Below are 71,129 nucleotides of genomic sequence, written 5' to 3' on the forward strand. Positions count from 1 at the left end.
CGTGGAGGGAAATGAGATTATATGACAGGAAATGATACTGGCATCGATCTTTCAGGTCCTTATTTTTTTATTCAAGTATGGGTATATATTTGCAGTTGAAACCAGATTGAAATTGGTAAATATTTCTGACCAAATTTTCTATAAATTTACTTGATAACCTCAACAATTGTGGTTCCTGTGCATCTTCTGACACTTGCAGTATGTTGATTTCAATCCGGGGATCATGTTGATTTTCCTTGCATCTGTGGGATCCTATGGCACTTTGAGATGGTGTACTCTTCTTCATATAAATAAATTAATTTTTTATTGCCGTCCTCGCTCCTGTAAGCCAAACTAATCTATCAGTTTTGATGCTATTTGTCTTGCAGGTCAGGGAAGACCAGTTAGCTCCTACTTTGTAAAATTTGAAGAAACATGGAAGCAATAGAATAACTTCCTTATTTCTGATTGATGAAACCTATCAAAGCGACAAATTTTCTTTTACCCTACCACTGAATGTTTTTTTATGTGTCCCTGATGATGATCCTGGAGCATAGTGTATGATTTCTGTGCAATCTTCATCCGGAGGTGTGTTTTAATCTAACTATTGGACTTTCTGTGTGCTCTTCAATTTCTGCTATGTTTCATCTTAGTTCATTTCTCTGCTAGATCTCACCATGTGCTGAAGAATAGTAATTACAAAAACTCTTACCTTTGTCATTTACAAAGAATAGTGTTCTTTGTGCAGATCTTTGGAAACGAGAAGAAGAAATTAGCCAAGAGCATTTTTTTCTTTTACATTGATTTTATTTGGGCTTCAAGTCTTATTTACATCTTAGTTCCTTGCCATTTAGTAGAGACGCGATATAATGGAAGGTCAATAGAGTAGGAGAGAATCTCTGTGGCGGAACCGCTCTAATTAACTTAGCTAAAGCACACAATTAAGTCATCTAACAAGCGATCATGTGCTTTAATCAAGTTAACTCGGCAGTGCGTCAGATTTTATCCGATAAACCACTCCACAGGACCGAGAAAGCATAGCTCACATGAAGGTGAGTGGTTCCAGAGATACAATAGATCATCCAAATTAAAACAAGTACATTAATTTATTACAACATCAGGTTCGAAATTCAAACATAACTTGCAGAGTTCTTGAGCAGCGGAAATAAACAAACGAAAACTAACACCGTTGCCGAACATCATGACGAGGCCGATCATGACATCTTTGATTCCCGTCCTCGCCGTCCGAGGAGGGATCCCACTCAACCGTCCACCCAGGAGGAAGCTGGGAAGGTCAAGTGCCACTTGCAGCAAGCTCAGAGGCGTCAACATCACCTGAAAGAGATGTGCCACAACAAGGCTGAGTGACTACGCTCAACAAGACTTAACCGACCGGTGGTTCTAATCCACCAACACTTAGACATGCAAGCTCTTTGACTCTGGGATTTGTTTTGCCAAAAGCGACTATATTAAACCTTACTTTCAATTTTTAGCCACAGATTCTAAGCTCATTTACTTGTCTAAATTAGCAACTTACACTAAACAAACATAATTTCTCAAACAAATTATGACAAGCATTTATATTGAGATCACCGAGTTCTCAGTGCAGCATAGCGATCAAGTAGTCCCAAACTGTGAGAGGCAGACAAATCGATTCGAATTTTCTTAACCATGCATGGAGAACCTAATCTCATGACATCCGCGCACCGCGAAGGGTCGCTTCATTTGCCTACCGTCCCCATCAATTCCCAGACCCGTGTTGGGCCCACTTCCCTTGGTACAAGGCTCCGTAGACCCGACCTCTGCTGTTTTATGACCGCACTTGTCACCACATGTGGCCACAAGGGAACTCCATCCAGAGACAGTGGAACGAACCGCTCACGTCCTAGTTCAATCAGGTACTAGACTTCCCCATCCCATTCTAGGTATGAGATTAGTACTTTCAAACACTTGATCACGAACACTATCACGTCTCGACCTTAGTCCAATTTCACATAGACAGACGGGGCAAACCACCGAGTACCGAACATAAGTCCGGCCCCGTCCATCGTCCTTATAGTTGCAACTTAAGTAAAGCAATCAACTCCTATGACTCGCGAGTGACAGGCAATCACTTGACTTTTACCGAGTCCTATTAAGCATTGCAACTACTCGACTTCTTATACTAGTGTTCAGATCAAGGGCGCTATATTCATGCATCTATGATTCCAATCAATTCCTAGAAACGTAAATGCACAAACAAAACAACTAATATATATTGCAAGTATTTAAACATAGGATTTTATGCTCCGGGGCTTGCCTTCAAGCGGGGCAGTAGCGAACTGGTCCTCGGCGTGCTCGGGCTCGACTCCTGCAGGCGGCGGCTCAGCTACGGCTCCTTCTTCCGACGCCGGGTGAAGCCTGTATGTCCCGTCTGTGAGATTCAGTTCTACACGAAATGCAATGCATCAAGTTAAATTCTCAACTTTTCATAGGGTGTACACATGAGTTGGTAAGGAAGAACAAGAGAAGCTATACAGGCTACATTCACCTAAACAAGATTCTGAACTTTCTTTATTTACATAAAGAAGGTGGGGGTGTGGTATGACCCGGGGTTGGTTTGATGGCGATTGTATACATATACGTAAGCATCACTTTATTAAGCTTTAGATCGGAAAGTTATCCTACTTCTGAATGTTGTTTCTTTTTATCTCTTCCGATATAGCCTTTACTGCCTTAAGGTAGCTTGTATTTAATAATTTTTGCAAAAAGGTATCGTTTTCTATGCATTTACCCTATTTATTCTTCTCTAAACAGGAAAGTGGTTCACCTAGTTACTTCTAGTGGCTTCCATATTTTTCCCATGAACTGAGTTACATCACTAATTTAATTCAGAGGGTTTCATATTTTCCTCAGCTCCAGATTAATTGTTATACAAAAAGATGAAACTAACCTTATATACTCAAGGTAAAACTAAAACAGATGATTAAACTTCTGATCTGGGTTCTAAAACATTTTTCCTAGCTTCTACTGCTTGAAACAAACATATGAGAGTTGGTTTCATCTTTTTATCATATTTCTATGATTTGTTATGATTTAAATGGCCTAAACAAGAATTAAAACCTACCACATTAATTCCAACAGTGACACATGCAAAAAGTATTTTTATTAAAAACTACTCTTTATTCTGAGCCTAGCAAAAGTGGTTTGACATTTTTCTGCATTTTCTACGAATTTTGGTGAATTTCCAAATTTAAACACAATTTCTGCCGATTAAAACATTTAAACTGAGGTAAACTTGCGGACTAGCCCCTAGGTCTAGGGTTTAATCACGCAAAGGTCTTGGGTTTTCACACTAAGGCCCCGGTTGACTTTTCCCAAAAGCAATTGGGTCCTCGGGCGCACGGGTGGCGGAGGCGGGTAAAATTCCGGCGACGCACCGGCGACCTTGGGACGGTGAGTGGCCGGGAGGGTTCACGGGCTCACCTTGGGCCGGTTTGAAGTGGTTGGGGGTGACAGGGGGGCTTGGCCGGGGCTAAATGGCGGAATGCGGAAAGCTTCGGGCGGCGGTGGGGTTCGGCGGTGTTCCGGCGGCGGCGGTGCTTCTCGTGGGCAACAAGCAAGCTCTAGATGTGCGTGAGAGGTTGGCAAAGTGGCTGATGGTGTTGGCAAGGCACGGGGTTGGGCGGAAGGGGGAGCTCCACGGCAAGCTCAGGCGGCGGCGCGGGGAGTGGAAATAGGGGAGGCGCGGCGAGGTTCGGGCAAGCGGGGAAGGGGGTGCCGGCGGCGCTGGGCTCCTATTTATAGAGCCAGAACCGAGTGGTGAACGAGGTGGGGTCATGGCTCTGGCGTGTGGGACTGGAGGGAAAATGGGGCGCTGCTGCGGCCATTAATGGCGACAACGCCATTGGTGGACAGAGGAGAGGGAAGGGGCGCGGCAGGCGAGGGCGTTGCAGGCGAGGTGACAGGGCGAGCGACGTGACGCGAGCATGCGCGGGACGAGCGGCTCTGCTGGGGCATGCTACTGGCGAGGCGGGGAGGAGCTGTCGCGGCCTGCGTGGCGGTTGGCAGAGGCGGTAGCGTCGCGGGGCACGCGCGGGGGTAGCGCGACCGGGGGTTTGATGGGAGGGCCGGAAGGCATTGGGGCGCGCAGCCGGGGATCCGGGTGGGGCGGATGCACGCAGGAGGCGAGGCGACACTGGCGTGGTAGCGGCCGGTCTTCGGTCGCAGAGGGGCCGGGGCGACGGCGGAGCTGCGGGCAGCGCGCCTGGCACGGCCGGCGAGGCCTCGGGCGAGACGAGACGGGCAGAGGGGCTGCAGGACGTTGCTGCTCGCGACTGGGGAACGGGCGTGTTGATCCATCTTGTCGCGGCCGGCAACTGGGCAAGGCGGCGTTTGCTGGTGAGGCCACGCCACGCGGCGGCGGCGTTGTGGAGCGCGACGCACGCGCGCTCGGGCGCGCTCTGGCTGACGGATCCGCAGGATCTTTTGCCGGGCCCATCTTCGAGCCTCTTGATCTCTCGATTTTCAAACCGCACCACGTTGACTTCCTTTACAAAAGTTGTAGTACACAGACCAAAGTCCAACTTTGTAATTTGATCGAGTTCAAAATCGTGGTGGATTTAGAGATTCAAAACTTCAAAGTTTGGAGGAACACCGATTTCGGGACTTAGAGAAAAACGGCGGCTTTGGCTGGTTTTCAGGTTTCTGGGCTAACTTGAGCTGCAGTTTTGAGAAGCTTTGGAGGTGAATTGGACCAAGGTCCAATTAATAAAGTTGTTGTAGAAACTTAGTTCTCCAACTTTTATAAAGGAATTTTCTGATGTTCTGTTCAACTTTCAAGAGATAAACCCGCCCTAAGGCGCCAGGTCGGGCTGATTTCCAGACTTAGCCGGAATTTCCAAAAGAGGCTAGGTTGACCAAACTAACTGACTTTGAGTTGGATTTCAAAGGCTTTCGGGGTAGATTTCAAACTTGCTCCTTAAATAAAAGTCATTAAGGTTTCGAAGCTCTAAAACTTTGGTATAGGTCTTAGCTCAAGTTCATATTAGAAATTTCGAAATAAAGAGCCCCAAAGTTAGGACCTTGCCTGCTTTAAGACAAACAACACAGATTGGTATTTCGGGTTTTTGAAGGGATTCTGCTCAGATCCAAGCAAAACACCAAAAATGAAAGTTGTTAGGCAGGTTAAGTTCTACAACTATTAGTTGGATAGATTTTTAAGTTCTTAAGCAAAAAAATTGAAGTTACGGTTCGGGCAGCGTTTTAACCTTGTGAGGGTAAAAGGGTACTTTCATTTGCCTTATTGTTGCCAAAGTTCTTCTTTAAGTACTAATGACTTGTTTTAAGTTTAAAACATAGCTTAATTAACTTAAGTTGTTACAATCCCCACCCGAGAAAAGGAGTAGGCACAGCACTGATCTTAGTTACTTATCTTGAGCAGTATTGTTTTTGCCTTTTTGGGCGTGGCTTGAATGTGTCTGCACAATTGTAGAGACCAAATGTATTGCTATTGTCTATCCGACAACCGCATAAAACTGATCTACTTCCCATCTGTGAAATAATTTTTTTGGTTCTAAAGATGTTGTGATTTAACAAAATTATTCTTCAGTCCTTCTACGCCTATTACCTCCAAGTTCAATGCAAGTCATCAATAATCAACTTGTATGTATGTTCCTGTAGCCCCAAGTCAATGACATATGTTTTTAACAGTGTCCTTGGGACAACAAAGATGAAGAATCTAGACACAAACATTGACGACTTGCAGGTGAAGCTGTCAGATGAGGACCTGAACCAGCAGTCAGATACATGAATAAGATGTCGTTCGTGGTAGAAAATACACTCCTGATTTGAATGTGTTCTGCTTTGTTCGATTGGAAATAAGAGTTTGTTAGAAACTTATTGCTTTACACGACAATAGACTGCTAATAATGCATTTGATCATTATAACTAAAATGGTTTCTCTACCTATGAAAAGGACCAGAAGCTGATGGTTTACCTCTTTGTAATGTATTTGCTACATGCCAATTATTTTGATTCTTGAATATTCACTATATTGTTTTTATGTATTAAGCTAGTATTATTTTATTTGAACATGATGTGAGCCCGTAGCAATGCTTCAATCCGCAATATACCATATCCTAGTGAACCAAAAAAACTAAAACGACCTACAATTTGCAATGGAGGGAGTATATAAAATTGCTACACTTCAATCCGCATAGTATACTGCTCTTTGTTAGACTACTTTTAAGCGTCGGATAATGTAGCATCTCTATTAGTGAATTGTGAGACTAGATTTGAGGATCGAGAAAGGGAAAACGTGTCTTTATTTTTTTTAAAAAAGTAAAAACATGTCTTTGAGCCCAGTCCCCCCAACCCCACCACACACACACCCGCAGGAACCCCCATGGTAGCCTACTTTAGTACTCCAATCCATTCAGAAAAGAATGCAAATCTACGATTCAAAAGTTGTCCAAAAAAGAATGCAACTCTAGCATGTACTAGTAGCGTAGATGCACATAGCAATTTAAGTTGTGAGTTGGTGGTAGTGTTGGGATTAGAAATCCCGAACGAACAAGAGGGAGAAGGAGAGAAAGGGGGCAAGCCAATGAGCAAACAAACAAAATGGCCAAGAGTCCCCTCCTCCAAGCCTTAGGGTTTTATTTATAGGGAGAAGATGACTGTTTATATTTATTCCATTGGTGGAGTCGAATAATCCAAATATATTATGATGTTTACAACGAGGTCCTTGGATGTTGCAACCAAGTCTCTAAGCTTCACCAACCAACCCTCGAACCCTTATTTCGGACCTCTTTTGTACACAATAGGAGTTTCTAGCCTTAGTTTATCTAAGGCGCAGCTCCAACAGCTAGCTAAGTGCATGTAGAAATTTTCAGGAACTTCTTATGGTGAGGGTGCTTGAGACTGTTTTTCATTTAAAATATTATTTGTATATGGTGATATAGTATTTGATGTAGAGGTACATGCGTCATTTTATTTGTTAAGGAGCTGTGTGGACGGAGGGACTAAGGAGTACAAGCCACCATTGCTTATCAGTTAACTGTAGTTCAGGCAGACATTACGTCCTGTCCTGTCCTATCGATGGCAGTACTATGCCATGCCGATATGCCAAGAGCTAAACGGCAGCTGATTCTGCTCTGAGAAAAGGTGAGAGCGTATTTCCAAAGTGGAAGAAGAGGACTCGATCTCGTGGAGCGCGTTCAGACACATAAATTAACATTGTTGAAGTGACGCTGACAGCTGAAGCAACCAAATTAAGCCTCTGCTCCAAGTAGGTCGTAGCTAATTAACATAATCTACTCGACCTGCAACAAGTAAAACTGCAGCTAATTCTTAAGAGTATACACCAGCAAGTATGCACAAATTAAACTAGGCATTGCAGCTAAATACGATCAAAGATCCACGCAGCCATTATTCCCTTGCGTACGCGCCGACTGATCAAGGGGTCTTCCATCGTCTTCTCCGATCCACAGCTCGATCGATCGGTCAATAATCAGCTTGCCCTTGATCGAATCCGAACACAACAAGGTCGTCGAGGTCGAACGTGCCATCGTCGTCGTAATTGAAGGGCGCCATGTCGGCGAAGCCGTCACCGTAACAGTGCTGCAGGCCGGAGGTGACGTCCCCCTGGTCCGGCCCAGGCGTCGCGGCGGCGTTCCGCATGGCCTCGGCGACCGCCGAGCTCCCCGCGGGGGTGAGGCTGCTCAGCACCTCCTCCTGCTCGCCGGAGCCGCCGACGGCCTCCAGCTTCAGCGGCCGGAGGCCCGCCAGCAGCGCGGCGTCCTTCTGGTCGGTCTGCTGGCTGGTGTTCCCGGAGGTCGTGGCGCTGGCGTTGGGCGCGAAGCTGATGAGGTGGGAGCCGGCGTGGAGCTCGTCGGCGATGCCGGCCGAGTGGAGCACGACCGGCGCGACGGAGGCGGGGTCCCGGCAGGTGTGCACGCCGATGTAGGTGACCCTGAAGGCGTCCGGGTCGTCGTCGCAGCGCTGCACCTGCCGCTGCGCCGCGCACTGCTGGTCGTACTTGTGCGTGCACCGGAAGTAGGCCCTGCGCCGAGCAAGCATTTTCTCATCAGCGAACTTCTCGTCACCAGCTCATCGTCACGTTCGGAGCAGTTTTTTTTTTATTTCGTACTAACTACCATTGGTTAGCAGAAGATAATATAATTGGAGTGCAGGGATCGTACTTTGGGTGCTTGGAGTTTTGTATCTCCTTCTGCCCGTACTTGCGCCAGGCGTGCCCATCCTCAATATCCTTGATGGTCACCGTGACAGTGGACGAGTTCTGGGCTCTGCAACACACATCACAAATCTTAATTTAATAATGCACATTTCAATAGAAAATCGATCTGTGCTATGTTAATATAAAGTAATTAACAAGTCGGATTAAATTAACCAGATCAACAACAACTGAAGGATGTACTGTATAACCAATCAAGAAGGATAAGCCTCCTCACCTTCTCCGGCAGGTGCTCCTCTTGTCCCCTCCTCCGGCGGCCTTCCTCTTGCCGCCGCCGCCGGCGCTGCCGGCGCAGGTGACCTCGCTCTGCCCCTCGGAGCCCTCCTCGGCGGCGGCGGCCGCCTTGGCCGTCTCGATGGTGCGGGACATGGCGTTGAGGATCTGGTCGACGAGGCGGCCGGCCTCGGGCGAGTCCCGGAGCAGCCCCTGCAGCCGCGCGGCGAGCTCCCGCCCCTTGCGCATGTCCTGCATCACCTGCTCGTACGGCGCCGCTGCTGCCGCCATGGCCACAACACAGCAACCCAGCAAGGGAAGAAGCTCGCACGGCTCGATCGATCTCACACTCCCACTCTTCTACTCTCCAGCTCACTCGCTCCTCCGGCAGCAATACCAGCAGCGGCCTTGCGGAACGGATTGGGGGAGGCGCCTTTTGTAGCGTGGGAGGGAGCAAAGGGCCAATCGCGTTGGGGTTTACTTGTCAGCAGCAGATTCATCCGTGAGCGCGGTCTAGTGAAGCCACAGTCGAACTTTCCCACTGACCGTTGGGGCCCGCACCGGGGGTACTACCTTGTGGTGCACGGGGGCCACGGGCGCGCGCCTTGGCTTTCTACGCTGTGGGGCCGGTAAAAAATTTAAGGCTTCCTTGGTCGGGTGGGCATGTGCAGCGGAACTTGGCGAGGGGGGAGGCATCGCGGAAATGGGGAGGGTGGTGGGGGCAAGGGGAGACGACGACACGCAGGTGACGTCCCCGACGCGACGTCACCCAGGTGATGCGGTGCCGAGGGGCGGTAGAGCGAGGTGGATGGGGCCGCTGCGTGTGTCCACGTCGTTGCTGGAGAAAAATATTACGCATAATTAGGCGATGCCAAAGTGTGGGTTAGATCGTGGGGAATCAAGAGTTTTGGATCCTTTCGGACTTCCCCGTCGGCCATTGAAAATCGTTGGAACGGCAAAGCAGAGGAGAGGAAGCTAGAAAGCGCGTGTGGAACGGAGGATTTGCCGGTTCCTTTCCTGCTAGAGAAAAATACTCTTTAACAGGATGCTCATTTCAATGGAAAAAGAATGGACCGCTGGTTTTCTCTTCCTTACGAATGTCTACGCCACTGCGCGGAAAGAGAGGAAAGAATGAGGCAATGAAAACATCTACCTCCATAGCTGCTGCTCTTGGCTCCCTTGTCTGGGCAAACCACCATTTGCTGCCGGATGATGCCTTTCCTCCTCCGATCCTCTCGAACCTGAGATCTAGTTCACCTGCTACCATTGCCTCACCAAGGCCTGGAGAGTCATTGGATGAGTCTGCAGAGGAGGCTCATCCGAGTTTGGGTCTCTAAACTGATGAGAACGAAGGAGATGGGGATAAGAAATCTGCTCGGTTGAGTTCATTGTTTATTTCTTTGTCTCATGGATGCTAGGCCCACCATATTTTGAGTTAACATGTCATAGCCACAAAGTTTCAACGGAGGGTGAAACTAGAATAGATATTATGTGGCTGCCTCCAAACACACATTATCTTCTATAATTTCTGTGCCTTTTCAGCCTCTATTTTGCCATCACATTATTACTCATTTCGTTCCAAATTATAAGTCGTTCTGACTTTTCTAGGTTCATAGATATTATTATACACCTAGACATACACCATATCTAGATGTACAACTTAAAGAAATAAAAACGAACCTACAATTTGGAACAGAGAAAGTACTATTATATTGTGTTTCTTACCATTTCTCTATTTTTTTATTCCTTTGTTCCGGACATGCTCTTTTTTTTTTGTTCAACGTAATATGCCTAGTGAACAGTAAGGTTTAGGCGATGGATTTTACTAGCTAGCTGGTCAGGAATATTCGATGCGAGGGTACTTGCATAAGAGAAAAATACGGATATAATGTACGTGCTTTATGATCATACTCCTTTTCCGTACACCTGTAAGTGACTGCAGTTCAAACCAACCATCATTGACTGTTTTTTTATCGAAGTGTGTTTGTATAGAAAGAAAAAAAAAATAAGTGTAGAACTGTGATGACATATAGAAAGATACGGAGGTGTGCGTTCTTGTCGTAAGTACTCCGTAGGATTCTAACGTTGAACGTCTACATCCAAGTTTTCAAGAAATTGACAAGTAATCACCGTGTTGTCTTGCCGGTACGAGCATTTGCTAATGGAGGCATGGTGTTCTAGATTGTCGAAAATGGCTATTAGTTGCACAGACCATTGGAAACTTTTGCCATAATTAGATAGAAATCTAGGGCGGATTCAGAGAACCCGGTCGGATCTGGGCGTTGTGACGTAGTACAGGTCCACTTCAGGCATGTGGATGTGGTGACTGCAGCCTGCAGGCGCATCCATTGAACATTCAACACTGTGAACTATTGAAGGACGACCGAGGACGGACACCGCAGTAAAAGCTCAGCCCAGCCCCAGCCGATGGGCATGGGCTGAAGCAGCAGGACAGCAGTAGTGAATGAATGTGGATCAGCTAACTACTCCTGTAGCTGTAGCCATGTGCAAACAGGTGTCTCGGCTGTAATGTTTTCTCTGCCATGCAAACTTACGTGAGTCTTTTTTTTTTCTTCCATCCAAATGTAAATGGCTTGGCCCATGCACTAGAATAGTACGTTTTAATTTGATACTGTCGTCCTAAGTCCTAACGAACCCCCCCCCCCCCCCCCCCCTACTTGTGAACAAAGAACAATAATGCTGGCTTCAGGGATCCTAATTAGTCAGTTCTTTTATATACATGCTCACGTGCAGTTTCAAAGCATCGAAATAGTCAAGAATACACTGTTTTGATCACTGTCTCATTCAAAAATACATCATGATACATCTATCTGAACTACTGTTCTTGTGTGATAAAGCTTAATACTTTTTTGAGTGCGCCTGTGGTAAGAAGCTTGTTGTAGGCAAAGTTAAATAAACCGAGCACGTCGTCCTTAAACATCATCTACTTGATGAGAACGTACGGGGAATAGTTTCCTTACTGCATTCCCTCTATATTCCAGCCGTTGAAGAGAGATTCCATCCGGCTGTTGCGACGGGATAGGTCAGGGCTCGCGAACCCGTTGCTTTCGGTTTCGTCTCCGCAGGGTCCCGGCCGCTAACGAAACGACAAGATGGCGACGAGGAAAGGCACGAACGAGCGAAGCAACCGCGAATCCGCCGGCGACAACGACGAACGTTAATTTGGGATGCATTTCTTCCAACTTGGTGGTCCATGCTTAGTATATCATGTATGTAAATGTAATAAGTAGTAGTAATACTGGGATATATAACTGGGAAAAGAAATACAGCACTACCAGTAGGGTACTTCGGTAGGGTCACCATTGCCTTTTGTGTCTGCACTTCATCTAATATATAACTGGGGCGAGCATCTATATGCCATGCTCTCTGAATAAATATTCGAACAAAATGTTTTTACAAGTAATTTGAAGCACGTGGAGGCTGGTGATGGCAATCATTAATTCATTCCCAATCGTCGACTGGAGGAGGAGGGGGGGGCAGGACGACTGGACGAGCTAGGAGGAGACGGGGATGGGCCACGTTCAGGCTCCACAGCGACGTTGACACGAGAAAGAGACTCGGCGTGTGACTTCATTTTCTCACCTTACGGAGATCGCTCAATATAACCTTTCTTCCCTGCTGATCTTGGAGCACTGGAACGGTATTTTGGTTGTACTCGTAGATTTGGCCAGGCCGAAAATGAAATCATCAAAACCTTGTCGGTCAACTCGATTTGACAGCTAATATATATATATATATATATATATAAATATAAAGGGGTTGTTATTTGGGAACATTTCAAATTCATTTCTCAATTGGCTGTCGCCATGAAGACAAGCCAATGTACCGGAATGTTGTTTCAAAGTTTATTTCGACACCTTTGGGCTGGGCTGAATCTTGACAGGACTTCTTGGGCTGATAATGCTTCAATAGTTTCGTTTCGAAAAAAAGATAATGCTTCAATAGTGACTACTTGGATGCCACCGATACCGTCCGGGCATACACGGCCTACTGGGCACACCGACCACCGCGCCACATCGGCCTTTTTTTTTGGCGAGCGCAGTGCTTGTGGGCTGCCAGCGGCTGACTTGTTCTTTCAGCCGAGACACAGGTGAGCCGAGATGACGTGGAGGCGATTCCATCCAGCGGAAGGCTGATACGACCCATGGGCATCTCTTTCGATCTGCCCTGATACGACCCATGGAAGAGGGAAAACGACGCGATCAATGGAATCGAAGCGGTACGGGGCGTCAATTTTATGTGTCCCGAGCCGAGGTCCACCCATATCCAGCGAAGGATTTAAGAGGTGTTTATTTCTCGTGGGTTAACGTTTAACCCTTTGATACTAATTATGAGTATTAAATATAGGTTAATTATAAAAACTAATTGCACAGATGGAGATTAATTCACGAGATAAATCTATTAAGCCTAATTAATTCATGATTTGATAATGTGGTGCTACAGTAACCATTTGCTAATGATGTATTAATTAGGCTTAATAGATTCATCTCGCGAATTAGCACATGACTTCTGCAATTAGTTTTATAATTAGCTAATATTTAGTTCTCCTAATTAGCATCCGAATATTCGATGTGACAAGGGCTAAACTTTAGCCCAAGGATCCAAACACGCTCTTAAGCAAAGTTAGACGAGGAGGAGGGAGTAAAGAGATGCTACCGCACCATATGAGGAGGGGAAAGACGTGTGCTCCTTTTATGTTTATTTACCACAGCTCACACTATAGAGTTTTCTTGAGTCAAATGTCACTATAACTCCGACGAGAGCTCCTATCTGACTTCTGCAAGCCAAATAGGTAAGATGGTCTAGACCCGTTTAGACTGAAGAGTGTCGACTCGTACGAACATTGAATTGCAAGCCCGCAGGAAGAGCTGAAACTTGCACGGGCTATATCTTCCTCATCCGAACTCCGATTGGGGTGAGTTTACAAGGAAACTTGCATAGCTCGATGAGATCTACAACTTTCATATGAAGCGCTCGGGCATTGGAGGCCAAAACAGGGTATTCTGATCGGCCCAGAGGGGTCTAATCGATCTGGCCCGTTTCTGGCCTAGAGGAGGAAGCCTGCAACGTCCCTAGGGTTATTTTCCAAATACTAGGCTTCGAAGGCACTCCAATCGATGCCGCCAACTATAAATACCTAAGATATCCGACAAGGAGGAGGATTCCGACGAGTTTAGACCTAGCCACCGCCACTACAAGATGAAAAATAGAGATTAGAGATTAGATCAGATCACCGCGACGACCAACGTCAGCCGGAGTCAGGAAGCACAAGGAAGCCCTTAGGCCGATCAGCCTGAGGAGCCCTAGGCCGATCGGACTAAGGTGTTCCTGCACCCCCTCGTCGCCATCTTCGGTGACGACGTTCTCCAGAGTCTCCTTCACCCCTTTTTGCGTCAATCTCTGTAAGATGATGGGTTAAAGCCTTTGTTCATCCCTAGGATTGTTTGGATCCTTGATATATAACTGCTACATGTACTTTATGCCTATCAATTCTTGATGGTCTATGTCATTGCAATGCTTCATTCATATGTGTTCTGATCAACATATATTCTTACTAGAGTTTGTGGTAATCGTGGTGATTAGTTTAACTCTGCGGATGCTTTGATATAGATGTGTGAGCGGAGTTGTTGAGTATCCCTGTGTAGTGACAATGTGCAGGAGGGAAAGAGCCAACTTTCGCTGTGTCACGTGCGCGTGCGGGTTTGATGCGTGAGCATGGTGCGCATGATGCGTGGGCCCTGTGTGGATACAATATAGCTGGCACTGGATGTACGAACATGGCTAGGAAAGTTGATCTTTAACCCTTGTCCGTGTACATGTGAATTAGCTCAGCTCTCAACGAGGGCGTCGAGTCCTTAACGGTGGGTGTATGTAACAGCCCATGAGCCAGTTGGACCAACAATTTGAGTATCATGCATAAGGCATGGTAGCTCTAAGAATAATTCTAAATGGGAAGTGGGGAGTGGGATGAGCTAACTTAAATAGCTACCTCTAGAAGGTATTGCAACCTTGGGTTGACCATTTTATGCGAAGCGAGGATGAACGCATAAGCATGTTGTAGTGTAGGTATGATCCACTTAAAGTGAGCATGACTGTTTTCCTAAGCTGGATCGTTACAAATATGTCAAATAACACATGTATACCTCATATATATGCCGATCATATATACACCATGAATTGGATCAAATATTGGCACCGATATCATACAATATGATGGAGAATCAACACTATACCAAGAAAAATACCGAATCGAGAGTGTACACTAAGGTTAATACGTGGGAAGCCATATCAGGAAAGACCACAAGTGACAGCGTGACATGCAATCCACTATGAAGATGAAGCAAATAATACAAGAGAGGTAGGAGCCAGCTCAAGAGAGCTCCAAGTTTTTCACAATTTTCACTCTCTAATGTAAAGATTTGGTTGGTCAAAGCCTGTTCCCTCTTCCCTAACCCTAGCTCTCTCTCAAGCTCAAGAACTGATGTCCGGTGAGGGTAACTAAGTTCTACTAATATAACAAACAACCCCGGCATATAAACAACTTTTTGCATAATAAATGAGGTAAAATGTCTACCGATGGTGAAATAAGCAGCTGAACTAAATAAAGAAAAAAAAGACAGAAAGGTTTTCCTTACTGTCTGGATTTGTATGATGAGCAAGTTGCGTGCTCGAATAATAACCTCATGAAACAGCTATACCAAATCAGTACACCATAAGCAAATGAAGAGAAACTTGCAATTGGAATTTTCTGAAATAAACACATACGTTGTAAGCTAATTAACCAAAAGGCCTACTTGTTACACAATACAGTATGTTGTTTGGTGTGCAGAAACTATCACTGCGTTAGAGATGAGAGACAAACACTACATGAACCTACATAAACCTCCATCGTTCTAAATTTCTGGCTAGAGTGAAATTTGAAACTAAGTGTTACACAAATACAAATGTTGATTTAATTTACAAGCGGGACTGAGACTCATCATACACTCACTCTTTCTATACCTGTGAGCACCTTTATTAGCACGGCTTAGCCGCGAATTAATCTAGTAATAATTTGAGTGGCTAAAGATCGAAGAATAAACTTAAACCTATATACGTACCATGCCTACACCTACATGGCTGTTGTCGTATGGGGAAGTTAAACGGTCATCAATGATCATCTCATGGCTTACTAGCTAGATCAAAACTCGAATCAAGATTAATCCCAGGGGAGATTGGTCCTCGGATGCATATAGCGTGATCCATATATAAGCATCTAGCTATCACGTTGGTCGTGATGGTGAGCAGGGAAGATGGCGTCCATGCTGCTCCCTCCGCTGCTGCCGGAGTTGAACATGGCGTCGGCGAGGTCCATCACCGGGTACTCCAAGTCTCTCCCTGAGGCGGCCGACGCGTTCACCTGCGCGCTGCTGCTCCCCTGGCCGGCGCTGGAGCTGACGAGTTCCGACGGCATCCAGCTGATGCCGAGCTGGATGGCCGTGGACAGTGCCGGCGGCGTAGGGTGCTCGGCGGCTGCGGGCGCCATGACGAGGTCCTGGCCGGCGAGGATTGCTGCCGAGCCGGTTGGCGGGGAGTTGGTTAGCATGTTGGCAATGGCAGTCGAGACGGCGGCGGCGGTGTTGGGGGCTGGGAGGGTGAGGAGCGGCGTCATGGAGGTGAGGCAGGTGTGGTTGCCGCAGTAGGTGACCTCGTACATGAAGGGGTCGTCGTCCAGGCGCTGCACCTTCTTCTTGGCCTCGCACCCGTAGTAGTTCTTGTGGGTGCACCTGTAGTAGCTCCTATGGGTAGCAACATGCAAAGTTGCAAATCAGTCGTCAAGCACCGTACTATATACATCGAAGCAATGGTACATGCATGTATTATATATTACTTAACAAACACACAAGTATATATATAGCTATGAATCCTGAATATAAATTTATTTTAATTTGCATGCTGCAGGGTAGTAGGGCATTCACCGATATAGTTCATAATGCGCCCCAGTGAAAACTGAAAACCATCAACGTTTCTCAGGAAACAAAATCACTTTTGAGTTTTGATGGAAACGCCTTTAATACATGCATTTTGGCTTGTGTCTCCATAGGACTACAGGAATGATTATTTTGTTTGAGGAAATACAGGAATGATTATTCTACATGGTGTAAATTGAGAAGATGCCATGCTCGATTTTCAATCTGAAAATTATTATTGGACTCTGAAAGGAAATGTCGATATTGTGTACGCGCACGCTCTCTTCACTACGTAAATTGGTCGCTTTTGCACACTAGCCTTTCACACTATTATTTTGTATTCTCATGGTTTATTTCTTCTGTGGTGGATACCTCTTGCCTACGAGCGACGGTGCATGATATGGACTTGACATGATGTTTTCTAATCAATTTCCCGCGCAAACATTGACAGAATACGCACGAGCCAGCTGGTTTAATTTGACAAAACAAAACCGGGCAATATATATGTTACGACGATGACGACTACTACTACTACTACTACTTTGCACCAGCTCAACTCATTGATGCTGCCCTTTGCGGTGGGAAAGCATGAAAAGTGAAGCAATTAAGGCAATCTGAAGTCAAATGTGAACGACCACAACCGTGCGAACATATAGGAAATGGTGTGTAAGCATGCTTAGTGACTTGAATCTCCAGGTCAAAGACAAATAGCTCAATAGCAAGGCAGACAAATATACACCATCATGGGTACATGAAATCCTTTGAAATCCAGCCAATGAAAATCATTTGAGTTGTGATATGAGTTAGATTTATTATTGAGACGAGATTGGCAGTATTGACTTAATTAACACTACTTCCTCCGTCCCAGAATATAGCTACGTACGTTTTCAAAATCAAATCTTGTCAACTTTAACTGCGAATAGAGAAATAATCATAGAGACTAATAACATAAAAATAGTGTTAGTTGATTTATCATGAAACCAACTATTATAATATGTAACATTTTCTAGTTGAAATAAATTATTTTTAGAGATATTGTTGGTCAAAGTTAAAAAGATTTTACTTTTGAAAAAGCTAAATGAAACTATATTTTGGGATGGAGGGAGTATATTATTAATCTCAGTTCCTCTCGTAACTTGTATTTTGGTACAAAAGAATTAACTATTGGAAGTTGCAGCTATCAATATGACAATATCTAGAACTAAACCATCATCATCATCAAATAACAAAGTAAATTTGTGCGCTGCAAACAGATTCGAGGCTTTGGTTACCTTGGGTATCTGGAGCCAAGGATATCCTTCTGGCCGTACTTGCGCCATGTGTAGCCATCGTCCGGTGGCTGATCTGTGTTGCCCGTCCGCTGCACCGGAACCATCATCGTCGTCCTCTCCCCGCTCTCCCTCCTGCAAATTAATAAAAATAATCTTGATTACTCCTCCCACAGCCTCTTTCACAGACAAGCTATATATAGATAATAGAGTATCTTCATTAAGAATCGACTAATCACCATCAGCAACTCCTAATTATTAACCCCGCGTAGTAGCTAAATTAAAGCAGCAGTATCCATCTGTCCCAATAAATGAACCCCATGTAACGCCGCATGACTTGGCACGCAATTTTTGGGCCGGGAGAGAGCGTCGCCGGTCGCCGTCGCCATCGGAGAACAAATACCAGGTGCGTGCGTGGAAAATTCGCTGGCCTTTTCCATGCGATGACGTGGTAAAGGGTCTCCGTTCGCCCGGGTTTGAACTCTTGACCGCCAAAATTAACGAACAGGCCCGCGCCGGGCCGGCCAGAACCCTAACGTACGCCAACCAACGTGGGGAGCTGCAGCCGCATCCGCATGATGACGTACCTCCTCCTGTGCTGCCGCGGCTGGACCGGCGGCGACGACCGCGACGACGACGCCTGCCGCCTCACCGGGCCGCCCGACGTGCCCGCGCCGAACGCGTCGGCGCCCGGCGTGCCGAACGGCGACGACTCCAGCAGGCGCCCGAGGTGCTGCGGGAACTGCGCTGGTAGTGATGATCCGCCGCCGAGGAACGGGCGGAGGAGGTCCAGCTGCTGGAGGTGGCCGTGGCTGCCATCGCCGCCACCGCCGCCGAAGGGATGCGGCGGCGCAGGCGCCGGCGGGGACAAGTCGTCGGCGCCGTGCGGGTACCCCAGCATGCGCATGGCCGCGAGGTAGGCTTGCGCAATGCCGTGGCAGCGCTCGGCGAGGTACGCCTGGTCGTTCTGGGTCGCCGGGATCTCGGCCATGAGCTCCGTGGCGAGCCGGAACCCCTCGTGGATCTGCGACAGCACGTCGTCCATGGCCGGCCGTCCACCAAGCTCCCTTGTGCTGTCCCGATGGTCGAGACCGCCAAGCAGCGCGAGTGGAGGAGCTGCAAGGACGTGCATGAACAATCTAATGCGCCGTGATAGGTGTTGTTTGTGATGTTGAGTTGTCGGATCGGAGGTAGAAGCTGGCTAGCTCCAAGCTATAAGGACGATCGATCTGTACATGTGTTTCATGCCATGGGAGGAGGGAGAGTATATATATAGGAAACAACGTGGGACGTGCACGGGGGAGACGAAGACGGCTCACTAGAGATGCGGTAAGAAAGCAGGAACTGGTCATTGGTCGTGTGTGATTAGTAAATAAATCGGCGTATTAATTGTTAACTGGCCGGGGCTGATCTGGTCACTTTCTCACTACTCTGGATCGGCACCGGTTGGGTCATGGGGAAGACCGCGGACGAAGTGTTGAAAAGGGCGTTCAACAGCATGGAAGGATCTGAATTCCGGCATCATCCCTGATCTTCCCTTCTTTGGGCGACGACTCGGTGGTGCTTTTCCTTGGAAGAGTCTACGGCAAAGAGGAGAACCACACGTATCAGCTGGTATCACCGATACCCCCTTTCGGCACAACAAAGTTACTACTACTTCGTTCCAGCTGGTTCCGGGGGCGGTAATAATCGGCGCATGCATGGCCGGCACCAGCACCACAAGCTAAGGATATATGCTAATTATCCATTCAAAGAAGGATATATGCTAAATTATCCATTCAAAGAAGGATATACGCCAATTATTCATCCAACAAAGGATATGTGCTAATTAATTAGGGCCGTCAGCAGTTTAGTGGCAATAATCAAAGAATTCGGTTCGTACCCACTAAAAAAGTAGTTTTCTCAGGAGAAAAAATTATACGTGACATCCATGTAGACAGTAGTTCAGTAGTGGCATGCTAGTCAGCCAGCCGTGTGTGCCGCAAACGATGAAAGAATTTGGTTCTCTGTCCATTATATAATGTAATAAGCAAACTGCATGTGTAGCTTAGTTGGTTGTAGTGAAAATGCAAAAAAGAAGAAGAATTCTTTCATGCATGAACAAGGACTCTCATTTCGATCGATTGTTGTAAATCTTCCTACTCAATAAGAATTGAAATGATTGTGCCTCATGTAAGAATTTTGCATTATATGGGATAGTCCACGGGAAACAGATGCGCTAGACATTTTTTTTGCTAGCATTGACAAGGTACCAAGAGGTAACATAATTTTACTACCTAGATACCCAAAATTTATACCTTTGCAGTTATAAATTGTGATACCTCCTGGTATACATTTCCATGGATCTGTGAAAATCCTCGCTTAGCTAAAATAACGTTCATTTTTTAAGAAAAACATATTGACCCACGCGTCAACATGCACAGGCCAGAGGCCTAGTCAGCGCTTCTAGCTAGTGCAGCTTAATTAAATTTCCTTATGAACTATAGTGTTGCATGAAACCTGATAAACTATCATATACTGTATATTTTCTTGCTCTATATACAAAGAAACAGCTATACTGGATCAATCAACTTTTAATTTGTAAAGTGGATTACACGGGTATCCAGCCAACTTTCAAATCTACTAGCAGCCCAAAACAAAGCCATAGTCCAGTGCAAGTATACAAACTCTTAAGATAACCAAAAGTTGAACTCAAAGTTCATGATTTTGGGGAGCAGCCGCCATTGCGTCGCCACTTGTGGATGCAAGCTTGCAAGAACTCACACACCACTTGGCATTGGGGGTGATGTGTGTGACTGGGTGAGTTGAAATCCTCTATGGGGCAACGGGAAACGCATTACACATGGTGTGTCATATATGTATGTATGAAAGCCAAATGGTGTATTCCAGTTCATTCTAACGCGGATGTCCGACAGCTCAGATATCTGCAGTGGTCAGATTTCTTGAAAAACTTGTGCTGCGGTTGAACGACCAGGCGGGACAATTAATTTACAAAGGAGTCATTCCACCACGTGGTTTGGTCTATGTAATATCTTTTTTTTTACTGAAACAGCCGATGTTCAAACCTCATTTAATTTCTTAATGGCAACTGGGACACGCAGATTATCAATTGAAATAGTTACAGCAGCACACAGTGGAGAGAAGATCTGGCTGTGTTTTACCCTGTAGCACCGTACACAAATGGAAACTGGAAAGCGTATAGGAAATGTAGTAAACCAATGACGTTACTGATTGCAGTACAGTATACGTAGGCATGGTACTGTGTGCAGTGTGCATACGTACAAAAAAAAAACCAAGCTAGCTCTACACGTCTGCAGTTTGTTCTTTTCACAGATAGCTAGCTACCTTTGTGGTCGGTCAGCACACACTTTTGCGTCTAGTGAATTCGGCTCTGAAAGTGAATTTGATTGCCGTGAAGCCGGGGCACATGCAAACGACCGGCGGCGACGACGCAAGGAAGCATCGCGGCTGTCTCCCGGAAGGTGGCCGGCAGCCTCTCTGGTCCCTTGCGACATGACATGAATGAACGACGGTACACACCACAACGGACTTATTCATCGATCGTGGTACCTCGCCGGCATGCTTGGATTATTTAGGGGTGGTATTTTCACCAGCAGAGAAAGTTCAGTTCAAGCAGAAAAACTTTTGAAGGAGAGGAATGTCTTGTCTCATATTTTTTTCCGCTTGTGGTGCCATCCTAGGAAAGTGAGCTAACCCACAATAAAGCAGATAATTTTCTTCCACTACTACAGAACGTAGATAGTCATCAATGTGTTAAAAAAAAGTTTCATAGTAACAGGCAAAGGTTGTAACACATAGCACTTGTTATGTGAGGTCGTGTTACAAAGGGCAATTATAGTAACACAAAATTAATGTTACACTTACAAATATGGTAGTATATAGTAACACATACAGAATAATGTTACGACTAAAGTGTTATAAATTTTTAACGAGATGGGCAGCTATTTTTGCTTGTTTGTTTTAACGAGCTAGCTCGAACTTGCAACCAAACGACCTGGAAGGCTAAAGGTCCAACATAGGAGCCGAGCTATCAAAGATGAGCCGAGCCGAGCCAGCCGAGGTGCTATATGCATGGTGAATTTTAACGTTTATAACTTCATAATTACTATTTTTTTAATATTTTATATATGTTGAGATGTTAATCCTAAATTAACGAGATGGTTTGAGCTACTGGCTCGTTATGCTAACGAGCCAAATCGAGACAAGCCAGGCTTGGCGTCGAAATCTAAATGTGATGTTTATAAATTGCAGAATAAATAAAATATGCGCGTGTGCTTGTAAGATTGGCCTAGGCCAATCTGAAAGGAAAAATAAAATGCTTATATCCTCTATGATCAAGTTTTTTTAGTTACATGATAGTTTAAAAATTTGTAAAACGTAATCCGTAATCTCCCTGTAATCCCGTCCTCCCCACATAAAAAAACACTTAGACCAATATCGTTGGAGTTGAATTCCATTCTAATAATTATAATTTAGACACAAATTAATTAAGCTAATATAATTGTACGTAAAATATATTTATATATTATTGTTGGTGATATGGGAGAGATACTTATGTACTGCACTTCTGCTATAGGGAAGCGAGTCCAAGAGCGTGCTATAAGAATTGAATTCCATTCTAATAATTATAATATATAAAATCAATTTTCATCTCCCACCCCATGAATTTAAGATAGACTTATATCTAAACTTTAGAAAGTTGTGGAATGCCACATTTCAAGATAAATTAGCCTACTTCATTAAATAAATTCCACTTTCTTCAAAATGAAGGATCCAAACGGGGTCTTAAAAAAAAACCCACACAAAATCGCCCTCCCCACCCACGACCCCTGTGCGTCCGTTCCTATTCCCCGAACTCCTCACCCGCCGTCGCGCCGCCGTCTCCGTTGGTTGCAGCAGCGAGCCCGCGACGACTTGCCGTCGCCACTGGCAAACACAGCCGTGCCGGACCTCCGTGACCCGCCCTGGTTTGGTGGTTCCTCGCCGCTGCCCGCCATTACATCCTCCGCGTGGTCTTCCTAGCGTAGATCAATGAGAAGTTCCTCGTTCGCGCCGTTCCACCAGCACCACTCCCATCGAGCGGATTCTCGGAGGTGGGCGCCTGTGGAACTCGTGCGCGCTGTCGTCATCTCGCTCAGCTCGGAGGTGGCGTCCTCTGCAACTGCCTTCTCCAGGTCAGTGTTTCCAAATCCCAAATCCCAATCTCATTTAATTTGGTAGAGATTAGATTATCCATCCGTCATTCAGCTATTTTGCGTTAATTTGTTAGTTCCTACATGCATTTGTGCTGACGTCCCACCAAGCGTGTCGCCCTGTTCTGTAATGCAAGCTTGGTGATATTTCTCTGTTTATCAATTAAAATGGTTACTACCAACTGTTGCACCTGTCTTCAAAGTTAAATCGAAAGGTTTTCTCCATACTGCCTGCTATTGTCTACATGATTATACAATTACCATGTTTGAGAATAGATATTGCCGCTACTCCTTTTGATGCAGGGTTTATTTGATGGGGGATGTCATGCATGGTAATTGAAGGTATAACCTTAGGGTCTGCTGAGTATCAAACGAGAACACACAATAATGTAGTCTACACCAGAATTTTCAGTCATATATCAGGTCAAAGTTCTTTGGGCAGATATTTCATGGAACAGTTATTGTATCCTTTGATAGCATGCTTCTCTTGCAATGATACTAATAAAGTAATCTTCATTGAAAACAGATTTGACTGAAAACATTAGAGCCTCACATAAGTGAACATATTTCAGGTGCCTCTCAGCAAAATGCTACTTAGAATTGTGTCGGCCTTCCTTCAAGTGACTTGGTAAATATGAGTACCACTATATATGCTACCTTTTATCTGGTGCCATATGGAGATTGGCGAACTCTGCCTATATGAACAATGAAAACAGCTTGGTCGGTGATACGTCATATTAAGTTTGGCATAGAAATATTTCTTTTGTGCCAACTAAAAGCATCAATTTATTTCTGCTAGTTACTGCTCTGGATTGTGCCCGTGGCTTCCCCGTAGGGTACTGGCTCGTATCCATAGAGCATAGATACCATGTGGTTTTCAAATAATTCATGATTGTGCTGCTGTTGGCATGCATCTTGCCTAGCTGATGTTTGCAATTGAGGTTATTAGCCATTGTCACCATCACAATAACATGCATTTAGTCTTGCCTACCTGATATTTGTAGGTTGTGCATATGCTTGTACTTACAATCTATAAAGACCAGATGATTGTGCCGAAAGAGTATCAATTGCTTTTTGATTTGTGTATGATATAGTTACTTTTTTGAATATTTAATTTTACAACTAGCTCAATTTCTTATGCAGTTTAAAATGATCCATAATAAAGATATATTTCTGAATGCAGGTTGAAATGACCGATGGTTGAATTCTTATATTTGGATGCATTCGAGAATGGATCAATGAATTTTAGGATTTCTAGATACTTTTAATGAATTTCCTTTCCAATTTGTAAAGACTTTTATATATACATAAACTGTCACATGATGTATACTATCACATGTATATATATATATATTATGTTTGTTTCCTTTCTAGGATCAAAGTACCTTCTTGTGATTATTGAAAATTATGGTTTTGTGTGATTGTGCAATGTGTGCGTTTACTCAAAAAAAAAATCTATGTCTACAGTATTTGCCATATGCAATGTGTAATAATGACTTTTTTGAAAATTTAGAATGTATTACAATAGGTAAATATGTGTTACGAACTATAAGTTCCTATCACAATATGGAAGTGTTACTAGAGCTAAGAAAATATGTTACAAAAGATAATCTTCGTAACACTTGACAAATTTTACACTAGATCATTAATTGTGTTCTAGAACAGTAACACTTTTTAGGATGTAATGGAACACATAGTTTTTTTTCCAACACATCATAATATAGTAACATCGCATATAGTAACGCTACGAAGTCTCCTAGTAACACATTTATTGACCTATAGTAACATAAGTTGGTGTTACTAAAGCCATATTTTGTAGTAGTGTTCATACAACTCTATCACAAAAATGTACTTCTAGCTTTGTCCTAAATCAAACCATCTGAAATTTGATCAAGTTTGTACAAACATCATCATTAGGTTTGTCATGAATTTTTTTCATAATATACATATTTGATGTCATAAATATTGATATACTACTTCATAAACTTGGTCAAACTTAATAACTTGACTTAGAATAAAAGAGCACTCAACTTGTGACCAACCGTTTTGTCACTCAATCCGGAATGGAATAGCATGGTGAAAAAAAGTTTTTCACCTATATGCAACACAACACTTCTCTCTAAAGATTCATAAGGGAGCGGAATGACTCATTTTCCCGCTTGTACTGCTATCATAGGGAATCGGGCTAATTTATGGCTTCTTCGGTTTGGAGGGGACTAGAGAGGATTGAAGGGGATTGAGGGGGTTTAAATCTGCTAAGTCAAAATCCTCTCAAGCCCCTTGGGAAGGGGATTTAACCGAACAAGCTCTAAAGGGAAGAATGTGGAACCTAGGCTACGCCAAGGAATTAAATTGGAAATAATTTAATAATTAGAAATTTGCATATCAAAAGAAGTATGAGGTCAGAAATTGAATGTTACAATATTGGAGTACGAAACCGTGGAAATTGGGGGGGGTGTTGAGAAATAAGATTCCTTCCATAATGATGACAGGAGCTAAATGCCATTTTCCTAGAATTTTGGACGTCCAAACAAGTTGAACTCTTCCTCATTAAGGCTTGCTCTTCGTCGTGGATGTGTTTCGGTCACTGTTGATTTATGGTCATCGGTCACCTCAAAGCTACAAAAAGGACTAGTCGTTCTGTATATCTTGGGCAACTGTTAACACTGACCAGTTCCGTGAGATGGTGATGTTTTTCTTCTGTTTTTTCTTTGAGTTCGGTTTTGCTCCGTTGGATGTTGCAATTTATTTTTGTGAATACCTGCTATCCGTACCATGCGCACTAGTCATGAAAAACACGTGAGAATTAGTCATCAACTTGCGTCATATGGCTTGAAGGACGATCTACACCCAGTACCCTTACGCAATGCAAGAATTGTTCTCGGGTGTGTTAGCATCTTTCCCCATCTATCTTAAGGCGATGATCTAATCACTTTAGCATCCAGTCATTAATTATCGGTTAAAAGTAGAGGTAGAAATATCACAACAAAAATTGACATGGTCTCAGAACGCTGAATTGGTGACCTTATTAGAGGAAATGGAATCACTACTCCCTTAGACTTAGATATGGTCTTAAAGAAATACTCCCTCTATCCTGCAAAAAGTGTCCATTTAGGTTCATCCTAAGTCAAATTGTTTTAAGTTTGATTAAATTTAGAATAAAGAGTATCAATATTTACAACACTAAATAGGTATACTATGATAATATATTTCATAAAGAATCTAATGAAACTTGTTAGACATCAAAAGTATTGATATATTTTTATATAAATTTGATCAAACATAACATGGTTTGACTTAGGATAGAACTAAAGGTTCACTCTTTGCGGGATGGAGGAAGTAAATGTCATCAGTTGACTGAGTTTTTATGTAAGAATCTTCTCCCTGACCTTCGCGAACTTGTGTGGAAGCAGCCAGGGAGGTGGTCCCACATCCTAATACCTCCTCAAGCTTTGGATAGGCAACTAATAAAGTTAGTTCTTTAAGTTCTTTGGTGTTCCAGTCAAGCGTAAAGGATTGTGCCAAGACGGAAAAGAAGTCCTCCACTGCTCTTGTTTTTAGTGAAAGTTCGTCATGGTTTGTACGTCCTCATACAATTCCTTTCCCTGCGATTTTTTCTCTTGGAGTTTACCCCATGGCCAAGGAGAGAAAAGCATGCCCCTGGGGAGCAGAAACAAAACGCTCGAACGCATACTGCACTCTAGATCAGATTGGCCAATATCCTCTGCTAATCCTTCTAGAAGTGCCTAGCGTTCTCAGGAGCTTCAGTTTGCACCTTGACTCCTTGTACTTGTCGTTCAAAAACATGCTTGAATTCACCAACGAATATGCAATATTCTAGGTCTTTACTTGACCACTTAGTTTTTCTATAATCAACACTTCTAGACGCCACCATTCTATATCAGGGTACATTCCCCTTATTAGGTACACGCAGAACTCTCAGCCTCTTATGCCTGTAGTGAAAATGTCTCTCATGCAAGATAACTAATACTATATTTAAGCCTTGTGCTGTTTATCCGTCACATCGTTCTGGCAAAAGCCTATCTGATTTGTAATGCTCTGGTTAAGAAAAGAATGTTTCATATATATAGAGCAATTAAATGTTCTTGGCAGAAAAATAAAATATTCTAGAAAGTCTCGTGTTTTTTTTTTCCATCTCACCCACTTTTCTGCCATGCATGAGAACGAAAGATGGATGAATTCAGAGTTTCAGACTCACGTGAATTTCAATCCAATGGTTAGAATAAGTGCCCAGGTTTGTATAGTATGCGTGCATTGTTTTATTTGTTTGTGTCATGCCGCCACAAACTCTACATGTGCTCACCAGTCACACCACTTCTCGGACATGCAGATACAGCGAGGTGGGAAAGCAGATCGGAAGTGGTGAAGTAAACGGCTGGTGGATATGTGAACCTAACAACGCACAGGCAGCTACGATTGCGGCTGCACCTCATGTTAGCGAAGTAGGAAGAGTGAGGACATAGCAAGAAGGGGAAGATGAGCCTCCCATCCCACGATCGAGACCTTGGATTCACCCGTGACCTTGGATTCGCATCGCATCGATTCCACTATGTCACTACGCACCGAATCAACATGCACGCATCTGCGTGTGTTGTGACGCACACCGATGCAACGCGAGTAGTAGTCAACCCGGTGACTTGCGCACTCCACGAAAACCAATCAGATAGACATGACGGCAGGCCCCAGGCGAAAGCGAGAGGAGAGCCCCCGCCAGCTGCTCGCAACCTTCCTGGATCGAGTTGCCGGCTGCCGGGGGGCGTCGATCGGGCTTGTCTGGCGGCCAAGAGAAACCAACCAAAACTAAACCCAGGCGGTCAGGCAATCAATCCAGGAGAGGAGACCGACCGCTTCAAAGGAGACTTTCGATTCGCACCTCCGCGGCGGGGCACACATGATCGACCGGGCGGGTCAATGGCACGTACTGCCACCGGCACGCACGTCGCCGTCGATGGACCACGAAGAAGCTGCTACTAGCGCGCGCGCCGTGTGTCGTAGGCACCGGTTTACATGTACTTGCTGCGCGCGGCCGCAACCGGTTTGAACCGGCCCTGCCGGCGACCCGGAAGAGCACGCCGGTGGTGTGGGGCGTTCGTGCCTGACCCTGAACCCACCTATACGTTGACTCCGGCCAAACTTTTCAATCAATGGCTTTTCATGCATGCATGTCCGAGTCTTCGTGCGTACACGGCACGCGTGGCATGAATTACTGTTGTTGGCCTTCTCCTGGCCGGGTGAATTAGAAATTGCCGGTCGTGCATGTCATACTGGTTTTAACGAGGAACTTACTGAGAAAACACATATGCCATATCATCTATGCTACAATCAGCTTAATTATACTTGTTGTTTCTACTTTCACTCCAACTTTTTCGATCAGTACAGAAATGTCATTTTAGCGTCCAAAAACGTTTACTTACAGTTGGATTTTTGTAAACCAAAAAAATCAACCGCATTTCTGCCTGCCTAAGGCCTGTCTGGGACGGCCTCCGCTCAAAAAAATAGCTCCACTTCATCAACTCCACCTTTTCGTAGCTCCACTCTACCAACTTCAGAAAAATGAGAAGCTATGTACATGTTTGGCTACCAGATGCAAATTCAGCTCCAGGAATTATAGGAACCAGTGGGAACAGTCACTCTTGCCCTTGGGTGTTTTTCCCCGCGCCTCTACAGCGCCTCTACAGTACCCGCCGCTATAGTGCCCTTTGCTACAGCATCCATCCAGACAGGAAAGAGAGATTTTCTATCCTTTCCATGCCTTTTAGGAGAAAAATCAACAAGCATAAGCACTTTGTCTTCGTTCCGATAGAACTAAACATACGACATACGATTTTCAAAAGTACATGACAAAAATCTGCAATCAAACATACTTCAAGACTACTACTGCAACACCATCTGCAATGCAGGCATTTTCTGATGCTCTTGCATCGTGTAGCTTCTCGTAATTAAAACACGCTCATAGCAGTTATGCAGCACGCACGCACTTGATCGGATGGAACACCGGTGCCAGCTGCATGGCCCTTGGTGGCGGCGGCACCTCGATCGGAACCATGCTCCCGAGCGGCGGCACGTCGCCCGCCGCTACCACCATCCCGGCCGCCTCCACGCGGTACTCGACCCTCTCCTTCGCGTGCTGCTTCTGCCCGGCGTCGGCGACCTAGAAGCCCGTGGTACCGAAGCGGCAGCCAGCGACACGGTCGGCTTCGAGTGGCGCGGCGGACTCGCGGGGCAGGGGGGGCGCACTCGCGGGGGCGGCGCACTCGCAGGGGCGACGGCAGACTCACGCGTCACGAGGCGTCGAACTCGCGGGGGCAGCAGCGGACTCGCGAGGCAGAGGCAGGGGGTGGCGACGGAACAGAAAGTCCCGAGTCAGAACAGGAGTCGCGAGTCCTTTTTTTTATCCTCGAAACTGTACATGCAAAGAGTGACATTGATGGTTAATTTCCACTAACTTTAAGAGAAGGTACGAAGGTATGGAAGTAGTTTTTTAGAGCACCCTTTGAGGAGCTCCAGAAAAACCTTGAAGTTGCCACCTCTAAATCCACCTTTTTTTTTCTAAAATTGGTATAGTTGGAACTACAGTTGTTTGGCAAGTTGGAACTAGAGTAGAGCTGTAAAACTTGGAGCATAGCAGTCCTAAATATACCCTAAAGATCAACTGAAATTCTGCTAGACTAGAGTCAATTTTTTTAACTGCATGGGGGCCGGCGGGGCCATGGCCTCCCCTAACAAAAAAACAAAACATTAAGTACTAATATTTCTTTTTTAATCTGTAGGTTGGTTCGCTTTGTTCTTACTTTGCTAGTTTCAACTGCAACTATAGAGCGTGCATTTTCTACAACGAAATTGGTTAAGGGCCTGTTTGGATCCGGCGTCCTAAACTTTAGGACATGTCACATCGGATGTTTAGATACTAATTAGAAGTATTAAATATAATCTAATTACAAAACTAATTGCACAGATGGAGTCTAATTCGCGAGACGAATCTATTAAGCCTAATTAGTCCATGATTTGATAATGTGGTGCTACAGTAACCATTTGCTAATGATGGATTAATTAGGCTTAATAGATTTGTCTCACGAATTAGTATAGGGTTTTTGCAGTTAGTTTTATAATTAGCTCATGTTTAGTCCTCCTAATTAACGTCCGAACATCCGATGTGACCCTCCTAAAGTTTAGTACCTTGTATCCAAACACCCCCTAAGACTAGGCTATGAAACAAAATGAAAGATGGATTTTTTAAGAGATTGCTTGCTACTCTATATTGAGAGAGAGATTGCAATGAAGGTCACGAGAGATTGCAAAAAGTGGGGATCCTATCCATCTTCCAGAAGAAATGATACAAGTTATCTTCCAGAATCTAAGATGGGTGCTTCTACTACTGGCCGTTGGATCAACTTCTTCTCCGCCTCTGTCCTCCCTCGTGCCGGTGAGAAGCCAAGGGATTAGGGCTTCAGGGTTGGGGGTTCTCCGATGTCTGTAGGCTTAGAAAGGAGCTTGGGGGCGACCGGTTTGCTCGGCGATAGGAAGACATTTGGATGGGTAGGGTCGGTGATGAGGGCCGCGATTTGCCTCAGTTATCGGTGGACGGAGTCGGGATGGTGGCGGCAGGAGGGACGATGGTGGGAGCTGCCATCCGCGGGTGGAGGAAGGGGAAGGAGGGCGCGGCGGGGCAGCCGTGGCGCCGGCGGCTGCGGTGGGAGGTGGCAGGACGGGGCGGAGGCAGGGGTGGTGGTGGAGAGCCGTGCCGGCCGCCAGAGGTGGAAGAGAAGAGAAGAGAAGCTGGGCCTCTGGTGGGCTGGAAGGTAACTTCCTTATCTGTCTTCGGTTCTATGGATGGGAGCTCCGCAAAAAAGACACAAGTTCAATTGGAAATTCTGCTAAAAAATGTATATTTCTATGTAGATATAGTCTTCAAGATCGTCATCTTGGATCCCTTTAGGGCTCCTTTGGGAATAGAAAATCCCACCGGGTTCCCTGTGATTTCCCTGGGTGGGCTTCCCACACGAATTTTGTTCCTAGGCTTAATTTCCCTAGCATTTGGGAGCCCACGAGCATAGGGCTAGCAAGCCCAATTCGCGACTTTTCCCTGGGTGAGAACACCCCACCTCTTAGGTCCAGACGCCACAACCCAGTGTCGTCGCGACTCGCGAGGGTAGTGACGCAAGGGAGCTAGCAGCCTCGCCATCTTCGTCCGCTCCGCTGCCCCGCCTCTCGCCGGTGCCCCTCTGTGTCGTCGTCTAGGTGCTTCCCCTCCTCCGCGTCCTCATCCTCATCCCAAATCAGCCGCCGCCATCCTCCATGTACCCATCCCTGTCCAGGAGCACCGCCGCTGTCTCGATCTACAACGACACCACCTCGGCCGCCTCCTTTGGAATCTGGATCCACCACGGCACCTCCACCCCGTCTACTTCTTGGATTTGTGAGTTCTCCACTTTCCTCTTCTCAAGCTCAGATTGCATCAACCAGATCGAGGAGGTTAGGGTTCTTTCTTCCCTTGATGCGTTCTTGATTTTGATGGGGTGAAAAGCAGGTTGGGCTCTAGGAAAAGACAACCTGCGTACATCAATCAAGTTTACCAGGAGTAATAGATCGGTAAGGTGTGTGTGACCGTGTGTTTTTCATTCTCCTCTGAGACCTTCATGTGTTTTCCTTATCAATAGATTTTAGTCAGTTTAGTTATATTCTCTGTTCTGTCAGTCTGGTTATACTAGGAGCTGGTTGTTCCTAGTATGACGCCCAACCAAACATGAGTGATTTGCATAATGCTCTATAGAGCTACAGGGCGATTGGAGCATTGTAAGTTATTGTATGTTCATGACAGTCCTTAATTATATTTAATTACAGAATATTTGCACTATAAATTGATTTAGCTGCCATGGTTAGTGTAATCCTGTGTGTGTCTTGTTGGTTTGTTCAGCTCAGTGCCTAGTCTATTTGAGTCAGTTAATGCTATCGTTCAGGGTTTAGAGTTAAAGTAGTTGTGCAGTTGCATGCATCAGGTGTGATTATGCCTGAATTTTAGTCGCCACTAGGGCCTTATCTAGTTGTAATCACCGGCTATAAATAAAGGAAGAAAGTATAGAAAAGCTGCAGCCTTTCATAGCATATCACACACCATTGAGTTTCAGAGCTCTATTTAAGAGTACTTCCAACATGATCCAAGTTTAAAAAGACTGCAATCCAGTCATGTCTTTTCCTTTTCTTCAGGAATTGGCAGTTCATGTATTGCAATCCAGATAGCAATCCAAACTGAACTCTTCTTTTAAATATTGCAGTTCAGAGAACTCTTCTTTTATGTTTGGCACGTCAGTTATAATTCTTGTTTTTAGTTATATTATATTCTAGTTAATAATATTATCCCTATTCCCTATATAATAGATAATGGCCGGTTCTTAGGAGGAGGATGTTAGGCAGTTCATGTTAGATGAGGAAGAATTGGACGATGAACTTTTCTTTGTTATTGTCCCTGCTGTCATGTCATATCTCTATGATGAAAAGATGCCAGAACACACGTCATCTCTTCCTGGTGCCACAAAGGTCAAAGAAATCCTAGAAGGCCACGAAAATTGGTGCAAGTCAGAGTTTAGAATGGAGGTTGAGATCTTTAGAGCTATAGCAAATCTTCTCAGAGCAGAAAACTTATTACGCGACACACGCGGTGTTAAGATTGAGGAGCAATTAGGAATGTTTTTGTTCATGCTCTCCTGTAATGCTAGCATTGAAACGCTGAAGAAAGCATTCCAACACAGCGGTGAGACAATTCATAGGAAAGTCAATGAGATCTTCAATATAATTCCAACATTGACTCATAGATTCATCAAGCTTCCAAATCCAAACCAAACACAGGCCAAGATTTTATCAAACCCTCGATTCATGCCGTTCTTCCAGGTTAGTTATATATGTTGCTTGCCCTTGTATCATTCCAAACATACTATTCCAACAATTTTAGGTTCCTTTTTACATGCAGAACTGAATTGGCGCCATCGATGGGACACATATCCCTATTACTATCAATGAAGATAAGGCCCCTCCTTTTAGAAATAGAAAAGGGACATTGTCCCAGAATGTTATGTTCGCTTGTGACTTTGATCTCAAATTCACTTTCATCTCTAGTGGGTGGGAAGGATCTGCGTCTGATGCAGGAGTCCTATGTTCTGCTCTTACGAAGGGGTTTCATGTACCGCTAGGGAAATTCTACCTTATAGATGGCGGATATGCTAACACTCCATCATTCATAGCACCGTAGCGAGGAGTTAGGTACCACCTTGGCGAGTTTAGAAGGCGTGGATCATCATAGAGAAATGAGTATGCAAACTACAAGGAGTTGTTTAATCATCGGCATGCACAACTTCGGAATCATATTGAAAGAGCATTTGGGGTGTTGAAAAACAGTTTCTGATTCTGAAAGTGGGAACACACTATCCAAATTGAGACTCAGATCAAGATTCCTGCAGCAGCAGCGGTATTTCACAATATAATTAGAGCGCACAATGGGCAAGATAATTGGCTAGATCACCGACCACAATATATCAATCCAACCACTTTTGTTGATATGCTGGAGGGGGATAACAGTTATCCAAGTGAGATAGAATCGAGTGATGGCAACACATTACGAGATCAAATCGCGCAAGCGATGTGGGCTGCCTATAATAATTAGATGGTAATTTGGAGCATTGTTCAGCATTTTACCTTACATTTATATTTCTAGAATTTTAGCTTATATTTATCTTTCACCATTTTTTAGCAATATCAACGTCCCAGGGTACAAGGGCTGCATGGAGCTACACGTATGAGAAAGGGCTGGTGAATGTAATGAAAGAGCATGTCAATATCTCAATTACAGGGCACAAAATGGCTGGACAGCTAAAGGTTGGAGGAATATCACAAACAAATTCAATGATTTGTTTCCAACGACACATTTTACAAAGCAACAAGTGCAAGACAAGGAGAAAGGGCTAAAAGAAAGTTATAAGATAATAAAAGAAGCGAGGAAAAGTGGTGTTGGCTGGAACGACATTTTGGGTATGATTATTGCAGAGCCAAATGGTTAGGAAAAGTTAATTAAGGTTAGGTCTCTTAAATGGAGAATCAACTTTATATAACAACCCTTTATATAACAGCTAACCTTTATACAAACCATCTAATTATATGTTTTTGTTGAACTTCAATAGGATAACCATAAAGTTGCCAAGTTCCGCAAGAAGCCATTTCCTTTATATAACAGCTTGGAATTATTGTATGAAGGTAATGCTTTCATCTTGCTGTTCATTGCTTCTGTTATTATTTTAGTGCTGTTCTTGTTTTTTACAAGTGTGCTCTTTATTTTATTCAGCTCATCTATGCTGCAGTAAGAGTATTCAGAACTGTCATGAATTTTTGTAAGCTTAGATTCTGTTGTTTGGAATTATTGCTTAGGCATATTTTACAAGCAAATGTTGCATTATTTTGTTCTTGTCCTTCTACATGTTGGTTCCGTTACTCAAAGCATGTTGGTTCAAAGTTGACAACTTCTACACTGGCACAAGTGTTGTTGGTTTATGGAGAATGGGAACCGCATTGTCTGCTATTTATCTGTGGCTGATTGCTACCACTAATTTAGACGGTTGTTCCTTCAGGTCTTATGGTTCCAAATGGCATTATGTGATCCTTGTGGTATGAAATAGGTGGCATTATGAGAGCGTATTGTAGATGGCATTGGCTTGGAGGCAAAGTACAAGTGAACCAAAGCGGTCTTTTTGTGTTACTTGTAGAGGACTTGGCGGAAGCAACACATGATCAGAGAAAAGTGAAGTGGCCTTCATCATTCGCATCTGAGAAACACTATTTTGTCTATTTTTGTGTTACTTGTAGAGGGCATGTTGCTTCCAGAAGGTTATCCTATTTCTGTGATGGAATTACATCTATTTATCTCATGAATGTGGAGTGTAATTTGCCCTGCATGTATCTCCATTTTGATTAGCATGCACAATTCATACAATGCAGTTTATTCATGCAGTTTGAGGATGTCTGGACAGAGGAACACTATTTTGTCTGGGATGTTTTGTTCTTTGCATTGTGTAAATCCACTTGATTATGTATGAATAATTATAACTGTGCACTTGGATTTGAGTGAACTTGATTATGTATTTTTTTCTTTTGTTGATTTTTTATTTTTTCCTCGAATTTTCTTGGTCCAGTTGATTATGTAGTGGTAAATATGGTGCAATGGAAGCAGGGGATGTCCACCCTGGAGTCCAGTCTTCCAAAAGCGGACAGGGGACGGGGGCTCGGGTTGGGGAGGGATTTGAAAGTCCAGAAAAAACCCCGCAGGGGCATATCTACCCTGGGCTAACTAGCCACGTCCTTCCAAATTAAGCCTTAATGTCCTCTACCACACCCCACCGTGTGCTGGTGATAGAGGCTGTCAAGGGCACCAGGCCCCTGGGTAGCAGGACCTCGACTACGTAGTTCGTAGTCGCGATCCGTCGTCTTCGGCGAGGTTTTGCCCCTCAGCCATAGGCTTTGTTGTGAAGAAGAGAGAGAGATTAGGAAATAGTTCTTTCTTGATTCTCAATCTCCGATTACAATTATTCTTATAGGCCCAATGGCCGGCTACTCTTGCTCCTAAATCTGGTAAACATGCATGGCTTTCCAACTAATCTATGCACTTCCTAAAACAACCTCCGTATGCGGCGTGGTGACCGTGGCCTGTGCGGCTTGTGCACCTCCAGCAGCTCGACGGATGTCACGGGCACGCATCCTCCTGCAATAGGCGTGGCCCCACATGACATCTCTCCCCCCCTCGACGTCCAGCGCGTCCTCGAGCTGGAATGATGGATACTTGTCGTGGAACGAGTCAAGGTCTTCCCATGTTGCTGATGCCACCGGTTCCCCTTTCCAGTGCACCAATAACTGGCGTACGCCACGCGCCAGCCGAGTGCGAAGGGCTCGTTCTGGCTCCGGAGTGATGGCGCCATGGTGAATGGCCGGGAGTGGTAGCGGAGCGGCCGGAGGCAACCCCACGAACTTCTTCAGGACGCCGACATGGAACACGTCGTGCACTCTAGCACGTGGTGGCAGCTCCAGTCGGACGGCGACGTCGTTGATCATAACGACGATGCGATAGGGTTTGAAGTAGCGGGGCTTGAGCTTGCCCGCCGTGGACTACGACAAGGATGACACCGCGTGCTGCCGGAGGTGAAGCAGGACCCAATCGCCCACTTTGTACGCGACGGGACAGTGGAGCTTGTTGTAGTAGTGCTTCTGGACCTGCTGTGCTTGTTCAAGGTGGTAGCGGACGTCCTGTAGGAAGGCATCCCACTCCTCCATGTTCTTGGCCATGGCGGCGACCCGAGTTTCACCCTGTTCATAGGACCGAATGGTGGGGGGGTCACGGCCGTAGACTACGCGGAACGGCGTGTCGCGTAGAGACGTCTAATAGGCCGTATTGTAGATGTACTCGGCCCATGGCAGCCAACGGAGCCACTGTCGTGGCCGGTCGCCCATGAAACATCGCAGGTACATGACGATCACCCGATTGGCGACCTCAGACTGGGGGTGGAAGGCCGTCGTCATATGTAGCCGGGTGCCCACCAGGCGCATCAGCTCACGCCAAAACGTGGACGTGAAAACCGGATCCCGGTCGGACACCATCGACTGCGGCACGCCATGGAGGCGCATGATGTCGCGGAAGAACTCTAGTGCGACTGACTCGGCAGAGTAGGGGTGCGCCAAGGCAATGAAGTGGCAGTACTTGCTGAACCTATCCACCACAGTCAGGATGACGGACTTACCACCCACCCGGGGCAGGGCCTCCATGAAGTCGAGGGTGATGTCGGTCCAAACGCCCGTCGGGATGGGCAGTGGCATGAGCAGTCCCGCTGGATGGAGGTGCTCTGACTTGTAGCGTTGGCATGTCGAGCATGCACGCACCAAGTCCTGGACGATCTGTCGCATGTTGGGGACGTGAAAGTCGCGGCGAAGTCGGTGCAGTGTGCGTTGGACGCCCTCATGGCCGGCGTTGTGGACCACCGTCACAATTTCGAGCAGCAGTGGGGATGCCGGTGCGATGTAGAGGCGGTTGACGAAGGTGATCATGTTGTCGACCAATGCCCACGGAGCGCCGCGTGTACCCGCGTGGATCTCGTCCCGCAGGGCCACCAGCGCCAGCTCGGAGGATTGGGCCTGACGGAGGCGCTCGACGAAGTCGAACCGCGGCGTTGAGATGGCTGTGAGGGCTCCCTCGGCTGTGTCACGCCGTGACAGCGCGTCCGCCACTGTATTAGCCGCGCCGGGCTTATATTCGACTGAGAAGTCGAAGCCCAGGAGCTTCCCCACCCAATGGTGCTGAGGAATGGTCGCCAGCCGCTGGTCCAGGAGAAACTTGAGGCTGAAGTGGTCCGTCCGGACAAGGAAGCGGCGCCCCCAGAGGTACGGCCGCCAGTGTCAGATGGCGTGAACCAGCCCGATGAGCTCCCTCTCGTAGGCGGCGAGGGAGCGGTGACGTGGGGTGACGGGGCGGCTGAAGTAGGCCACCGGGTACTTGTCATGGATGAGCACCACCCCGAAACCATGTGTGGAGGCATCATGCTCAACGATGAATTCCTTGGCGAAGTCCGGCAGCGCCAACACTGGGGCTGAGGTGACTGCCCGCTTGAGCGCGTCGAAGGCATGTGCTGCGGCGTCGTTCCAGGAGAAGCCCTCCTTTTTGAGGAGCGCCGTAAGTGGAGCCGCGATCGCGCCGTAGTCGTGGACGAACTTGCGGTAGTACCCCGTGAGGCCGAGGAAGCCGCGGACGGCGCGCGCGGAGCGGGGCACCGGCCAAGCGTGGACGGCCTGTACCTTGGCTGGGTCCATAGCGACGCCCGAGGCGGAGATGATGTGGCCAAGGTAGGCGACCGAGGACACCCCGAACGCGCACTTGGAGAGTTTGACGAAGAGCTAGTGCTGGCGCAGGAGGGTGAGCATGACGCAAAGGTGCCGTAGATGGTTTCTCCATGAGGTGCTGTAAATCAAAATATCATCACAAAACACAAGCACAAACCGGCGAAGGAAGGACCGCAGCACGTCATTCATGAGAGCTTGGAATGTCGCCGAAGCATTGCACAGTCCAAACGGCATGACGAGGAACTCGTACAAGCCATCATGTGTGCGGAACGCAGTTTTGTCGACGTCGTCGGGCCGCATCCGGACCTGGTGGTAGCCCAAACGTAGGTCCAGTTTGGTGAAGAATTTGGCGCCGTGCAGCTCGTCGAGGAGTTCGTTCACCACGGGTATGGGGAAGGCATCCTTTACCGTGAGCGCGTTCAACGCCCGGTAGTCAACGCATAACCTCCATGCGCTGTCTGCCTTTTTCACCAGAAGGACCGGTGAGGCGAATGCGGAGGAACTGCGGCGGATGATGCCCTGGTCCAGCATTGCCCGGCACTGATGCTCTAGCTCGTCTTTATGGGACGCCGGGTACCTGTACAGCCAAACCGCCACTGGGTGCGTGCCCGACTTGAGGGTGATGCTGTGGTCGCGGGGACGCGGAGGTGGTAGGCCTTGGGGCTCCACAAACATGTCGTCGAAGGATGCTAGCAGCTCGTCTAGCAAGGACTCGCTGGCCGTTGTGGTGTGAAGGTGAGGCGCGCCGGATGTCGCCACGCCCGTCCAGCGCACGGCGCAGCCTTGCCGCTGGAACGTCATTGTGCGGGCACCCAGGTCCTAGAGTACTGGACCCAGGGTGGCGAGCCACTGGGTACCCAACACCAGATCATAGCCGGCGAGAGGCATCACAAAGAGGTCGGCGTGAAACAAGTCGTCGCCGATGACGAACGGCGCCTGTCGAAGGACGCCCGGGCAGGAGACGCGCTCACCGTTGGCCACTGTGGCCATAAAGTGGGGGCGGTGCTGGATTGGGAGGCCGGAGCGATGCGCCGCAGCCTCAACGATGAAGTTGTGGGTGGAGCCCGAGTCGAGGAGGGCCGTGAGGACCGAACCCCCCAGTTTGACGACGATCTGCATGGTGTCGCTGAAGTGGATGCCAGCGATCGCGTTGAGGAAGATGTGGGGCATGTCCTGCTCAACCCTAGGCGCCTCCGTGGTCAGCGTGTCCTCGACGTCCTCCTCTGCCACTCCGTCGAGGAGGAATAACTGCTGGCAGACGCGATTATGACCGCGCCCGAATTTCTCATCGCAGTTATAGCATAGCCAAGACGCCGGCATTCTTCCTGTTCCGCCTGGGTCAGCCGGCGCACAGGACGGCCCTCCACCGTGACGGTGGTCATGGCAGTCATGTTTGGCTGGGACGTCGGAAACGCGGTACGGGGTGCGGGTGTCGGCAGGAGAGCCCGGTCACGCCCTGGCGCGTGCGCGTGAGTCGGCGGCCCGACGTAGCTGTTCCGGAGTTCGATCTTGCGAGCTAGGCTCATGGCGGCTACCAGTGACCGGGGGTTGTGAATCTCCACATTGTGGCTGAGTGGTGGGAGGAGACCGGCGGTGAACAGCTGGATGCACTGTGCCTCCTCCAGCCGGCCGGCGCGCGGCAACAGGGCTCGGAAGCGGTCTTGGTACTCCTCGACCGTCCCGGTGCGGTGACATGCTGCCAGTGCGCCGAGAGGGTTGGAGCGCAGAGGAGGCCCATAGCGCAAGTGGAGAAGCTCCTTGAAGTGGCGCCAGGAGGGGGTGCCCTCATCCGTAATACCATAGTTGTGCGCCGTCTTCTAGGTTGTACGAGGCCATCCATACCTTCTCCTCCTCCATAATTCGCTGCTGATGAAAATACGATTCACAGCGATAGATAAAAATCAATGGATCGGACTTGCCATCATAGCGCGGGAAATCCATTTTTTGGAATCAGGGCGGACGATCCTGGTGGTGTTCCCCCGAGCCAGTGCACGACGAGGACATCGACCCGCCCACCGGTGCGACTGCCGCGTCGAGGCGCTCGATCGCCTAGGCGTTGGCCTCGACAGAGGTGTGCAGGGTCTTGATGGACTGCACCAGGGACTCCAGGGTGGCCTGCATGGCGGCCTGCGCGGCTTGAGCAGCGGCAGTGTCGCCCATGGCGGTGAGAGGATTTGGCGGCGGTGGCGTGGTGGAAACAGGGGGTGGTGGTGGTTGTGGGGCTGATCGGGAAGAGGAGGAACGCCTGGATCGTGATACTAGGTTGTCAAGGGCACCAGGCCCCTGGGTAGCAGGACCTCGACTACGTAGTTCGTAGTCGCGATCCGTCGTTTCCGGCGAGGTTTTGCCCCTCAGCCGTAGGCTTTGTTGTGAAGAAGAGAGAAAGAGATTAGGAAATAGTTCTTTCTTGATTCTCAATCTCCGATTACAATTATTCTTATAGGCCCAATGGCCGGCTACTCTTGCTCCTAAATCTGGTAAACATGCATGGCTTTCCAACTAATCTATGCACTTCCTAAAACAACCTCCGTATGCGGCGTGGTGACCGTGGCCTGTGCGGCCTGTGTGCCTCCGGCGGCTCGGCGGATGTCACGGGCACGCCTCCTCCTGCAATAGGCGCGGCCCCACATGACAGAGGCACCATGTACCAAACAAAGCCACTTTACATATTCGATGGCAAATATATCACAATTGACAGCACATTGCTAGTAGATGGGATGGTGTTTTAATGATTGAGCATGGCATGTTGCCAGTAGGCTTGTGTTTCATTGACCAAAGGAATGAGACTTCACGCACAATAATTCTTATGTGCAAGTTTGTAACAAAGGAATATAAAGGAAATTTATTATAATTCAGCAAAAAATTGGTGAATTCTCACTAGGATTTGTGAATCATTCAAACATTCAAAACGGGACCTAAATAAAGTATGACACCTGCACCTGCCAAATTGGATCTAGTTCACAAATTCTATTCCAGTGAATGGCTTCCCCGAATGAAGCTGCAGTGCAACATCACCAACAATCTGCACCGCACCACAAGGCAGAGCAAAACTAGGTAAAGATGAATATGTCCGGAATAGGAAACAATAATGCATCTTATCAACCCATACTTCATAGTAAGCCACTACACAACGCTAAAATGTATTTTGGTCAGTCATATTCTTTTTATGCAAAATAGGTAGAGAGTTTTGATCAAGTCGATGCAGCTTCTGTACTGCTCAATTTTAATGCACTATTAATATATCATCAGATGAATATAAAGATTGATAGTTGCACAGTTCATACTGTATACCTTTGCTGCAGTTCTTAAGGAGTACTCCGTGATTCCAGCAACATGAGGTGTCATAATAACATTTGAGAATTTTAGAATTGGATCCTCTGGATCAAATGGCTCCATCCAAGCAACATCAATTCCTAAACCGCTTAAATGACCTGATTCAAGGTGACTAAGCACTGCCTTATAGTCCAGTAGGCGTCCTCTAGCAATATTAACCAGATATGATCCCTAGTTGAGAAGAGGGAAAGTATTCCATGAAGGCACCATAGCATCTGATTATCAATATTTTTATAACACAGTACTATGCCAAGAATTTTTTATGACAAATTACTATCACCTGGTAGCATGAATGGAAAAATGTGGTCAATGAATGCACTCACCTTTTTCATTGCTGCGAGGAACTTATTGCCTACAATACCAATCTGTAAATTTGATCACTTAGTAATGAAATAAAAATACAAGTTGTCTCCGGGAGATTAATGAATAAATGGCTATGAGAAGTATTAACTGTTTCATTGGTTAGGGCCATGCACGTTACAACTATGTCTGCTTCTCCGGCAAATTCATACATATCTTCTAGGCCACCTTTCTTATCAACTAGTACTTCAGTATCTGCATGGGCAATGTTTTAAGCCATAGGAAGAGAACAAAAATGTAGTTATAAGATGATCATAAAGTACCTAGGCTTACCACAAGGCAACGTGTTTGACGACCAATTTCTTTTGGTAGCAAGAATTTTAACTCCAAACACCCTTAGCCTCTTGGCAAGTTCATAGCCGATGGCTCCAAAACCCAGTATAAAGATCTAAGCAGTACATCACGAATACAATGCAAGATAGTCCAAAACAACACAAATGAGATACTTTCCATGTAAAGAAGATCAAACAAGGAATCGAACTTATACAGTATGGGCATACTGTTCTGCCATGTATTGTTTCTCCGGCTGGAGTGCCCAGTTCTCTCCGATTAACAGCACGATCCATCTCCTTCTGCAAGTTAATACCCATTGATTGGTATGAGGGCAGCAAACTTAGGTTTATTTAGCTAACTAATGGTAACCTTTTAAGAATCATGTTTAAGTTCGATGGCATAATCTTTTAGGTTCTAAGGACCCCGCTTCAAAGAAAACTTAGGTCTAATATGGCCATCATGCATTTTTTTACCAGATTTCTACACATGTCAATGAAAGCATATTACAAAGTCCTCGGGAATTATACCATCGGTAAATTAACAGTGGCATATTTTACTGTAACTGCTCTAGTTGCAAAGAAACAGGAGACCCATATATGGAATCACATTCAGACATGAAAAATCAATAGTTATGCTTCTCAGAACTGCAACCACATGTTATTGTCAAACAAGGACCTAATCCTAGAGCGTCACACATTTTACAATATTCAAAACTATGAAAAATTTACAACCACAGGTTATAAATAGAAAATACTTTATTTGATCAAAATCCGGTCAAACTTTTGAAACTTCGAGCATCAACTTTCAGAATATTTAGTTCAAAAACATAAAAATTATATATGTGTATTTGTCTTGAAGAGTACTTTCATAATCTCATATGTTTATTAGATTTGATAAATATATATAATACTCCCTCTGTTTTTAAATGTTTGATACAGTTGAATTTTGGACAGTTGGACAGTACATTTGACCATTCTTCTTATTAAAAGAACTTTGTAAGTATCATATATTTTCATTGTGAATTGTTTTATCATTAGAGGTAATTTAAGAATGACTTATATTTTTTTGCCTATTTGCACTACTTTTTCCAATAAGACAAATAGCCAAAATCAACGGTGTCAAACATTTAAAAACAAAGGGAGTGGGAAATAATGCTCCAGGTTGCACCAGAAAGACTATAGAAAGTCAACAACATCAACTATTTTTTGGTTGGATACATTATTAGGCTTGTTAACTTGGGAAAAGTAGTCATTTTAATTATGTAAAATCAATGGTGAAAGTGCTTGAATGAGAAAAGGAATGCTGTACTGAACGTGGGTCAAAGAGAAGCTTTAAGAACTGGAGTACTTGAGGAGCATTTTCAACTTCCAAGTGGTGTAAACTGGTAGCCATACTTGCTTTCGCAGAACACCTAGGGTAAGGTAGATTGCCATTTCTGCACAAGCGACAGCATTTCCTGTAGTATACCCAGGTATCCTTGCAACTTTAATCTTGTGTTCTGTAGCAGCCCCTATGTCAACACCTGCGGAAGATCGCTCACTTATAAGAGGACCTAATCATTTTGAGAGATCTTAAGGAGATCCTATAGCAGCATCCTTATAATCACCTTCTAATCCAACACCATTCTGCATAATAATCTTCATCTGGGTTGCTCTTGCAATGATATCCGAATCTATGCGTCGATTTCTTACAATACATAAATGGTAATTTTGAATAACATCAGGTACCTGGTCAAGACCTACTTCGTCAACCTGTAAAATGAAAAGGGTCACATCTGGCATACCTCTTATTTTTATTTTATTGTTTCTTTTCAATAAACAAGCTCAATACTTCATTGTAAGAACATAGACTGTTCATGGTGAAAGTACTACACTGGAATATTAGGATCGAGAATTATTCATGTAATTCATATGCAGGAACTTGAAATGAAAGGCAAGCTGAGCACATGTAAAAGTCCATGTAAGCATGAAAAAAGACGAAACAGACCAGGCAAGTTTAAAAAAAATAAAAACTCAGACCATGAGGAGAAGAAATCCCTTGGCTTTGTCTTAATGGAGTGGAATACTGAACCCTAGAATGCATTTAGATCATTGAAATCACATTTTTTAGGGCATGTGGAAAATAAAGATGCTATCAAAGAACTAAGTATTCCTTTAGCCGTTAAGCAGAAGTTGTTAATTTGATTACGAGTAATCTTCTTCAGAGAGGGTGGACAGGCACTAACAGTTGCTACTACTGTGGTGAAGAAGAATCAATTCATCATCAGTTTTTCAAATGTCCAATGCATGTATTTGTTTGGAGTACAATGGGGAGCTGCTTTGATACTCAGAACAGCACCAGCTCTGATATGACAGTATCTGCTTTGGTACTGAAATGGGGAAGCACAACATGCTCTATTTTGGTTGTTTTAATTGACATCTGGCCATCAAATGCTATCATGGTTAAACTATAAATTAGAAGGTCCAACAAAATAACAGTAATTACGCAATTTTCTGCTGTGCAGTATAAGTATACTGGAGGTGGAATTATAAGAATTTTCAGTGAGCTGCAAACTTAGTTTTCAGTTATATTAAACCTACTAGTACAAATAACTAAAATTAGATGGCAATGAGCTAAGCGAACATGCATCTTAAAAACAATCAAAAGAAATCATGCATCTTGGAGTTGCAACACTCAAATGATATTCCTGGATACATTCTCAAATGTAACATCTCCACTCACCTGGATAAATGGATAGTTCTGTAGATACTCCCTGGTATAGACAATGGAAGCAGGCCAGTAAGGGCCACAGAATAGCACCCTTGTAACAGTGCTGCAGCCATTGCTTCCCGTTGAATCAACCATTTCTGCAACCTTCAACAGAAAGAACACCAACGCGTGGATCTATAGGAAAAGGACACACATCAATACGAAAGGCAGATGGACAACAAATCAAATGAAGATGTAGCGCCGTAGCCTTCTTCCATATTAGGTTGGACACTTATGCTCTGTCCAAACCCGTCTAGAAACGTTTGATGGACCGGGCTCAAGCCCACGTACGTCCTGGGCCACATCTGCTCTTGTCTGATAGGAACACTTAGTAGCTGTCCTAGTCTCCTAGAGAATGCTTTTCCCCACTACAAAAAAAAAGGCACATTGTGTCGATCCTAGTCCTAGAGATCAAATTGGTGGTTGCGGGAGGAGTCCTTTACAATTACAGGGTAAAAACGAAGATGATACGGCTTACATTTCACACTGTAAGTGAAGACGATATGATCTACATTTTACAGGAGTGAAGCAATCACAAGGAACACGGATGGTTTGAATGATCATTTCCCCAGCTTCTCGGTCTCGCGGTCGCAACGGATCAAAGGCAATCACGACATCCAGGGCCAGGATCGGACAAGCCAGGCAAAACGGGAGGCAACAAAGAAAGCATGAGCGTGAGAGGAGGCGGCCGTACCCTGCCGGAGGAGATGGGAATTCCTGCGTCTCCGGCGTGCGGTTGCCGGTGATGCGGCCGCGCGAGACTGCGAGAGGCGGATCGGATCAGTGAGATATTATGGCTGCTGATCGTGTCCATGTGCCATACATAGGGCCCGTTTGGTGGGTCTCCGGGAGCGGCTCCTCGAGGGGCTTCTCCCGAAGCCTGCCAAAGGGTGTGCTCCGGGCGAAACGGCTCCGGCTCCGGCTCCGGCGGCGGAGCCCCGCGAATCCCGCTAAGAGGAGCCCTTTCGGGGAGGCGGAGCCAAAAAAACGGCTCCCGCGGCTCCTCCTCGATTGTTTCCAACCGTGCCCTCAGGGGAGGGCCCGCAGGTGGCGGAGCCGGCAGCTGGCAGGCACGGCGACGGGTAGCTGGGCGGCGGGGCGAGGCGGCACGACGACGGGTAGCTGGGCGGCGGGGCGAGGCGGCACGACGACGGGCGGCGCGCGCGGTAGGCTAGAGGCGGAAGGCCAGAGGAGCCAGCAGGCAGTTCGGCAGAGCTAGTTGTGGCTGCCGCTGCTGGCTTCTGCTGCCAGCGGCTGCAGCGCAGCTGCTAGCTGTTGCTTGCGGCTTCAGCTGATTGCAGCTGCCGCCGAAGCCACTCCTGCTCCAAACTAGAGGTAGTCACTATTAACTGCAAACAAGCATCTATATTGTTTCGAAAAGAATTTGTCCACCAAATAATTAAGCAAGTCTCATTTGGCTATTCTTTTTTATAAAATCAAACTATTGTCAGACGTGGGACTACAAATCATTCAGAAATTATTGAGAATAAAAAAATATAGGTTGTTATGGATAAAGAAAATAAATTATTTTCCCTACGGATGCGCTGGGCAGCGGTGGCAGCTGCTCCTTCGGAATTTTCGGTCTGTTTTCCCTACGGATGCACGGCTACATTTCAAAATTAAATTTGTAACGGTTCAAGGATGTACAACATTCAAATTTTATCGCGCAAACATAACCAACACACTGGAGGGTACGAACGTACACAACAACTACTACAATTGGTTATATACAAATTACAACATTAACATACACATCATACACCCACCATTTACATCAAAGAGATTCCCACCGCAATCCAATCTCGAACACTGGTCATATCAGGAGTAGCATTTGCTGCCACCCATTCGGACACCCCATAGTCCGGAGCTCGCGCCATGTTCGAACCTGCAGTATTTGCATCGGCAAGGTCCAGCAAATAATTATGGAGTGCGAAGCAAGCAATAACAAGCTTCGTTTGCCGCTCTCGAGAATATAGTGGAACTTCCCGCAGAATGTGCCACCTGGATTTCAGCACGCCAAATGCGCGTTCGACCACATTGCGAAGACTGGAATGGTGAAAGTTGAATTTCTCTTCCAATGTGTCCGCCGACCTTCTGCTAAACTCCTCCAGATGGTACTTGGTATTTCGATACGGCCCCAGATACCCTTCTCGAACTGCATAGCCCGAGTCGACCAAATAATATCGGCCTACAGATAATAAAAAATATTCAACATTAGTGCACCACATTTTGCAATTGCAGTTTCATGTCCGTAATTAGTCAAGTACCATACCTGCAGGTGGATGAGGGTAGTTCGGTGCCACCATACAATCCCGCAACACCGCCATGTCGTGACAGGATCCTGCCCTCCCCGCTCCTACATACGTGAAGCGCATGTCCATATCGACTATAGCTAACACATTGAAGCTCGTCCACCCTTTTCTGTTAATAAAATCCAAACGGGACTCATGCCCGACCAGTATTGGAACGTGTGTACCGTCTAGAGCACCTATGCACCCATCAAAGAACGGTGCATATTGGTTCAGCTTATGATTCACCTTAGAGTAAGCAGGATCCTTTGGAGCGATGACTGTCTGGGCAAATGAAAACATTACATTTGCCACATGCGCCATCTTCCTACTAACTGTGTCCAAACTCCGGTCAAATCTTTCTCTAATTTGACGGCAAGCCTGTTGTGTCGCACACGCCCACACGAACATACCTAAATCCTCAACAGATTCTACCCATTGCGACGTTTTCAATCCATGATTGGTAACCAACATGTCATGCAACTGAAGGAATGCGTCGGGATACATACGAAAATTATCGAAGCACCGTCGCCTATCCCGCAGGTTCAGCTCAACCCATTGCCGTCCCGTCATGTGTGGCAGGTCAACTGGCGGGTTCCGCCTAGGACGCTGACTCCTGTGAACCTCCGCATATGCGGCTGCAGCTCCTGCTAAACACTTTAGATCGAACACGGAGCTGCTGTCACTACCGGTGTCACTGTTTTGTTCCTCTGCACTACTCATACTTGATTGAACCTGTGTATGCACAATCGGAGGGGCATCAGCAAACACACCTTACACATAGGTAGTTGCACCGAATTATACATATGCATTTGTTTCGAACCTGTGCAGTGCCAGTCAAGTTGCCTCTCCCCCTTCCTTGAGCTGCCGCAGAATTAAACCAATGCTCCTCCTACTGATGAGCGGAGGGCCACCAATGACCTACTGAACTACCTGTCCAAAAGGTTAACACAAGAGACATCAAAATTCCAAATAACTTCAAAGCAATATGTTCTGACACAAGGTAAAAAAGTTCTGACACAAGTAGACTGATGTACGGAGATGACATTGAACTTGAAAGAAACGATAGTACACTTAACAGAAAGTACTAATCCAAAAGCAACAAGTACACTTCACGGAAATGTAGTGACCAGGACATTTAACTTGAAATAAATTGCTGAGCATGGACGACATCAAACTTGAAAGGAATTTAACTAGCACTAAAACGAAATGTTCAACGAACAAGACATGTTACATAAGCTAACATTACTGTTCCGACACAAGTGCAAACATTATTTTCGAAACCCATCAGTACACATCACTACAATAAAACAAAGTCATGCCACAATCACTTCTTGTTCAACATGTCCCAGTTGAATTATATCCAGTTCATTCGGCCCTCTTTCGTTGTCATCTCCGTAAACGCCGTCCGATACTCCGCGTTCTTAGTACATAAATAAAGAGCCTGGCAGTAAAGCGGAGACCCCTCCTGTATACCATCTTGAACCAGGAGCTGCATACAACGGACCATTTCCCCCCGGGCACGGTCAGCACGTTGCTGGCTCCTTTTTGCCACACTGTCGGATAGCTCCCTGATGTACTGCTCCAAGTTGTCACTTCTTTTTTTTCGTAGGACTGTCCACAGAGAATTCCCGGACCAGCCGTTTGGACATGGCACGAGCACTACTAGCAGGGGGGTCCTGGTCCAAGTCCGCTGCATTGCCCTCAGTCCCCACGCTAGGTGTCGCGTCATGAATACCTCCTGCCGTCAGCAAGGTGCCCCTGTCTTGGGGTTCATGGCCAAACAACTCAAACAATTCGTTGAGAAAAGGTGGAGGCTTAACAGAAGTCGGCTGGGAACTCGGCTGGGACCTCGGCGGGGCATCACCACCACTGGTGTCCTGCAATGTTCAAGCAACAGTAAATGATCAAGGCCAAAATCATAAAAGTACACATAAGATGCCGAGTAACTTAGGGGCCTATCATAGGACGTACCTGTTCGTCCTCCTCCCAATAGGTGGCATCAGCAGAAACACCACCAGTTTGTGTGTCGCGCCCTAAACCAGATTGCTTTTGCAAGGCCATCCAACTCAGGAATGTTCTCCTCAGGTTGTTGAGCTTGTTCTGCAGCTGCTTGCTGCCCAAATGCAACCCAGTTTGTGCCCTGAAGCTTGAGTACACGTTCTTCCATCCCAACTTAGTGAGGCATCTGTTGCTCCAATTGAACTGGTTCTTCTGAGCAATGCACAAGTCCAGCAAAGTTTTCGTCGTGCCCTCATCCCAGCTGGCACGGTTATTCATCTGAGTACACAGGAGCTGCAATTATATTGCACCGAGCTACGGATAACCAGGAGGCATACAACTAAACAATCTAAAAGTACTGGATATGTTACTTGCCTTAGCAGGTGTCTTGGTGCGTTTGTGGCGGAAATTGTACGGGCACACCGGTGGGGGAGAGCACGACGAAGTCGATGACGATGCCAGTGTGGGCACCATTGCTACTTCCTCGCGGTTGGCCTGCTAGTAGCCTTGTATCAGTCGCCTGGAAAGGTGAAAAAACCAAAAATAGACACATCAATTTAGTTCACTGTGTTGTGGACAAGTTTGGAACAGAAGCAGGTACACATAGATTACATGGTCATGGTATCTAGTATGATCAAACATTTCTACCAGTAAGCAGTAATTGTCCTAAGTAGAATTAAGCCACAGATCGATAAGTATAGCAGCAACAAAGATTGCCCAAATAGTTATGATATAGACGACATATCTATTATCATGATCAGAAACTCCTTTTGTCCCACCTACGTCAAAGGATGGGAACAAAAGAGTATTGAACCACAAAACAGACAAAGATGAACCAGTTAGATCTTTTTTGAAGGATGCCTTCTTTCAATCACTATCACAGTCATCAGTACATCTGGTCTAAAGCACAAACAAGGCATCTTTGTACACCAAGTAATTCCCAATTTAAGCTATAATTAGCTTAACAAGATATGAGCAATCATCTGGAAATTCTGTTGCTAGTACAGAACTGACCCACGGCATTAGATCAATCAAACTACCAACCAAACCGCAGCCCCATGGTTGACCCACCCCAAATCTCCACGAATCCGATGGGGGAGCAGCATTACCTGCGAGCGAAGGGGAGGGAGGGGGCGACGGACTGGGAGAAATTCCTTGCACTCAACAGCGCGGCGACCGACGGGAGCGATGACGGCGGATCCGGAGCGAGCGCGAGAGACGGAGGGGGCGAGCTGTGGGAGCGACGGCGGCATCGGGCGGCCGAGCGCGAGGGACCGGCCGACACGACGGTCCTCCGGCGGCGAAGAACGGGCACGACCGAGGGAGCGGGTGAGCGGAGGGAGTGGCGGCGGCGGATCTGAAGGGAGCAGCGGTGGCGGATCCGGAGCGAGTGCGACCGACGGAGGGGGCGAGATGCGGGAGCGACGGCGGCATCGCGCGGCCGAGCGCGACGGAGCGGGCGACGCGACGGCCGGCTGGCGGCGGAGAGCGGGCGCAAGCGGGGGAGCGGGTGAGCGGAGGGAGTGGTAGCGGCGGATCCGGAGCGAGAGAGAGCGACGAGCGTATGTGGCGTCTGTGGATGAGGACGGGAGGCGAGAGGGATTTGGGAGGAACGCATCGGTGGAGCAGCCGCTCAAACAGCGTCGGTGAAGCGCTCCGAACGGTCGGAAGAAGCCCAGCGCAGCAGCAGAAGCCCACCGAACGGTCTGCAGAGCAAAAGCATAAGGCAGATGGAGAACGTGGAGAAAAAAAGAAAAGGAGAAGGAAAAAAAAGAAAAAAGAAAAGGCGAAGGAGGAGGCAGAGCCGGACCAAATCGAGTGGGGTAGGGCAATCCTGTTGCTCGGTGTTTGGCAATTAATTTGGCAGGCCTTTTGTGACAAGTGATTTTGGGCCTGAAGAATATTATACTACCAAAGAAATCCTGAAATACAGCCGCCGCCTCTCACATGCGCTACCTGGACTTTTTTTTTTTTTGAAACTCACGCTACCTGGGACACTCACTCTCTCTGGTCGGGCACGGGCCGAGTTTCTTTCCCTTGTTCTTGTTTTTCTTCTCCGTGTGACTCAGCCCAGTTGGATTTTGCTTGGGGCATCCTTTTCTTTCCTCTCCTTCCGGCCCCGTTTCCCTCTCTACTCGCTGCTGGGCCATGCTGCAAGCTGGCGGCCGGCCGAACAATGACGCGCAGCAGCTCCTGTGCAAGTGCAAGTCTTGCAATTTGCAAACCCTGATTTCGTGGTATTTGGAGAGAAGTAACTTTTTGTTGAAAGACCGGAGAGCAGTAACTTTACAATGATCTTGCATGAACTGCAAAGACAGTAATCTAAGTCCCGCAGAAACATCATTATCAGGTAATGATTTCAAAGAGCAACGGCTGTAAGGAAAGGAGCCATGAATTACACATAGGGAGCAGCCAAACAGAATCGACATCTTGACATATCTTTACATTAGCATCATATTAAGTCTGATTATAGATGGCCACCAAAATTTCATTGCTTAAATGTGAATTAAGTAAAATCCAAAGCTTTTTATCTATCACACATACAGACACTAAAACTTTGACATATTAGATCGGGGTAACCTCAACGAAAACGAGACTCCTCATCTGGCCCTTCATGGTAAGAAACATGATCCCAATATGGTATAGTTTGTAATTTGGGTGATTGATGAGTGACAACATACTTGTTGGGACTAAAGGTTTGTCTAGTAGTTGCCTTGTAGGTTTTATAGGTTCCAATAATGCAAGCCAAACTATTAGTCTATGATATTCTAGTGACAGTATCCAAAGTATCACGGTATTCAAGTATTCAAATCAGAAAAACACGTAGCACCGGAGAATCCGACGGTGCATCCGAGCAATTGGTACAACAGGAAAAAACCTCATGTGCACCGGATGATTTGATGGGGTGGTTTATGCAAGCGTCGGAGCAATGCACCGTGAAGATAGAGGAAATCTAGTAGCACCAGATAATCCGACGCCATAGTGCATATGACCATGAGACTAAGCATATTTACGGTGAGACTAAGCATATTTACGTCAGAGACTTCTAGAGAGTTTGCAAGGAAATTATAGTAGCACCGGATGATCTGATGCTATGATTGAGGGATGTCGGACTAAGCATCAGATGAATTTTGTAAGATGAGTTGGCTCAGTTTGAAGAAAAAGAGGGGCGTCAGATGTTTCGACAGGGCGTTAGACAATGCATCGGAGTAATTGGGCTGAGGGGGATCCAATAGTTATATGCGTCAGCAGGGGGTACCGGATGATCTGATGTCTAGCCCATATGACCATCGAATCATCTGGTGCTCATAATTTCAGCTAGTTGTTGGATCAACGGCTCCTTTGATGTATTCGGCTATTTATACCCCTCTACTTACCGGTTTGAAGTGCTGGTGTCTGCACAAATCCATTGAAGAACAAAACTTATCAAGAACACATTTATACCATCAAAAGTGGAAAAGTGATAATCCAAGGCTTAGCATAAGCTTAGAAAAGTGATCTGTGTGCTAGGATAGGCCTAGAGTGAGTGAGTGGTGTTGCTACCTTGTGATCAGTTCCAGGAGTGAACCACCAATGTAAACTTGGTACATTGGCACCCTTGTGGCCTTAGTGTCTCACCACCAGCAGCAAGGTTTTGACCCTCCGATTTGATGTGGAGTGGCAACGACGATTTTGTTCGACTCGTTGTGATGTTGCCACATGTTTTCATAACGAAAGGGTCTCACCCAATGCCCGTGTTCTGCGTCTGTTCATCACCGTCCTTTCACGGATCTCCACAATCAAGTTACAATGACCTAACTCCAACAATGGGACGTACACGTATACCTTTATGTCTCCCAGCAAATTCATGAACCTATTGTCACCGAGAGTCCAGTCAATGCGAACTTTAACATTACGACCACCTTTCTGTCTATTGTTCCATGTATATGGTACTCCTTCTGTCCTATATTAAGTGCATTTCTAGAGTTCAACGTGAAAACCAAGGCTGTTGTTAAAATGACGCTGCTGCTCCTACAAGAAATTCGCTAACCGCACCGTCCTGTGCTGCAGCTCCATGCGGAGGCGGAAGGATTTCTAGAAGCATCACCCATTTTTTTTAACACAGGTTGATGATGGATGAGGGTTCGAGAAGCGTCTAGAGTCCGGATGGAGGTTACACAAGTCGATCTTTTTTCCTGTGAGCCGGTCCAAGTAGCCTAGTACTTGGTTCACATATGTAAATATTTTGGTAAATATTTTGGGACAAATTTTAAATTGTAGAGGTACAAATATTTTGGGATGGATGGAGTAGGTTATTAAGCAAAGATCAATCAGCCCACACTCCACCAACACATCCTGAAATCCGGCCATCTGCCAGGCTTTCCTACCATTGGCACCAATGTGTTCCTTCCCTGCCAGCACCTCGTTGAAATCCCCTATGCACAATCAAGGTGAATCTGATTGGGCAACATCTCGAGTAGTCTCCTTTTTCTCAATCCAACTATCATATTAGGAGAATTGATAAGAAAATCGTGCTCCAACAGTCTCCCTTTAACTTTTCTTTTTTCCAATAATTATTTGGACAACCCAATAATTCACCACAACTCTTCTAAATAAAGGAGGAGTTGTGATTCTCCCGGTACAATAATTAGATTGGGATGAGATTATTAGAAAACTGCAAAAGCAACTGTTCCAATAACCGTGAGAGCGATATTAGGATATCCCTAACTAGTTATTGAAAAAATATTTATCGAAAGGTTGTTGAAGATGCTATAGTACCAGCTCTTCTTGCATAGCTCCTGACGCGGTTCACCATAATGGTAAGGGTAGAAAAGCCATGTAACACAATGCCAACCACACCCATCTGCAAACTCTGTTGTGGCCGCAAGAACGTGAAACAACGAGGCAGCCCACCTCAATCGCTAACCGCACGCTTGGCGACGCTGCTGCCGGGGCCTGGCAGGGAACTGTGTTTAGCCAGAAACAATTTGGTATGGTTCAGGTCTCAGGAGTCAGCAAAGTGTAGTAGTAACCAAACACGAGAGAGAGGCACCTCCACGTTCCACCTTCCTCCTTGACCGAACGAACGGCGCCACCAAACACCGTGGACACGCGACGGAATTTTCTAATTTTGTTTGCTCCGGGTGCTTGGCGTTTGACTTGGCTGGGCTAGTGGGCGGCTCAACAACCATGCCCTTCTTTTCTTTTCTTGTTCTTTTTTTTTGTTAATAAGGAAGTAACAGTATTCTAATGAACTTATCAGAAGTGTCTTAACAGCTAGTTGGAATTCCTTTTCTTTTAGTTGAGCTAGTTGGAATTTTTTTAAAAATAATGCTAGTTCGAATTCTAGTACTGCACCGGTATTATATAGTACACGGCTGCTGCGCATGTTGAGGCCGCGTCGGTCTGGGCTACCCGATGTCTCGCCGTTGACCATAGAGTGTAGCAGCATCGCTGTTTCGCGGGCCGCTACCAAATGAAACATCCTGTCAGGGCTTTGTTGGGGCGCACCAGCGCCACTACAGTTAGTAGCCAATCACCTACCGAACTAAGCTGGCCTCCTTGGCGTGTTGTGTGAGAATAATAATGCATTGGTGTTTCATAAAAAAATAATAATAATGCATTGGTGAGGGTGTGAAACCATATTATAGGGATTAGGGAGGGAGGTGCATGTACTCTTGGAAAGTCCATCCTTGATCTAAGCCCTGCTGGCACTGACCTTTGAGCAATCTATAAGCGAAACCAACACTGCCCTACTGGTTTCGACCTTCGCGCAAGACAAAAACACCACCAACGATGTTACCGACGATGCATCTTCACTCCTCCTCCCACTCCCTCTCCCACCAGCAAAAGCGGATACAGAAGTCCAAGTGCGGCCAAACGTTACTTCCATGACAATCGCCAATTTTGACATTCTGTGTTGGAAGTGAGAGGCCTCAACACAGCGGCACGATGCCTCACGGTGCACGAGACTCTTAAGACAACTACCTGCCACATTGCATGCCTCCAAGAAACTAAATTACAAGCGATAGACGCCCCGCTGGCTCTCTTTTTGGGTGGATCCCACCTCAACAGCTATGCCTACAAGCTGGCGTCAGGAACGAGAGGAGGAATTCTTATCTTATGGAACGACGACGTCGTCGACCAGCAAGATGTTAATTTAGGCCGCTACTCCATCTCCGCTTATGTGACTGTACAAACCTGCACCTCCCAGTTCCTCCTCACCTCGGTATATGGGCCTTCATGGTGCACGAGAAAACAACATTCCTACAACATCTGCGCTCCTTGAATCCAGACAACACCACTAGATGGATCATTGCCGACGACTTTAACCTCATCTACCGAGCGCGGGACAAGAACAACAAGAACTTAAATCTACAGCTTATGCGACGTTTCCAATCAGTGCTAAGCTACTGTAAGGTGAAGGAGATCCACCTACATAATAGAAAATTCACGTGGAGCCATGAGTGCTGGAGGCCAACCCTATGTCGGGTGCCGTCTAGATAGGTTCTTCTGCATCAAAAACTGGGGCCTCAGCTTCGGCGATCACATCCTACACGATCTCTCTTCAAGCCACTCGGATCACTGCCCGCTACTGCTTGCACAACAATCTGAGCCACGTCGACCGTCGCCTTTCAAATTAAAAAACTTCTAGACGGGTCTACCCTGTTTCTAGGAAGTGGTAGCCTCTGCGTGGAGTAAGCAAACGTAACACATTGAGCCGTTCCACAGGCTAGGAGACAAGTTGCACACAACGGCCAAGGCGCTAAGATCATGGAGTAGGACGATCATCTCAGATGCACGCTTAAAGTTCCACATGGCTCAGGAAGTTATTCTACGACTTGATATGGTGCAAGACCATAGAGAACTTTCAGAGGCTGAATTCCTCCTTCGCTCAAAGCTTAAAAAGCATCTGTTAGGAATGGGCAGTCATCAAGCACGCTGTTGATGCAAAATTTGGACCTCAGGCTTCTACATTAACCAACACGGCTGGGAGATCTGATTAACTCCAGTGCAGGCTCCAAATCAGCTCGTGAGTGGTGCAAGACGTGCTTAGTCAATTTGACCTGCAATTGACAAGGAAAATGTAAAATTCATAATCCAATAGGCGGCGAAGCCTTCGGACTCATAGGTAGGAGTTCTTTGAATAAACACCACAAAATATAGATTCATGTGGTGTAAATAAATAAAACATTAATGGCATGTGTCATCGGCTATGTCAGCCGATGGGCTAAGATAAAGCATTGTAACGCAATAGCCATAAAAGCATTTGTTGACACCGGATTTTGACCAATCCTATAAATTCGGAGTACAAGATAATTGGAGTCACGTACAGCAATAAGAAGCTAGCATGCGTGCACATGGGCACAGAGTCAAAATCGGCTTCATTGGATTGATCGGCAAGGAGAGGCAAGGATGATATAAAGGAAAGGCCAGCACGTATGGATAAAAATGATTAGAATATACAACATGGATTCTGGTGCACTTTGCATGCCATGCGTGGGAGGCTACCAGAATAATTATGCATGCGGCGCATGTACGGGAGGTTGTTTCATAGAATAAAATATTTTAGAGATAGAGTTTGGTTAGTTAGAGATAGAGTTTTTTATTAGAAAAGATTGTGTACGTGACTTGCCTTGTGCGTGGTTAGATGCCAATTATGTAACGACCGCCCTATAAATATAAAGGGACGTGGCCATTGTAAAGAATCATCACACGATCAATAATACAACATATTTACCTTTACCTTTCGGCTTCACGCTATTGCCCTAGGAGTAGGAGTAATGTAGATTCTCGACGAGTTCCTTCTAGCAAGCTGGGCTGCATCGACCTCGATCTCCGGCGAGCTGCAAGTTCCGTCACCAGGTGTTCTAGGCCCGGGCGCATCGCTGTGGTTTCGTCTAGTTTCATCTACCAGTTATCGAGTATCTTGGATCTTTGACTTACGGCGTATCGCTTCTGTCTCGATCTACGGTATTCACCAGTTATCCCGCCTTGATTAAGCTTGCATCGGCTGATATTTATCTATTCTTTCATCTTGCCGTTCAGTTTGCTTTAATTAGCTTTAGATCGGTCCATTATAGACGATAGATCATTTAATAGCCTGTTGCATCTTAATCTTGGTTACCCCTTTGAGTGCTGTTGGGAGTAAGTTCCATTTTGATTGGATTCATCAGCTGGCGGGGTTCAGATTAACATCCTGCTAAATATTTCTAGACTGCAACTACCGGGCGCATCGCTGTGGTTTCACCTAAAAATATTGGTGGTGATGTTAGTTTAGATCTCATCGGCTTGTGGCTCTAGCTATGGTGGAGCAACAACTCAACAACATCGTGTTTCCTATCGGCCGTATGGCTGATGGTTATTGTAAATTATATTAAATCGGCCCGATCGGCCGACTCCATCGAACTTCGAGAGAATTATCTCCACCTTGTCAGTTGAATGGTCAAACTGACTGGATTCTGCACTGGAGTTAAGCAGATCTCCCAGGTCCTCATGTGGTGATGCAGGGTCCACCACCTTCAGGATTTTGCGTCAACACATTTTGGCACGCCCGGTGGGACACGATTATAAGACTCACATGTTTATTCAGATAAAAAGAGTATATTCGGCAGCTGTATCGAGTTCATCGGCCGATTGAAGAGAAGCATCAGCGGATTGGTTAAAAAAATATACAGAGGCCGATTGTAGAGAAAGGCATCGGCCGGTTAGCGTCAGCCAGTTGGAATTGGAAGAAAAAAAAAAGTGGCATCGGCCGATGGAAAATTGGTATTGCCGATTGAAAAAAAAAGAGAGCGTGGCATCGGCCGATGGAAAATTGGTTCAGCCGATTGAAAAAAGAAAGAAAGAAAGAAAAAGAGAGACGTCTCCTTATTGATAAAAAAATCGGCCGATTGAAAATTGGATCGGCCGATCAAAAGTTGTATCGGCTGATTAAAATATATGTACATTGACCGATTGAAATAAGGAAAGCATCGGCTGACTGGTTCAAAAGATGCATCGGCCGATTGAGATAAGGGAAGCATCGGCTAATTAAATGCATCGGCGGATTGGTTAAAAAAAATATATATACAGCAGCCGATTATAGAGAAAGGCATCGGCCGATTAGCATCGGTCAGTTGGAATTAGAAAAAAAACAGAGAGAGGCATCGGCCGATTAGCGTCAGCCTGTTGGAATTAAAAAAAAGAGAGAGGTATCGGCCGATTAGCGTCAGCCTGTTGGAATTAAAAGAAAAAAAATAGAGAGAGGCATCGGCCGATTAGCATCAGCTAGTTGGAATTGAAAGAGAAAAAAAACGTGGCATCGGCCGATGGAAAATTGGTTCAGCCGATTGCGGAAAAAAAAGTGGCATCGGCCGATGGAAAATTGGTATTGCCGATTGAAGAAAAAAAATATAAGAAGAAAAAAGTTGGCATCGGCCGATAAAAAATTGGTTTAGCGGATTGAAAATTGCATTGGCTAATCGGCCGATTGAAGAGAAGCATCGGTGTATTGGTTAAAAAAAAAAGTGCAGGGAAGCATCGGCGGGTTAGTTAAAACAAAAAGCATCGCCCAGTTGGAATTAAAAAAAAAAGGAGGAGTTGAATCGGCTGCTCAAGAATCGGCTGCCTATTTAATATTCTCCCGCAGCTGATGGGAGAGATAGAAGATTTTTCAGCCGATGCTATATTTTTCAGCCGATGGAAAATAATCAGCAGGCATAGTGGACGACGGCAATTTTTTTTTAGCCAATGAGAAGCGGATCAAGAGGACATTGACAGTGGAATCTTTTCTTTTATTCGCTGATGGATAAGAAATAAAGAAAAGGAAGAGTGGCCGATGGAATTATCTTGCTGGCCATACAATAGCCGATTCCTTTCAGCCGATGGAATTAATAATGTCGGCTGGCCATATAAATAGCTAATGGAGTTTTTTATTCAGTTGATGGAGTCTTGGGCTCCAATAAGCTTAGCATGTCCAAACCACGGAAGGGCAAATAGCTGATGAAATTTGTTTTCAGCTGACGGATTTGTTTTCGGCTAATGGGATTTTTGCTATATTTTAGTCTGATGAACTTAAAATTGCATCGGCTGATTGGTTCAAGCAAAATAGTATCGGCTGCTTATAGTATCGGATATTAATTTCGAAGCATGAAATATTCATACTCCGAAACTGGGGGGCCTGTGTTGACAACAAAAGCTTGCTGGTTACTGCACCAAGTTTTGGTGTCAACAGACTAATCTATTTCTACTGCCAGCGAATTTATCGGCTCAGAGTGGGATCCAGGTATCAGGCCGATGGGGCTCTTTATATTTCAAGAGGAGTCGATGTGGCTTTGAATATGGCAATCAGACGTCATTGGCTCTAAATGCAAGCATCAGACTTCTATAATTAGTTTCGGAACATGAAACATTCATACTCCGAAACTGGGGGGCTTGTGTTGACACCGGATTTTGACCAATCCTATAAATTCGGAGTACAAGATAATTGGAGTCACGTACAGCAATAAGAAGCTAGCATGCGTGCACATGGGCACAGAGTCAAAATCGGCTTCATTGGATTGATCGGCAAGGAGAGGCAAGGATGATATAAAGGAAAGGCCAGCACGTATGGATAAAAATGATTAGAATATACAACATGGATTCTGGTGCACTTTGCATGCCATGCGTGGGAGGCTACCAGAATAATTATGCATGCGGCGCATGTACGGGAGGTTGTTTCATAGAATAAAATATTTTAGAGATAGAGTTTGGTTAGTTAGAGATAGAGTTTTTTATTAGAAAAGATTGTGTACGTGACTTGCCTTGTGCGTGGTTAGATGCCAATTATGTAACGACCGCCCTATAAATATAAAGGGACGTGGCCATTGTAAAGAATCATCACACGATCAATAATACAACATATTTACCTTTACCTTTCGGCTTCACGCCATTGCCCTAGAAGTAGGAGTAATGTAGATTCTCGACGAGTTCCTTCTAGCAAGCTGGGCTGCATCGACCTCGATCTCCGGCGAGCTGCAAGTTCCGTCACCAGGTGTTCTAGGCTTTAACCACCAGGCGCATCGTTGTGGTTTCGTCTAGTTTCATCTACCAGTTATCGAGTATCTTAGATAAGGTAACACGAATGAGATGGCATTGTCATTAATCTACTAACTTAACAGATTAGAACATAGCAACAAGGACTAGCCGATGATGACTGTACGCAAGCTAGATACATTAACAGATCTTAATTAATATCTTGATAAGTGTATTAAATTTAGACAAGGAGATATGAATGAGAGGGCATTAACCTTAATCTGTCAAAACTAAAACACAATCACCAAGGACCTCTTGCTACCACTTGCAAATCTGATTATGGTAACAAAATCTAATCAATGTCATGACGTGTAATTGAACTTAGACAAGGTAATACGGTGAGAGGGCACTAACTTCAACCCGTTAATCTTAACAGACAGGCTCACGGCAACAAGGCCTCACACGCACCCCTATCGGCTCAATGATGTCATCACACTCCTGAGAGAAACAGATAAGACTCATTCAAAGAATCGGCTCTCAACAGTAGCACGTTGACGTTAGAGGCCTGACGGTTAGCAATACGGGGGGCAACAGTTAGCAATACGAGGGGCAGGGGTAAAGATCTATCGGACCTAGCATATATAAAGCAGTAAAAGCATGCAGAGTCTACTAGCTGATACGATATGATAAATGTGAATGTTTAAACAAGGCAAGGGAGCTGATGAATACAACCTAACTAGATCTAAGCCGTTCAATAACTGTGAGGAACATCGAAGACAAGCAGAATATTGGACAAAGCCTAGAAAGTTCTACTTGCAATCTAAGATAACTCAATAACTAGCCACATGAACGAATATCAGAAACTAAGACTTAACTTAGAAAATTCCAATAGAGATCGTAATGACCGAGTGACGGTACTTACAAGTTTGCTGGAGATCAAAACCGATGCAGCCCTGCGCGCAAGAAGAAACTTGTCAAAAAGCTACATTACTCCTACTCCTAAGGGTTTGACAGCGTGGCGCTGAAAGATTGTATTGATTGATCAAGAGATGTCTATTACAAGGCTCACGGGTTTATATTTATACCCTGGAGCAAGCTAAAATCCTAGTTGATTACAACACGAGCTATTATAATTATTGCCTAAAAACTACCTAAGATAACTTTCTCTATGCTTTCCCTTATTTGGTGGAGACACCGTGTCCGCATCGTGCTCTTTTGGATTCTATCAGCTCCGGGGCTCTGATCCTTCCGTCATTGACCTTGGTGGATGCGCCTAACTTGTCCTACCTGCCTCTTCTTTCATTAGCTCTTGGAACCTTATCCTCAACAGTTGACCCTAGTCAAAAACCGGTGTCAACACGTGCACGTAAGCGCCAGTGCTCACGTATAACAAACCTCAAGGAAGGCGATGCCAACACCAGATTCTTTCACATAAAGGCGAATGGATGGTGAAGGAAAAACTTCCAACGCCTTCGGAAAGCGCAAGGATGGGCAGTCTCACATCAAGACAAGACCAATGTCGTCGCTGAACACTTTACAGCTACTATGAGCGCGCCACAAGAAAGAACAAGGGATATCAACTGGGACACCCTATATCAGCCCAGCGCTGACCTCTTGGGTCTAGACGACCCCTTCACTGAGGAAAAAAATAGTCCAGGCCATATCGCAACTCCCAAGAGACAAAGCACCAGCCCCAACGGATTCACTGGACACTTCTTCATCAAATATTGGGACACCATCAAAGGCGACATGATTGCGGCCATCAACTCCTTCTAAAACTTACGCTACAACGACTAAATCTGCTAAACTTTGCGAACATCGTACTAATTCCCAAGAAAGATGGGGCAGAATCTATCGGGGATTACAGGCCTATCAGCCTTATCCACGCCTTCGTGAAGATCATAAGAAAAATACTAGTGTTACGACTGGCACCCTTTCTCCAACAGCTCATCTCGCCATGTCAAAGCGCCTTCATAAAAGGACATAGCATCCATGAAAACTTTCTATATGTTAGAAACATTTTGAGGAAATTTCACATAACAAAATCCCTGATCCTTCTCATGAAGCTTGACATTTCCAAGGCTTTCGGCTCCGTAAGATGGGATTATCTGTTGTCCCTGATGCAGCATAGAGGCTTCCCACCAAGATGGCAGAATTGGATAACCACGATGCTCAAGACGTCCTCCTCTAGGGTGCTCCTCAACAGTATACCACTCGACTCGATACAGCACAGACGCGCCCTACGCCAAGGCGACCCACTCTCACTGATGCTATTCATCATCGCCGTCGAACCTCTACATCAACTGCTTAGCTGTGCGACCGAACTTGGCCTCCTAAGTAAACTTGGAGGACGGGTAGCACAATTTCGTGTGTCAATGTACGCGAACGACGTGGCCATATTCATCAAGCTAACTCGAAGCAATGTGACAAATTTGTTGAGGCTACTACAGCTCTTTAGGAAAGCATCAGGCCTCTGCACGAACCTACAAAAAACAAGTGTTGCGCCTATCAGCCGCACTTCCATCGACCTTGACAGCATCCTCGCAGCCATTCTAGTAGCAAGAACCAGCTTCCCGATGCGGTACCTTGGTCTTCCTCTTGCGGTCAGACGGCTACGCAAGATAGACTTTCAACCATTGATGGACAAAGCGGCAGGCAAACTCTCCATGTGGAATGGAAGGAACCTCACGCAAGCAAGTAGAGTCAACCTCACCAAGTCGGTATTATCATCTCAGCCAATATACTTGCTCACGGTGCTTAAAGCTACAAAAGAAGTCTTGGAAGATCTTGATAAAATCCCTAAACGTTTCCTGTGGGCTGGCAACAAAAACATGATGGTGAAAAATGCAAAGTCAACTGGATCTGCAACTGCCTGCCAAAAGAAAATGGAGGGTTAGTGGTCCTCAACATGGAGAAATTTGTGAGAGCACTACGACTAAGATGGCTTTGGCATGAGTGGTGTTACCAGAAAAGGCTTGGGTGGGCACTGAAAGCCCCTGCGACAATATTGACCGACTACTGTTTGCGGCCTGCACCTCCATCACAGTCGGAAACGGTTGGAAAATGAGCTTCTAGCGATCAGGGTGGATGCAGGGCCGGCGGCCGAGGGACATCGCCCCTCTCATGTTCATCATTTTCAGAAACAAAAGAAAAAAGCTCGACGACGCCTTCACAAACAACAACTGGATCAGAGACCTTAACATCTCCAGAGGCATCACTGTTGCCCACCTTGGCCAATTTGCAACACTATGGAACATGCTACACTTAGTTGAACTCAATCCACCTCGGGATGACCAAATACGCTGGGTCCTTACCCCCACCGGTGAATACGCGGCGTCGGCCTACATAGCCCAATTCATCGGCACCACAAAGAACCCGCAGCTTGCTATTCTATGGAAGAGTTGGGCACCACCAAAATGCAAATTCTTCGCGTGGCTCGTTCTCCAAAACAAAGTTTGGACCTCAGACCGACTAGCAAAAAGGGGATGGCCACACAGCCCGGTATACCCTCTATGCAAGCAAATGGGGGAATCTGCTCTACATCTATTTGTCCAATGCAGGTACACAAGGAAAATCTAGAGCTTGGTGGCAACATACACCCGACATAGTGGCGCCAATACAACTCCACCTTACAATGGTGGAACAACATGACAACAACGCCAAACACCCCATGGAGAGAATGCGTAGCTCGACACTCCTTGTCATAGGGAGATCTGGACAGGAATCCCCATCCTTCACACTGATGGCCAAAATTAAAGCAGAGGCTGCCGCATGGGCGATGGCAGGGGCGAAACATCTAGTGGCTTCTTTTCCCTGTTCATGATTTTTTCTTTCTACCCGTTTAGCCCGTTGTACTTCTCTTCTCTATCAATGAAATAGGCACAATCTCATGCCTCGTTAAAAAGCTCAGCACAACCTGCTGGTATTGGGCCCTGGTGACGCGCATGAGACGTCACGCATACCCCCGTGCTTCTCAAACCTCAAGGATTGTTCGCAGCTCGCGCACCCACGATCCATCTTCCATACGGCACTACACATGCATCGGTACGGCTGTTCACTATCAACCCTGCTCTGGCTAATAAGGAGTTGACTAATGACTCCTATTTTTGTTCCAGAAGTGATCGAGATGTGCTTGAACGTGTTCTTGTTAGCATTAGTTGATGCTCAACCTGTTTCTGCTATTTGCCTATTTGATTCAGTAATAAGGTAGAGACATTAAGATAAACCTGATGGATAGAGTATTACACAGTCAACAATACGAACAACTTGGAATAAGTAACCCGGTCAAGCACACAATTAGCTGGATCAAGGAGCTGACTTCTAGGGGTGCTGCTCTGTCCTGCGGCCCAACCAAAATGTTTGATGTCAGCCACGACACATGGCTGAATGGCTCGGCACAAGATGTATAATCTGTCGCTGTTCGCGAGATATGATGATTTATAGGTCGTAAACAAAACTGGAGATCGCTCGTTGCTCTCCCTCGCGCCAAGTCAATGGGTCCGTACTCTCTCTCAACCGCATCACCCACCGGAGAACAGGTCTTCCATCACCGCCATGTTACCGGCGCCGCTGGCGTGGGAGGTGGGAAATGGTCCACTTGATGTGAAACAGGAGTTTTCAAATCCTACATGACAAGCCTTTCAAAAAAAGAAATTCAACAGGACATGTATTTTTTATTTTTTAATGAATTATTCGATGCTGCGAGTCGGAGTTTCAATTTGCTTTCACTTTTTGAAGAAAAAGTTTAATTTTTTTTTAAAATTTCCTTTGGAAAATTTCAAAATGTTTAGGCCTTGTTAAGATTAGATCCATGCGACGCCAACAGTGGTGCAACTTGAGTAAACATTACGTATGTGGGAAGCCGTTCACATCAACCTTAGACTGCTCGTGCACCCAGATTGGTATGGCAATCCCTCGATGGGATAGTAGAATTTGGTTTGCTGCATCAACTTTTCATTCATGATGTCCATCAGGGTCGTAGAGTGTCATTTTCTATCTCATGAGAAATGACATGCGTTGCAAAAAGATCTCTAGCCTAATGGTTAGAGTACCTGAGTAGCACCTATCAGGTCTGAGTTCGACTCCTCGTGGAAGTGAAACGAATTTGGAATAAAAAATATAAAAAAATAGGTATGAGCTTCCCTTGCTGACACCGTGACACGGTTAAAAAAAGAGAAATGACATACATGACTACTAGCACGATAATCATTATTCATAGAGAAGACTGAACCGTTCGATTTTTACATTGATGAAGTTATCCTGAACATTTAGTAGTCGATGGGTAAATTTTACATACCACTTAAATAATGACGTCAAAAAAGAATATAATTTTATGTACCATTGGAAACCACCGGTACAATAGCATCAAAAAAAGAATCTATGTTAGATTCCACCATAAAGATTTTAATAAATATATACTAAATTTAGTGGGAAAACATAACAAGAGTTGGAATGAGCTTGAGGAATCTTGTTATTAGGGCATTGGTGTTCCCACCTCCTCTCGCCTGACATAGAGAAGGATAGCAATTACCGCGTGACAGAAAAAGGGATAATCGAGCTAGATCCTAGGTAACACTACATTGTTGAATCCACCCCTTGACTTGGACTAAAAAACCACGCGTGCAAGTGCTCTGGACCCTGGTACACATAGATTAGGTCTTGTCTCGATACTAGTGGATTGAAGTGGATTAGAAGGAATTGGAGAGAAAATTAGTTCATTTTAGATTCAGGGTATGTTTGATTCTCTACCCCGGTCTGCCAAGCCAAATATTGGCCGTGCCCAACAATTTTGGCCAGCGTTTGGATGAGAGAAAGTTAGCCGGCCAATTAAAATTTAGCAACATGTAGTACAATGCAATCCAAAGAAGCCAGGGCGAGAAAATTGCTGGTCAGAGTTTGGCTTGGCTGGCCGCACAGGAGAGTAGACGAGGTGGCAGCAGCTTAGAGGTTGCACGAAGTCCGTGATTCCTTGGTTAACCAAACTCAAACCGCAATATCATTTAAACTATATATCCAATTTACAAATCGTTTGGACCATAATATTTGTGGGGGTTACCCTAAAAAGGATTCCGAATGTCATTCGTATCATTCTCTGGATCAGTAGATGATATTGGCACTTCGTACAAGAAGTACATACAACTTTTACTGATTATTTACATAAGGTTGAAAAAGAGAAAGCAAACTACTAATGATACACAACCTTAATTATACAACGGAGTTCTACATAGCAGTCCCAAGCCTATAGGCGGCTTGGCTCCTATGGCAGATCCTCAAGATCCTCATCTTCTTCTCTAGCTACTTCTTCCTCTGAAGAAAGAAAGGAAGGGGAAGCAAGGGTGAGCACAATACAATGAGTACTCAGCAAATCCCACATTTATTGTATTATTTTATGCAGGATTTCAAGGAGTAGCTACTAGTTTGCCTGAAAGGTAGTTTCATGCATAGTGTGTATGGTTGTAACATCTCGAAAGAATGAAATGCAGATATTTATAAGTTGTTGGTCCTGGAGGGGAATCCTCCTCCCTACCAGTCCCTAAGTTTTAGGAGCATCAAGATTCATCAGGAATGACTTGAGCCGGCCTTTGCCTTACCTCTAGATACATCTCAAGACAAGCCTAGATCTCGCTCTTTTTATAAAGCAGGTTACGACTAATCCATGGGAGCTTTAACTATGTAAGCTCTTGACCGTGAGCCTCGGCTATTCGAATAGTTTTATAACTCTGCGCAGAGGTGTACACTTTACTCGCACGTTCAATCAGCCCATACCTTATACGGAGGCAGTACTGACCTCCGACCCCTTCCCACCCGTGTCTATTACTAGACACATTACTGGAAAACTAAGCATTCGTCCTGAGGCTCAGTACGGTTGCATTTTGGCCTGGTACTAATGTGAGCATTAGTACCGAGCCTAACGGCAAGTTCCCGATGAGGCTTCTGTGAACCCCTTTAGTACTGGATGGAGGCTTCACCCTGCACTAAAGGTTGCATATTAGTACCGGTTGAAGCCTCTACCCGGTACTAATATGCTTGAGGGCCTTTACTATCGGGTGAAGCCTCCACCCAGTACTAATTTGGACTTTACTGGATTGAAGTCCACCGCACGCGTCCGCTCCTCGCCACCTTATCCACACGCCTTCCTCTCTCTCCTGAACGGCCCTCCTCTCTCCCTTCTCCCCTCATGGTGGCCTCATTTCTCTTCCTCCCATTCTTCCAGGCGCGCCCCTTCCCTCCCCTCACGGCTGCCCCTCCCCTCTCCCCTCCACGTGCCCCTCACTACGACGCTGGTGAGGAGCGGCGGCGGGGCAAGGTGAGGCGACAACACGACAGTGGGGGGAGTGCAGAAGCGGAGTGGTGGGCGACGGTGCAGGGAGCTGCAGCGGGCATCGGCGCGTGGAGCAGTAGCGGGCGATGGCGCGTGGAGCAGTGGGATCTGCAGGCCAGCGCGGTGGGAGAGCGTGGAGGCGTGGAGGGGGCAGTGGGATCTAAGGGGTGGCAGCATGGCAAGATGAGGTGTGTGGCCTCATCTCTCTCTCTCTCTCTCTCTCTCTCTCTCTCTCTCTCTGGGCGAGGGTGGCCGGCAATGCGAGGGGGCAAGTGGAGTGCGTCGTGAGGGTGGCCGGTCGGGCGAGGGGGCTGGTAGGGGGTTGCGGGAAAGCAAGACGGAGGGGACGAGGGTCGGGACCAAGCTCAGCTGACGAGGAGGAAGGGTAGCTCTCTCTCTGGGTGAGGGCGGCCGACAGTGCGAGGGGGCCAGTGGAGTGCGTCGTGAGGGCGGCCGGTCGGGCGAGGTTGCCGGCAGGGGGTCGCGGGGAAGGCAAGGCAGCAGGAATGAGGGTCGGGAGTAGGCTCGGCCAATGAGGAGGAAGGGAGTCTCTCTCTCTCTCTCTCTCTCTCTCTCTCTCTCTCTCTCTCTCTCTCTCTCTTCGGTGCGGGGCTTAGGTGCTATGCGGCTGGGGCTCCAGCACTCAGGCGAACAATAGCAGGGTGCGGCCGGGGCTCCAGTCGGTGGATTTCTTTTTTTAATTTTTTAATACCCCTTTAGTACCGTTTATACCGGTACTAAAGGACCCCACTTTAGTACCGATATAGTAGTACCAGTTGCACAACCAGTACTAAAGGGGGGATTTGGGACCGGTACTGAAGGTGGATTCCCTAGTAGTGACAACATTCCCTAACTCCGTCCACAGATACAGCTGGGGTCTAAACAGGGATCACACTATGTCCACTCGTGGACTCTATCCTAGGAAAAGATGCATCATAACTTGACATACAATATTAACAGGTCCTACGGACCTCAACTCGTGACCCGTGCTAACCAGACCTAGGACTATGTGTTGAAGGTCCTACTCCAGCCTATCTGTTGCCCACCGTGGCCCCTTGGGATGGTGTCAATGTTATTTGGAGGGAGATTCTCTAGCCACAGGAGCGAAGCGGGACCCATCACCACCAGGAAGTAGGCGGCCATCTGGTCATAGGTGCCATTGGCGGCTTTCATCACGTTACTGTATGTCTTGAGCTAGATGGTGGGGTCGGAGCGACCATCATACTTTTCATCGATGGCTGGCCAATCGACAGCCCTGAGGCGTGGAGTGAAGGTGGCAAAGCCATCGATCGCTGTCATCGTCATCGTCGAGGTAGTACTCGACGAGTGGAGCCCTGGGGTGTCTGCTGTTGTCGCGCCTGGGCAGGTTGTAAGCATCTTCAAGAGCGTCATACATGTGATCGTAGTCGACATGGCAGCGCATCTCATCTTCTTGGCGACGGCGGTCCTCGCGTGTGGCGTCGCGGTTGAGTTCAGGAGCATCGTAGTTGTGGTTGTACTCAGCGTGGCGGTGGAGCTTGTTCTCGTCACGCTCGTTGTGGCAGTTGTTGAGGTCGGGACGGAGGTCATGGCGGTTGTGGAGGTCGCACAGCTCATCACAGAGATCACGTTGCCAACCTGGTTGGCCGCGGTCCTCATCATCGCCTCTCCTGCTGTGGTGGCGGTTGTCGTTGTTGTCGTGCTGACGGTCGTTATTGACGTTGTTGTTGGCGGGTGGGTCGGCATTCTGCTCCACCTCTTCTTCATGGATTGGCTCCATCCGACCTCCCACGCGGTCGCCTCGGCAGTGGTCAGATCTGCTATGCCCAGATTGGCTCCAAGAGTGCTAGGTGGCTGTGAACCGAGTGTGCGGGTTGTCTGTTGACCTGTTCCTTGATTTGGGTGTTGGCGACTTGGAGTCGTGCCCAGAATCGCTGGACTTGGTCTGAGTTTTGGAGATTTTCCAGGTCGGTGTACACAGCCCCCAGGTTGGCTTGGGGTGTAGTGAAGACATTGTGGCTAGCCTCCTCGAGGTCGGCTAGTAGATTGCGAGCATGTGCAGGGTGCCTGCATCTGTCCCGGGCTCCGCTCTGGTCGGCGTTGTCGCGATCGTTGCGTGGCGGTTGGCGTTGGTCGCCTGCTGCCTCCGCGTTGGCAGCAGGTTGTTGCTGGGCAGTTGCTTGCTCTTGTTAGCATCGTGCCGCGTGATCCTAGTTTCTAGCATTGCGACTTCCTTCATGAGAAGAAGTTTCGCCATCCCGGGGTGGCTAGTCGGCGGAGAGGACGAAAGGCTTCACGATCTGGCATGGAGGAGTTGCTCTCGTTGTCACTTCCAAAGGGATTTGATGTCAAGACGATGCGAGGCACTTGGAATTCACCACAATCCAGAAACTGAACGGGTTTGGGTGGGTCTCCAGATTGGATCTGAAAAGCCTGGTTGAGTTTGGCGGAGTACATGGCAGTCGAGTTCCGTAAACCAAAGGGGACTCGGGATGGACCCTGCGCTGACCTTGTTGAACGTAGCACCACCTCAGACAGATCTATGCACTCAGCAATAGTGATGCTGATGCGATCTAGCCCTGCGATCAGGTCGGAGGGCATGGGTGGGCGGGCGACAACAAGTAGATCTGGAACCCTCTCGGAGAGAGAGAGAAATTGCCGACCTGTTGCGCAAGCAGCGTGACGATCCTTGGATGGAGAACTTGTTTCGTTGGAGCAGATCTGATGGAAGCTGAGCTGGCGCTAGATGCCGAGTCAATGGAAGACGCGAGTCGATGAAAGAAGCAGTCGGATCGGAATCCGCCGGCATGGTCCCAAAGAGAATCTGGATCGGGTTGGCGATGTAGTCCTTCATGCTCTCAGGGAAAACAACGCTGGGACGGGATGTCATCGAGGTCACTAAGGAGATCTCACAACCATCCCTACCTAGCGCACCAACTGTTGGATTTATAAGCCCGGCAGTGCACCAGGGGGTTACCCAAGTGGTTGATTTGTAGGTGAGGGCGATTGTGAAACCAAGAACTTGAAGGTGGTTGCGAGAACACAAGAGACACAGGGGGTTTTAGATAGGTTTGGGCCTATGGAGAGTAATACTCTACGTCCTGTATGCTGGTGGATTGTATTGCTCAAAGGTTCGATGCCCTCGGGAGGCTCCCTTGGCCGCCTTATATAGGCTGACGACCTAGGGTTACAAGTCAGTTTGAATCTAATCTACTCGGTAGTTACATGGAAGGTAATCTGAGTCGGACAACAATAAGGATCCTGCAATATCTGAGCAGATTTGGACTGTCTTGTTTCCTTGACGTGTACTCCAAGTATCTTCTATGTCCTTGGCCTGCACGCTCTAGTCGGGCGGGCTCACTTGTCAGATCCGACCAGTATCCTAATCAGTAGGGACCCCATGGGGTACCCATATCCCTCAATTAGGTTCAGTTGGTGGGGTGTGAATCAAGGCCTCACATGTTTAGGCACTCCCGAAGGCTGTACCTTTTTGGTACGTGTGTTGTACTGTCCACTAGAAAGACTTTCCCATGAATAAGTCCTTGTATGACCAGAATAAGCTTTTAGGATAGGATCCTCTATCGAGGCTGCCTTCTTACTTGTGGGTCCAACCTTAATTTGTTGCTAGACTCACTTTAGTTATTTTTATGCCATTTTTAAAAGTACTCACATTCTTCCTTAGGATTTTGTGAAGCATGATATGACCTAGTGTATATTAGGTTCATGATATCAAGAGGGCTCAAAATTATTAGGAGTAGCTGAGAAAAGAAAATGGAGGAAATATGCAAAGCTGATAAAGTAAACAAGTTATTATCTTTGTTTACTTTATTGGTAAAACATGGGATCAAAAGGTGATGATGATTTGTGGGACTTGCCTTCCTTGAAATCCTGATCGTCTAGAGCTTCTTCTTCATAGTCCGGGTCGTCAAAAGCCTTTCCAGTCTCGTCGTTTTCTACATTATCATAATTATACATAAGCAATCAAGCAAACAATCATAGCAATGTATCAAAGATGGGTTAAAATAGTAGAATTTGGTATTGGAAGGCTTAGAGAATTTCCTAGAATTTTCTAGGATTTTTCTGGAATTAT

The 71,129-nt window shown here is 46.3% G+C and overlaps 4 protein-coding genes and 1 pseudogene across 4 annotated transcripts; 1 reads left to right on the forward strand and 4 right to left on the reverse strand.

Moving 5' to 3' along the window:
• Nucleotides 1–7,168: 7,168 nt before the first annotated feature.
• LOC101758356 (probable WRKY transcription factor 70) lies at nt 7,169–8,849 on the reverse strand. Its single transcript, XM_004962393.3, has 3 exons — nt 8,433–8,849; nt 8,163–8,267; nt 7,169–8,023 (listed from the first exon to the last, which is right to left on the reverse strand). Exons 1-3 carry the CDS (start codon nt 8,717–8,719, stop codon nt 7,465–7,467), a joined length of 951 nt encoding a protein of 316 aa, XP_004962450.1. The 5' UTR covers nt 8,720–8,849; the 3' UTR covers nt 7,169–7,464.
• A 6,468-nt stretch (nt 8,850–15,317) lies between these two features.
• Nucleotides 15,318–18,876, reverse strand: LOC101758761 (probable WRKY transcription factor 53). The gene is made up of 4 exons (XM_022825476.1): nt 18,520–18,876; nt 18,254–18,459; nt 17,670–17,801; nt 15,318–16,227 (listed from the first exon to the last, which is right to left on the reverse strand). The coding sequence occupies exons 1-4, from the start codon at nt 18,796–18,798 to the stop codon at nt 15,705–15,707; spliced, it is 1,140 nt and encodes a 379-aa protein (XP_022681211.1). The 5' UTR covers nt 18,799–18,876; the 3' UTR covers nt 15,318–15,704.
• A 13,402-nt stretch (nt 18,877–32,278) lies between these two features.
• LOC105913988 lies at nt 32,279–33,034 on the forward strand (annotated as a pseudogene).
• Nucleotides 33,035–40,582: 7,548 nt separating this feature from the next.
• On the reverse strand, nt 40,583–44,606 carry LOC101781724 (hydroxypyruvate reductase). The gene is made up of 9 exons (XM_022825048.1): nt 44,450–44,606; nt 43,335–43,479; nt 43,123–43,250; nt 41,956–42,027; nt 41,729–41,843; nt 41,547–41,650; nt 41,419–41,460; nt 41,054–41,266; nt 40,583–40,784 (listed from the first exon to the last, which is right to left on the reverse strand). The coding sequence occupies exons 1-9, from the start codon at nt 44,570–44,572 to the stop codon at nt 40,716–40,718; spliced, it is 1,011 nt and encodes a 336-aa protein (XP_022680783.1). The 5' UTR covers nt 44,573–44,606; the 3' UTR covers nt 40,583–40,715.
• Nucleotides 44,607–48,714: 4,108 nt separating this feature from the next.
• On the reverse strand, nt 48,715–49,258 carry LOC111256756 (L10-interacting MYB domain-containing protein-like). The gene is made up of 2 exons (XM_022825269.1): nt 49,141–49,258; nt 48,715–49,044 (listed from the first exon to the last, which is right to left on the reverse strand). The coding sequence occupies exons 1-2, from the start codon at nt 49,237–49,239 to the stop codon at nt 48,715–48,717; spliced, it is 429 nt and encodes a 142-aa protein (XP_022681004.1). The 5' UTR covers nt 49,240–49,258.
• Nucleotides 49,259–71,129: the final 21,871 nt, after the last annotated feature.

Source organism: Setaria italica, chromosome III (genome assembly GCF_000263155.2).
Source record: "Setaria italica strain Yugu1 chromosome III, Setaria_italica_v2.0, whole genome shotgun sequence".
Classification (NCBI taxonomy): Eukaryota; Viridiplantae; Streptophyta; class Magnoliopsida; order Poales; family Poaceae; genus Setaria; species Setaria italica.

Excerpts from the sequence above, each read along its gene's own strand:
- LOC101758356 (XM_004962393.3), bottom strand. The coding sequence starts at position 8,719 with ATGGCGGCAGCAGCGGCGCCGTACGAGCAGGTGATGCAGGACATGCGC. Across the intron at positions 8,268-8,432 it reads AGGAGCACCTGCCGGAGAAG|AGCCCAGAACTCGTCCACTG; the intron begins GTGAGGAGGCTT and ends TGTGTGTTGCAG. Across the intron at positions 8,024-8,162 it reads CAAAACTCCAAGCACCCAAA|GGCCTACTTCCGGTGCACGC; the intron begins GTACGATCCCTG and ends TGCTCGGCGCAG.
- LOC101758761 (XM_022825476.1), bottom strand. The coding sequence starts at position 18,798 with ATGCACGTCCTTGCAGCTCCTCCACTCGCGCTGCTTGGCGGTCTCGAC. Across the intron at positions 17,802-18,253 it reads CCGCGGCAGCACAGGAGGAG|GAGGGAGAGCGGGGAGAGGA; the intron begins GTACGTCATCAT and ends ATTAATTTGCAG. Across the intron at positions 16,228-17,669 it reads CTTGGCTCCAGATACCCAAG|GAGCTACTACAGGTGCACCC; the intron begins GTAACCAAAGCC and ends TGCTACCCATAG.
- LOC101781724 (XM_022825048.1), bottom strand. The coding sequence starts at position 44,572 with ATGGTTGATTCAACGGGAAGCAATGGCTGCAGCACTGTTACAAGGGTG. Across the intron at positions 42,028-43,122 it reads TAGGTGTTCTGCGAAAGCAA|AAGGAGATGGATCGTGCTGT; the intron begins GTATGGCTACCA and ends ATTAACTTGCAG. Across the intron at positions 41,651-41,728 it reads GTCAAACACGTTGCCTTGTG|ATACTGAAGTACTAGTTGAT; the intron begins GTAAGCCTAGGT and ends TTGCCCATGCAG.
- LOC111256756 (XM_022825269.1), bottom strand. The coding sequence starts at position 49,239 with ATGGTGCCCACACTGGCATCGTCATCGACTTCGTCGTGCTCTCCCCCA. Across the intron at positions 49,045-49,140 it reads GCACCAAGACACCTGCTAAG|ATGAATAACCGTGCCAGCTG; the intron begins GCAAGTAACATA and ends CTGTGTACTCAG.